Below are 71,024 nucleotides of genomic sequence, written 5' to 3'. Positions count from 1 at the left end.
GCCGTGGCTGGAGGTTTCCATCGCTCAGCAGGTGCTGCGGGAGTTGGAAACCTTCAGCCAAGGCGAGTCCTGTCCCCAGCCCCGAACGAGCTGGCTCGACCCTTAACTGGTGCTTTGCTGTCACCCACGCGCGTGGTTTTGGGCAGACCCCGCAGCCACTCGCGGAGGAGAGGGAGGACGGGTGTTCTAATTTTAACCTGCTGTGAGTCTCTTCATTAGCCCCGACCCTGTTTGACCCTTTTACTGTGACATCAGCCTAACTGTTTATTTTCCTCATAAAACTAAAACTAGATCAATTGCCTGTGTCTCAAAGCCCTTTATGCGTCTTGGCGCCCAGGAACAGCCCCGCCGCTAGCAAGAGGCACAATGCAAATGGGATCTGTGGGAAACGGGGATGGTTTGAAGCAGGCACCAAGCCGACCTCCCATCTTCCTCCTTCTTCCTGCTTAACCTTCATCCCTTGCACTTAAAGGATAAACTACACCTTTATATAGTGCTGTCTATATGTGTGTGCACGGCGTGTCTCTGTTGTGTACGCATCTATACAATCAATAACGGTGTGTTGCTGGGGATTTAAATATTAGTCTTCAAAATCCAGGTCTAGAGCACCAGATTTATTTGTATGAAAATATACCCTTTCTTGCTTAAGTAAGGATATTAATTATAGATGCAAACCCATAAATCTTCTGGCTTTAGGTGAGATATTTGTTGGATTATAAATATGAATTGGAGATGAGGGTCCTGCTCTTCCTATTATTGCTATTATTATTACTTACTGGTTATTATTTTCTATATGATCAGTATCTTCAGGTGGGTCAAACATTGCTGGGGAATGGGGAGCTAAGCCTTCCAAGGGTGCGCACATGTTGAATTCATTAGAAGGTTTTCTAGCCCAGCCTTGCTCTCCGCTGCGTTTCACAGCCCGGTGAGTCATTAAACACCCTGTTCAGGTCTCTTCCTCTCCTCCCCGACCTGCTTTTGGTACCTCATCTCATTGTACTGCGTTTGCCAGATCATATCGAGCTCCCTCATGTTTATTAATGCTGTCCTGCGCATCCTATTGACGATGTGCTATTGTTTCCCAGGTTCTGCTTCCGCACCAGTCTTGGAATGCAGCCAAACCAGGAGCCACCGGGGACCCCAATATCATCCAGGGCTTTGTCACAGGTGACAATTTTCTTCTCTGCCATTTATTACGGCAGATCTGGGAACATCAGTAATAAGCCACAAGGGCTCGATTGTCCAAGGAGCTGAGCACCCAGAATACCAAGTGGAGGGTTTGCTTCAGGCAGGATGAGACAACTTTGGTGTGACAACCGCGGACAGTCCTGATGGGCTGGGCTGGTGGAGCCTCACCATACATCGCCCCGGAGCTGAAGAACTGAGTGTCGCTAGTTAATTCAATACAAACCAAGCCAGGAGTGCATCGCAGTGGATCTCCCAGAGTTTACCAAGTGCTCCAGAGCCAGGATGCCAATTAACGAGAGTTAAATTGAAGACTTCATTGAGGACCTCAGGGCTTGCCGCACCTGATGCCGTTTCCCTGCTGATCTTTGCTGCTCCAGCCACGCTGGTTGCTCTGTGCTCCATCAAGGACCAAAGCCAGATGCCAAATGCGAAGGGCTAGACGCTCGCGAGCATTAGTAGAAGCAGAAGGCGTGGAGCTGGGCTGGTGAGCACCAGGAGGGATCCCTGAAGGCAGCCCTGGCAGGTGCAGCGACGCAGCGGGCTGCTGACCAAAGGAGAGCACGTGGAGGGATCTCAAACTAAGATCATACAACACCCTGCCCTGAAGTTAATAGGACCTTGTACGCCAGGACTGTAAAGACAGGGCTCTGCGTAAGGTCTGCTTTTTTGAATTAGACTCCTGTGCTTAAATAAATTAAGTGAGCTGTCGGTATATCAAATGATTTAATGCCTTCTTCGGTTTTGCAGCAGAATCCTAATGAAAATACTCTTCAATATAAAATGCTGCATAAATTAAATGGTGAAGTGTTTTAATAAACGTTCTGTTGTTACGGTGAACCACATTAAAGTAGTGTTTATCTCTATGGTAATGATGTTGCCCAGGCTTTAAACGAGTTTCTGCTGGTTCAGGCTTTTTTTTTGACAAAACATAAGCGTTGTGCTTAAGTTGTTCCGTTCAAAAGCATCTGCACGGTTCTTGGGCCAAACCCCGAAATCAATGGCAATCTTGTTGGCTGGCTAACACGGAGCTGGGTTAAATGGCACTGGGAGCAGAAGGCTCTTGCAGACTGAGCTGGAGCTGCTGAAGAAGTCGCTGCCTGATGCCCTCTTGGGTGCTGGTCACCGCAGCAAAGAGGTGGCAGGGGCTGGGGGCAGCAGCGATGGCCTGAATTGTGCCAAAGCTAAATCCAGCACAGCTCAGGAGGCAGAGTCCTTGGTGGTGCTCAGCAGGGGCAGCAAGCTCCGTGGTGTGGGCGGCAGGGATGAGACGAGGTGCCGGCGTCCCAGCTTCAGCCACGAGGCCCTAAAGGTACAGCTGGATAGGAGAACCACAGGGAAATCACGACTCCGCTGCGGAGGGGCTTAGAAGTCTGTCTTTGCTGATCTCATTACAAGTTAAGATAACAAATGACTTCTCTTTGATATCCTTTATATAAGGTAAAGACCTGCTTTTAAAGGTAAAGACCTTACCAGAAGATAAACTCCCTTATCTATAAATCAATTATGAAACAACTTTAATCCTCCCTCTTTTGGGTATCAGTTCTTATCTAACCACCTCCACTCATCACAGGATTTCTTTGGAAGGAATTTTTTTCCCTGACACTGTTTTCAGAACTTGAGACCCCAGAAATAATGTCCCAGTACCCAAAGAGAAAAAATAAATTAAGAAAAAAAAAAATATACATATATATATACCCGTTTGGTCCCCAGTGCATCTGGACGCACAGTAAGGTGTTGGCTGGGGCTTGCAGCCAGTCCCAGGAGAAGTCCATGGGTGGCTCCTGGAGCCACCCGAGTGAGGGGTCTGCACCCAGGGATGCTGCTGAAGGATTTCCATGAAAACAGGAATTTCAGCAGCTCCCAAAGCAGGGAGCCGAGCCGTGGGGGAGCTCCTGCAGAAAGCCCCACTGTGCAGGGTCATGGTGCTCTCTCATTCTGCGATTTCCAGGCGTAGATGTGTGTGTTATCAAAATACACACCTCAGTGTACAAACTGAGTTTGTACACCTACGAACTCACAGTTTCAGCAACTTTTAAGGAATACGGACGTGTCACTTCCCTGAACAGTCTACCAAACCAAAGCAGCAGACCGGGGTCAGCAGCATCTCGCTGGACCGCTGGAACCCAGGTCCTTCATGTCCTTGCTTTGAGCTGCTCTCTTTGGCACTGCATTTCGGGATTTTATATAGCAGAAGGATGTAGGCTGGGTTTGTTTTATTTGGTTTTATAGTACTTTTCCAGCTTTCCACTGGCGAAGATGAAGTACTAATAACACCGCGGTGTCTGCGCGAGTCTCCACCAAGGCCAGACCAATAACTCTGAGAAAAAGGCAACTGTCCCACTCAGTGCTCGGGGATAATGGCTTAAATACTCATTATTTGGAACATTATAAAACCAAAGAAGGACCACCCCATCCATGGGATATGGGTGTCTGTATGTCGATTCACAGTGATCTCTGGTGGATCCAGAATACGGCTTAAAACAAAAGAAAAACCGGCGTGGTTTTGAAATGGCCAGTGATGATGAAACCGTCTGTTGGGAAGTTGTTCTGATGTTACTTCTCCCGATTTCAAAAGCACACCCCTCCCAGCCTGAATTTAACAGTGTCAGCTTCCAGTCACCGGCTCTTTTTATAGCTCTGTCTATTAGATTGAAGAGCTCTCCCTCTCCGCATTTCTGAACCCTGTCTGAATACATCTGGATTGTCATTAAGCCATCCCATAACCTTCCCTTTGTTAAGCTAAGCGCACTGGGGTCCTTGAATCTGTCACTATAAGGCATGTTTTGCAACGCTTCAGTCATTCTCGTGTGCCCTCTCCCATTCATCACCATCCTTCTCGAGTCGCAGACACCCGAAATAGCCGCAGTGTCCCACTAGATGTTACACCGGAGATATTTCACTCCCCTATTTTTTCAATTTTCCAGCGTTGTGTAATTGCATCCCTCCTCCCCCCGGTGAAATCCTGCTTCCCACAAGCGTGGCTTCGCGTGTGCCGACGTTAACCTGCCTGGTGTTTGCTTCCATCTGGCTCAGGAAAGGTGCAGGTCTGGGGAAGAGACCCATCCGCACACCCACCCTGGTCCTCCTCGAAGTCTCACCGCCAAACTTTGATTGTAACGAGTTCTGATTTTTCTCCCATTCGCTAAAAACGATGAACTGAAACACAGCCACTTGGGATGATTCTCTGATACGTTTAAACATATCAGCGGGGTTTTCATCCGTTTAGCGCTTGCCGTGTTGATTTCACATTGTTTTAGCTTCCTAATAAATGAGACAACATTAAGTCAAATGCCTCGCAGAAGTCAAATGTAACAGTGTTGATGAAATGTACTAAATCAATCAAATCTATAATCACATTCTTGAAAAATTATATCAATTTAATTTAATAAGATCTATTTTCCATTAACTCATGTTGATTGTAATTAATTATTCTCCTTAAATTGTTATTAATCAAGTCCCTTATCAGCTCTTCCATTATTTTTCACAAAATCAACAGCAGACAATCAGATTTATAATTGCGCAAGTCATCCTCCTCATCGACGTTTGTGCCTTGGCACAAGGGCAGGGCTGCTTCGGGCTTCTGGAAAACTCCTCTGCTCGCCGATGCTGCCGGCCCGGGGCGCTCCCGGGACAGGTTTCCAAACTCCCGGGCACGGGATATCGAGCGCTGCGAAACGAAAAAATCCTCTAGCGGCAGTAGCAGCCGTTTAACATCCTGAGATGGAACTGAAGATATTTCACATCGTCATATTACATCGCTGATTCACTTAGCTTTTTTCCCCCCCAAAATAGAGAAATTAAATATTTAGTGTCTGCCTTTTATGCATTCTTTTTTTAAAGTCTGCTATTCTGTCTAGACAACTACCTTCAGTCTCCTACATCTGAAGAGCACTTCCCTATCGCCCTCAGCTCTGCTAGCCACAGGTCTCACCTAACAGCCTCCTGCTTGGGGCTGGTTTACATTTCTTATTGCTCCTTTTCCCTTCCTTCATTTCTGTGAATTTAGACCCGCTCTCGCTCCCCTTTGAGCCTCTGCTTTTAACCAGAATAACCTTCTCTTTCCCAACACTGATGTTTTACATGATTCCCCAGAAGCCAGGGTGCCTTTAAACAAAGAGTTGCCCAACATCATTCACGTTTTCTGTTTAAAATCCTCCAGGTGACCTGGCTTACCACTCAGAAAAGCAAAGGGACCTGCTGCTGGCTCAGACTTTCTTCTCTCGGTGGCCAGCAGGTACGATTGAAACAGGGTCACCTCTGCGCTGGCTGTAGCTAGTTTTTGGATCTGTGATCGGTTCTCCAGCTGTCAAGGTGATCCTGTCGAGGATCCTCCTGGTTTGGGTTAGGAAACGCTCTTCTACGACATTTAGAAAATCCAAAAACCAGCAGCGTGAGCCCTCCAGCCCACACCATTCGAGCTGAAGTTCCCCAGGACAGCACAGGGAAATTGTCGAAGGAGCCAGCAGCCCCCGCTTTCTCGTGAGAGTTGATGGTCTGGAGAAGTGTCTTCTTTTGGCTTTTATTTGAAGTCACTTTCTCTTAAGTTTCTAGTGGTGCTTGGAACGCAGCAATGTCACTTCTGATATTGATTGTCCCTCCTGCACCTTCTTTGCCCACTCAATTCTTTCTAAATAGGTTACGACTATTGATTTTAATATTCCAGGCACACAGATTTTCTCCCCAAGTTTAAGTCATGTTCTCCAGATAGAATTTGCACTCATAAATTAGTCGTTTCCACTTTTTTTTTTTATCGCTCAGACTCGCCACACTGCTGTACAGGCAATTAATGTTCTTCTCCTCACCTCCCTTGGTGTGTTCATTAGCTCTCCTCTCAGCATCTTCATTTTCTTCCTTGGGCCAGAGATGAGGACGGGTGATGGAGGATTTCTGTATTTCTGCATGCTCTCCAGTGCGTGCTCATGCAGTCCAAGTGTGTCTTCTTCCAGAAAGGCCACCAGCCCAAAGAGCTGGCGGGAGAAACACAGCAGAAGGGAAAACCTCAGCCCAACCACCGCCAGTTGCAGCACGGATGCCCTTCAGGGTCATCATGGCAGTGGATACAGAATGATTCAACACCCAATCTGCCGCACGTCTGCTTCAGACCGTCTCCAACCTCCTGATTTCTTCTGGCAGCCACTTCCCATATTCAGCTCGACCTGCTGCGGCTGTTCCCCAAGCACACACAAGCGCCTTTACTGGGCTGCCACAAAAACATCACATTTGGGAACTAATCTCACTTGCTTTTTGGACCCCGGGGGATTTCCAGCGGTTTTTGCAAACCCCAGTGATGGGGGGCTAAGCCAAGAGAGAGGAAGAACTGTGCTTGGGGCACCTGCACAGGTGGCTTGAGATCTGAAGGTTTCTTCTCACCTGCTCATCTCATAGAATCACAGAATGGTTTGGGTGGGAAGGGACCATAAAGATCATCCAGTGGCACCCCCTGCCCTGGGCAGGGACACCTCCCGCCAGCCCAGGCTGCTCCAAGCCCCGTCCAACCTGGCCTTGAACCCCTCCAGGGATGGGAGCGGCATCTCCTGCCTTTGGCACGCGCTTCAGGGTTGTGGTGGCTTGAATCCAGCCCGGGCCAAGCTGCGCTGGGCGCAGAACACGCTTGTGCTCATTGTAACTGCCCCTGTTGGAAAGCGAGAAAAAACCAAGCAACCCTAACCGGGCAGGTCCGAACCGTTTTGCAGCCGAGGGCTGGAACAGAGGCTTCTGATGGTTTTGAAAAGTCTCCCGTCCGGGTGATTTTATTTATGGCTGGTGCGTGTTAATGTAGAATCGCTGGTTAGAAAATCGCTGTTTCAGAGGAAAACCAATTTGCAGCAATTCTCCAGATTTGGCCCTTGCTGGGCGCAGTGACTGGGGATGTGCCTGTCCCTGCTCTTGAAAATAACCCCCCACATCTCCCTTAATCCAGCAGAGTGTCCGGGGGCAAATCTGCGAGCAGAGAGGTGGGGAAGTACGAGAGAGAAGAAAGCGGAAAGTGTGTGAAATAAACAAGCTACAAAACGCCTCTGGGTTGCTCTAAATTATGCATCCTTCCTGTCGGGGGATGTTCAAGGTTGTCTTTTTCTCTGAACCGCCCTCCTCCTGCATGCTCACCTTCATTTTCTGGGACACCTCTGCCGTGGGTTTATGGTGACTTTCCCTTCCTTTTCTTTGCCTTTTAAGCAATTTCTTTGCTACCTTTTAAAATTCGGAACATGACGAGTGAATCCCCCCATGGGCTGAGCGGTGGGGGACGGGGAAAGGGATAAATGGTCTCTGGGAAGAGGTGGGTGGGTGCTGCAGGACAAGCGTGGCCGTGGGCTGCTCACGGTGGCTCCCCCTGTTTGAGCCCAGGACAGACGGACGGGGTGGTGTCCGCAGGGACCCCGCGCAGCCCCCCCCCGCCCGCAGCCCCACTCCATCCCGTGTGCAGAGCCAGGAGCTTCACTGGGACGCGCTGGGGCTCCCCGCCTCCTGCCAAAACACGCGGGGGCTCTTCTGGGAAAAAGGCTGAGCCGCTCGTTTCCTTAATGCGATTGGCGCTCGGTTCGGTTATGAATTCCATTTTTCAAATTGTAGCCGTTACTTTTCTTTTTTTTTTTTTTTTTTTTTATTATAAAAACCTCTAAATTTCATTAGTTTGCACTTACAAAAATAAACCTGGCATCAACTACTGAGCTCTCCTGAGATTGTGTGTCGTCAATTTGCCCTGCCACCGAAGCAGCCCCGTGTCACGCCTGGCGCGGTGACAGCACCCGGCGCCCAGCCTGCGGCTGTCACCTGCCCTGCCTGGGGGCGCAGAGGTGCTTTCAGGGACTTCCGCCATTAGGAATTTCAGCTTCAAGGTTCCAGGGGGAAGAAAGGGGAAAAAAAAAAATAGAAAAAGAAAAAAAAAATAGAAAAAGAAAAAAAAATAGAAAAAGAAAAAAAAATAGAAAAAGAAAAAAAATAGAAAAAGAAAAAAAATAGAAAAAGAAAGAAATAGAAAAAGAAAAAAATAGAAAAAGAAAAAATAGAAAAAGAAAAAAAAAAGGAAGGAAGTTGATTGTAAATTTAATTCCTGCATCTTAGTCATTTCTGAGCCACGGGTCATTAAGCACACATTAGCGCTGCTCGCCATTTTTCACAGGGGCTGCGCCAGCGACACGGAGTGCGGCTGCTGCATCCCGGAGCATCCTGCCGGCGACCCACGGGCATCCGGGGGTGACGGGAGGCACCCACAGCCTGGGCAGTTTTTTACCAGTTTTTCTCCCAGAGGAGAGCCGGAACGGTGGCAGTCGTGGGTGCGAGCGTAGCTGATAGCACATAAACGTCCTGGGAGTGCTGACTTCTGCTGCATTTCGCATTAAAACGCCTTATTGTCATATAAAACACCCCCGCCGCGTTTCTTATCTCTCCCCGTGCTCCTGTTCATTTTTAACCCCCGCAGCCAGGCAAAGGTTAAACACTTTTCGGGCTTCAGGCATGTGGTCAAGGACTCGTCCAGCCCCACCAGAACGAGCACTATTTGTTGCCAGCCTAAACTGAGGTTTTCTTTTTAATGGAAAAGCCGCGTTGTGTCCCGCCGGCGTGAAAGATAAATCTGGGAGGCTGCGAAAAACCTGGCCCGAGCGGTGCCGCGCTGCCCGTGCTCAGCGCCGGCCAGGGCCGCTCCCCGTGTCGGTCTGTCAGTCTGTCCGCAGGCTTGACAAACCGCCCCAGGAAGCCGGCTCCTTTAATAGGTTTCAGGGCTTTATTTATAGCCCCTTTGAATAAGTGCAGCTGATACTTAAGATCGGCGGATTTAATGACAGCGAGCTGGCGAAAGGCCAGGTCTGCAAATAGTGCCACTAAAAGTCTTCTCCGCCATAAAATTTGTTTAATGTAAGAAATCATATCGCGCGGGGTTTGGCCTGCCATTTTTATAATTAGCAGGCGAAATCTCCATTTCGCTCCTAAGAGCAGCCAGCGCTTTATGGGACGCGGCTGTCGTTCGGTGGCGCTTTGGAAATTTATCTCCACGTTCGGAGGGACTCTCGTGCCCTGTGTCCCGGGGGAAGGGGACCTCTCCCACCCTGGATCTCCTCGCGCTTCCCCAGAGACACAGAGAACGGGAAAAAAAGCAGCAGGACCTGTGCCAGGTCCATGTGGTGGCTGAGCACAGAGGAGGAGGAGGAGGATGATGATGATGATGATCACACCCCGTATGTGCCAACCCCCAGCACCGAATCCTTGCCAAGGAGCCGCCAGCCCATGCAGCGACATCCCTCTGAGATTTGACCAAAAACCCGTCAAAGTAACCAGAAAAGCAGCTCCTGGGCTGGGCAGACAGCACTGGGGTACCTTGTGATCTATAAAAATGCAAAACGCCTTGAGACCACTGCACGTTTATCTCGCTTTGTCGAGGTTTGATAACTTGGCGATGCTTTTCACTAAAGGGCCGTGTTAGATTTTTGCAACTACCCCCACTTTTTACAGACCTCTCGATAATACACAAAATCCCCGTCAAATGACCTCGGAATGAGTTATTTCATTCCCCTTTTTTTTCCTTCCTCTAATAGAGCAGAGGTGAGCTTGGGTGGTTTTGCTTATTAACGGCAACGATTGGCTAAGGACACACGGAGCCGGGTACCGCACCTTATGGCCTGGCACCGTCCCTGGCAGCATCGCCGCCGGTGGCAGCGTGTCCCTGGGAGCAGCCTTTGCAGGCCAACATCTGCCCTGGGGCTTGCAGAGGGACCAGCCTGCGCTTGGGGGAGAAGGAAGGTCTCCTCTTCCAGCCCAACCCGCAGCCCATTCCCCTTCGTAAGGGCTTTTTTTTTTTTGGGTGTCGTACAGGTTTGTCCTCTCTGAGGGAGCGGTGCCTTAAAAAAAAATATGTATTTCGGGTAATAAAAAGCAAGCAAAACTCTAAAAAAACTCAAAGAGTGGGAAGTCCCATTCGGCTTTGCATTTAGGTGTAGAGGTGCACTTCAGGAGCTCTCCCCGCGTGACCTGGCGGCAGTGCAATAGCCAACAGGTCGCCCACTCCCTCTTCACTCTGGTCACCCATCCAGCCTCCTCCCTCCGCAGAAGGGCTGAGAAATAGGTTTTTGCTCCTCTCATTTTCGGAAAGGTCCCCTCGAGATGTGTCCCTGACCTGCCCACCTCCGGAGCAGCCGTCACCGCTCGCCCCTGCAGGTACCTCTGTCCCGAGGTGGCCCACGGGGCGGCGGGAGGGTCTGGAGGAGACGGGATTATTCTGCGCATCTTTATGGGAATAGCTTTCCCTGGCGTTCGCGCTGCGTATGTCCTCTGGACCTCCTGCCATCTCAGCTGTACGTGGATTTTGGTCCAGCTCCTTGCCATTATAAAGATTAACCATGGGCGAGCCCCGGCCAGCTCCGTGATTTAGATTACCCATTTCTGTAATGGACCGAGCGCTTGCCTGGCTGCGAGATGGGCTGATATTTATAGACACACTCTGGATCCCAGATAAAACGCTGCGTCTTTAGTCGAAGATGGGAGAGATGATTAGTGTCCTTTCCGCGGGATACGGTTTCGGGAGTGCCGTAATGCCTTGCTGACCTGGGACCTACATTCAGAGGAAGCTTTAAAATTAAAAAAAGGCAGAGGAAGGGAAATAATTGGGTGGATTGTGCTGAAAAAGGTGCTAGGCATGGCTGCTCACTCTGTCTTTTTTTTAATTTTTAGGCTTTTCCTATTGCATTTTCCCCTCCGGGAGGATGAAAAATTGACAGCGCTGGGCACACGGTATCTCCTCTTCAGATCCGAGGGAGAAGTACTCACACGGACTTTATTTACTGGCAGGAGGAGAACTCCATCACACCGAGACGTGAACGTGTCTCCTTCAACTGCATCTGTGCATGTGGGGCCTGGGGGGGCCGAGGGGGGAGCCGCCAGCGCCGGGGGGTTCAAGCACAGGGAAAATGAAGCTCCTGCCCTTATTTCCAGGTAAAACCCAGGCATCAAAGAGGCACCTTGTTGCCTGTACAGGTGTTTAGACTGTTTAGACAAAGAATTTCATGCTTTTTTGGTCTTGGGGGCCCCTGGTAACTCATTCCAAGGTCATTTGCCGGGGATTTTGTGTATTATCGAGAGGTCTGTAAAAAGTGGGGGTAGTTGCAAAAATCTAACACGGCCCTTTAGTGAAAAGCATCGCCAAGTTATCAAACCTCGACAAAGCGAGATAAACGTGCAGTGGTCTCAACGCGTTTTGCATTTTTATAGATCACAAGCTACCCCAGCGCTGTCTGCCCAGCCCAGGAGCTGCTTTTCTGGTTACTTTGACGGGTTTTTGGTCAAATCTCAGAGGGATGTCGCTGCATGGGCTGGCGGCTCCTTGGCAAGGATTCGGTGCTGGGGGTTGGCACATACGGGGTGTGATCATCATCATCATCATCATCCTCCTCCTCCTCCTCCTCTGTGCTCAGCCACCACATGGACCTGGCACAGGTCCTGCTGCTTTTTTTCCCGTTCTCTGTGTCTCTGGGGAAGCGCGAGGAGATCCAGGGTGGGAGAGGTCCCCTTTCCCCGGGACACAGAGCATGAGACTCCCTCTGAATGTGGAGATAAATTTCCAAAGCGCCACCGAACGACAGCCGCGTCCCATAAAGCGCTGGCTGCTCTTAGGAGCGAAATGGAGACTTCGCCTGCTAATTATAAAAACGGCAGGCCAAACCTGGGCGTCCAAGAGGCACCTTGTTGCCTGTAGAGGTGCCGGCCGTGTCCCCTGCGGCGGCAGGGCCCACGCTGTGCTCACCGGGATGCTCATCCCGGCTCCGCAGCGGGCAGGATGCCGCTGTGAGATCCCTTTGGGAGCGGCCGGTGCTGCTCAGGGGCTGTCGAGGAGCGATGCTGGGAGACGAGCCCTCCCCTGGCCCCCCGCGGTACGTAGGGCCAGGCAGCTCCGCTTTCCACCAGCCACCGTCCTTCCATCTCCATGTCAAGAGGGGTTCGTAGTGACGTGATCCGCAAGGGGGGCTGGCGGCTGTGTTTCGAGCCCCCAGAAAGGTCCCGCAAGGTTTTGAAATGGATCACCAAAATCCTCCGAGAGACCCGACCCCCGAGGAACCGGCGTGTAGCAGCGTCAGCAGCTCTCACTTCAGGACACCAGCTCTTTCTCCTCCTCTCAGTTAACACTACAAATCCAGAGGCTTGTCCCCCAAAATTAATGAATCAAAGTGAATTCCTTGTACACGTCTCACCCATCATCCAAACCCGGCGATTGGGAACATCCTCTTCCCACCCTGTGTCCCCTGGAGCGATGCAAATCCCCCCACAATCCCTCTGAAAGGGAGTGTGAGCTCCCAAAAGGATTTCAGGAGCTTTCTGGGATGTGGGGCCAGATCCTGCATCCAGGGAGGACCATGTCCCCTGTCCCCCCGGGGCTGTCCTGTGCCCAGCAGAGATCTCCGCGTTTGGTGACTCGGTCACGCCGGTACACGCGGACTCGCAGGTTTCAGCGACCAAGTGTCGTACTGACGTGTAAAAATTTAAACTATCTCCTGAACGGAGGGCAGAGGGAGCAATCCAGCAGATTATCTGCAAGGATTCGATCCTGCTTGCGTTTTGGCAGAGCCCTGCCGTGGTCCTGTCCCCCACACCCGGGCACTTCCACTCCGGGAATGAATAGCATAAAAATGCGCCTGCAGCAGGAATGTCGGAACGGGCACCTGAATGGGCATCTGGAGAGGAGGGTTTGGGCTCTGAGCTTCAGACACAGGTTTGAACGTGCCCGAGCTGCTCGTCGGTGCCTGTGCCCGGGGGCTTGTCCCTTCACCGGCGCATCCCGTGTCCCGCGCGAGGCACCGACGCAGCCTGTTACCGATCAACAGTCGCATCGGAATAACACGTTTGCAGATCGAAAGTGATTTTGCTCCAAAATCTACCAAATTTCAAGCAGTGAAAGCACCTGATCAGGGTATGTCGTGCTTTGCTAGTATACAAATCACAGGCAGAAGAGGGCATTTCACTCAGTAAAGCCGCAAGTTTCGAAACAACCTAAATTTCTCTGGCCTAAATTGCTAATTGCAAATTATTCACCCAGTTCTGGTAGAATGTCCTGTTTTTGCTGAACCAAACCCAACTGTATAATACCCTCTTAGCCTACTGGGCTTATCTCCAGAGCTCAAAGCTGTTCCGCTTCCTTGTGTTTCTTCTCCCTCTCATTTATTTACCGTACAATAAATAATAATAATAAAAAAGGATTTTTAAACCAGAAGTTTTCTTTTTTAGTGCACGGTTTGCTGGGGTATGGGGAGAAGGCTGGAGAGCGTGAACTATTATCAAGAATGCCACTCAAATTACAATATGATTGTCTGGAAAAAAAAAAATTCTGGCAGCTAATTCTGATTGCAGTGCACATTTCTGCGCCCGTGACAAATGATTTCTAAAGTTAGCCTCAAGGACACCAAGCTTCCAAGAGGTCACTCATCTACGGTGTTTATTTTATTTGCCATACCAAAAGAACTTTTAAAACGGTTACATTAAGAGGAGAGGAAAAAAAAAAAAAGGGAAGAAAAGCATGGATGATCTGAAAAAGATGGAAGTGTTTTGTTTTAAAAGGACTGATGCTCAGGGCCATAAAGTATGAAATACAGGAGGGAAAGCAGATTTGGGGCTAACCTACAATATCACATTAGACTTTAAAGCTGTTCCAACAGACTAAGCATTTGAGAAAGAATCGGAGCTGTTTGTGATAAGTTGCTCCTCTTATCGGCAAACTGTCATCTGTCTTGAGTGAGAACATTTTGTCCACCCTACCAAAACAAGTCAGAAAAATTGGATAAAAACAAAAATATAAATCAGAACGGTAGCTGGGAGCAGAACTGAAATGATGGCAATTTCCTGGCAAGGATCGCTGTACAGCTAAATGTCAGACGTGCCAGAAAGAATTATACTTTCGACTTGAGGTCAGGAATTATGTGCGAGTGTGCGGTGGCCAGACCCCCGGCCAGTGCAGCCACTGTGGGAGCCATGCGGATTCCGGTGATGGCCACGGTGGCTCCGTGGGCTGGTGCGTGTCCCGGCTGCAGACCGGCCGGGAGCACCGCAGCTCTCCCACCGCAGGCTTTGCTCCTTCCCCGGCTGCCGCATAGCCCAGCTCCGCAGCACGAACCTCCACCTTCTACGATGACGAAATCATCATAGAATCACAGAACGGTTTGGGTTGGAAGGGACCTTAAAGCCCACCCAGTGCCACCCCCTGCCCTGGGCAGGGACACCTCCCACCAGCCCACGTTGCTCCAAGCCCCGTCCAACCTGGCCTTGAACCCCTCCAGGGATGGGGCAGCCACAGCTTCTCTGGGCAACCTGGGCCAGGGGCTCACCCCCCTCACAGCCAAGAATTTCTCCGCGTTATCTCATCTAAATCTCCTCTCTTTCAGGTTAAAACCGTTCCCCCTCGTCCCATGGCTCCCCTCCCTGCTCCAGAGTCCCTCCCCAGCTTTCCTGGAGCCCCTTTAGGGACTGGAAGGGGCTCCAAGGTCTCCCCGGAGCCTTCTCTTCTCCAGGATGGACCCCCCCAGCTCTCTCAGCCTGTCCCCACAGCAGAGGGGCTCCAGCCCTCCCAGCATCTCTGGGGCCTCCTCCGGCCCCGCTCCAACAGCTCCGTGTCCTTCTGCTGTTGGTGCCCCAGCGCTGGAGGCAGCACTGCAGGGGGGTCTCACAGAGCGGAGCAGAGGGGCAGAATGCCCCCCTCGCCCTGCTGCCCACGCTGCTGGGGATGCAGCCCAGGCTGCAGGGGGGTTCTGGGCTGCCAGAGCACGTTGTCAGCTCCTGTTGAGCTTCTCACCCACCAATACCCCCAAGTCCCCCTCCTCAAGGCTGCATTTCGGCAGGGTCCGTGCTGCTGGGTCAGACCCTTTCTGCTCACAGCCAGAGGCAGAAGGTGGTGAGGCTGCAGCTTGCTGAGGGTCTCGGGGCAATCTTTTTTGGTGGATGAGAAGCTCAACAGGCGCTGGCAACGTGCTCTGACAGCCCAGAACCCCCCGCAGCCTGGGGCTAAGTGTTGCTGGAGCCGCCCTGCCCTGTGCCTGGCTCCCTGCAGCCACTTTTCCCTGGGATAAGTGCCTTGCAGGTGATAATCATGAATTAAGTGTCTCCCAGCCTGTTTCTAAACCTGATCATTTCCCTGCGTTCCCAAAGCACCCCTTTGGTGGACGGAGAACGGAGGTGCCCCCTCTCCCCAGGTGGGTGCGGGGTCCTGGGGACCGACTGCATCCGAAGTGCTGGGCTCCCCCCCTCCTCTGGCTCTCCCGCAGGGAAACCCTGCTCAGGTCAGGAGAAACATCAGGGTACGACCTGCTCCTTGGCTGGGATGACTATGGACAGCCCCTCTCTCCACCCTCCCCTTTGCAGCCCCCCGTGGGGAGGCGTTTAGCTGCACCTGCACTTCGCAGTGCTTCATGTCCTCAGGCCAAGGGGACGGTGCACGGGGACACCGCGGGAGCTTATGTGCCTCTGGAGCACGGAAAAACATCTAGGGACATGGGGACGGTGCACTGGGACACCGCGGGAGCTTATGTGCCTCTGGAGCACAGAAAAACATCTAGGGACATGGGGACGGTGCACGGGGACGTTGTGGGTGCATATGTGCCTCTGGAGCACAGAAAAATATCTAGGGACACGGGCACGGTGTCACGGCAGCACCTTGGCATTTGAGCTGGAGGCAAAGCGGGGTGTCCGTAACACCACCGGGGACGAGCCGTGTTCATCCTCCCCCAGGCAGAGCTCGGCAGCCCGGGAGGGCAGACACTGCTTCGGGCCCCAGGCACACACCAAATTTAGACTTGGGAGCAGCGGGAGGCGCCGGCACCTCGGTGTCCAAGGCAGGACGGGTGGAGGGGAGCCAAGGTGCAGCCCACCAGCCCCTTCCCTTGTCCTGCCCTGTCTGACCCTCCCGAGTGTTTTTCTCCTTCATTTCAACACATTTAACACCGTGTCCCACCGCAGCAGCCGGGCTGATATCACTGGAGGCAAGACCTGAATCAGATCCTGAAAAAAATCAGCTATTTAGATGCACCAGAGCTGCTGCGCTCTCGGTGGCAGTGAAACCACAAGACACCCAATTACAATTTGGAAACATTCGGAGACATCTCTTTCACAAAATCACGGAATGGGAAAAGACAGATCCCAGGCAGAGAGGAGGCGTGTGGTCCGGCAGGTCCTGAGTGGCAAAGTCACGGCAGTGGCAAAGTCACGGCAATGTCAAAGGCTTGGGCAGCCTGCGGCAGCATTGGAAGCAGGCAATGGAGGAGACTCTTTTCTGCCCCTAGAAACCGAGCAGCTGAAGGGGAGTCACCGGAAAACTCCCCCAAACCCTTTCCAGGTGGGGAAGGGGGAGTTGGAGTCGCTACGAGGGCTCACAGCCCCCAGCACTCGCTCCCTGCCCACCAGCCCTGGGGGCTGCGGGGCTGTGGGGGCTGCGTCACACTGAACTGCTCCGCTTTGATTTGGATTTGAATTATTTCTTTTTTAAAAATATTGTTCATTTTGCCAACAGTTTGGTGCTCAAGGCACTGCAAGTGCTTGGGTCAACCCCAATGAGCGAGCAAGAGCCGAGCCTTTGCTTCAACCCGACTGGGAGCAAAACCTCCTACCACATCGTGTAGGCTGGATCGCCGGGTACCGCAAAGCCCTGGGACAGGTGCCGACAGCCAGCGCCCATCTCAGATAGACTAAACGGCTTGTAACAGGGGGGCTGGGATAAGGGACAGCCATTTATTCCCTCTTGGAAATATCCCAACAGCGAGGACATCGGGGCTGCCCTTTCAGCAGAGGCTGCCGAGAGGCTGGTGCAAACACAGCTCGTACGAGCACCGTGTAACGCCCGTTTTTGTCGCCAGAGGAGGGCTGGCTCAGGCAAGGGTTAATCAAGGCTGCGCTGTGCACCTCGCACACCCGCCCCGCATCCGCAGCACCGTGGGTGCACGGATATATCTCACATACGCAGGTATTTATTTATCTACGGCATGTGGGCTGGGGAGCAGACAGGCTCTCCTCTCACCACGGTGGGGTGTGGGATGCCAAGCGAATTCTCTCCATCCCCTCTCTGGGAATCCTGGCAAGCCCGGGGGAGCCGGCAGTTAATCATCACTGCGTCGCTCCGCACCACTGCGGGACTTCACTGCGGCCGTTTGGGAAGCCCTGGAGCAGCCATCGCCCAGAAAACCACATTTTCCTTGGTGCCCCAGGGACGGCTGAGCACTCAGCCCCTCCTGGGCTTCATCTGCGGGGTCGCGGGTTTGCTGACGAGACCTTTCAGTCCCATTTAGAAGAATTTTATTGGCGCTTTTTTTTTTTTTTTTTTTTTTTTTGCCATTGTAATGCCCTAACATGGTGGTTGGTACGAAAGAGCTGGCAGATCAGCCAGGTCACGGCCAGTCCCTCTCCGCTGCCAGGCACACAGCGGAGCTGAACTTCTCCTGGGGTTGCTTTTGGTTGTGCTGTTTGTTTGCTTGCAAGGATTATCATATTCCCTGCCCGTATTGCACCACTGACAATAAATCCAAAGCAACCGGGGCCCGAATTTTTGCAGAGGTTTCCCGAAGGGAATGTCAATTACCTTTCCCTTCCAGCACCGCCAACGTCCTCTGGCACCTACAAATCCCAGTTTTATTTTGAGAAATGCAGCCACTTGCTCTAATGATTCAGCCTGCACTCTAAGGCGAGCAAAAAAAATAAAAATCTTTAGTAGGTAAACTTGAAAAAGCAAGGGGTGGTTTAAATTGGTACGGCTCTGTGACTCCAGGCATGGAGAAGTACAACCCCAAACGAAGACAGTCTGTGTGCAGGCAACGGCTTGTGTGTGAAGGTATGGAAGGGGTGGGAGAACGTCGTAGACTCCTGAGCTCTCGTTTTGGGTGAAATCCCCATCTGGGACAGCTGGGATTGCTTTTGCTGCTGGGGGTTTGGTTAGAGAAAATAGGGCCATGACCTGGATTGGGATTTCTCTCTCTGCCAGCACGGTTACTACCTTTGAGCCTGCTGAGAGCCCTGTGCTTTCCTGCACTGGTGGATGTGCCAACGTCAGCTTTGGAAGGGGAAACTCAAGAGCCTTTGGGTCCAGAAAGGGATGGAGGAGAGACTCCCTTCCCCTGCTCTGCCATCACCACAGGGACCAACGCAGGTCCCTGGGATGGAAACGACGGAATTCCCTGGGGAGGAACTGCCCTCCTCCGCCCTTGGATGACATGATGCCCTCTCAGCACTTGTCCTCCAGGTGCTTCACCTCACTCCATCCCCACCGCTTCCCCAGCTCTCTCTTCATGGGCTGCCACACTCCTTCCACATTTAGATGCCAGTCTGTCCTGGCTCATTGCTATTCTCCACCCGTCTCCTTAGCTCAGCCTAGTTTCAAACGCGGATGCTTTGTCAAGGCGCCAGGATCCCCGGCGGAGGTGAAGGTTGGTAGATCAATGCCATGAACACTTCCCAGAGCACGAGCACCTCTGCACATCTTGTGCCTGGAGAGAGGGACCAGCCCCAGGGCTTGGAGCTGCTGAGGACCCTCCCTGCAGCAGCACTTCCAGACTTGCAGCCCCCACCTCAGCTGCCAGCTTTTTGGGAACCAGCAGCCTTAATTATCTTTTAAATCTCATTCTCCTCTTCCCTAACATCCCCTCTTTGTTTCCTCCTTCCACCCCTTGGTGTCTGCTGGCAGCGGAGAGCTCTGCCTCTCCCGGCAATTCCTCGTAGCACCACCACATTCCACAACTTGCACACAAGCCACATGGGATTTTCATCTAAACCACCCCAAAAGCAAGGACAAAATCTAAGGTTCATCACTCCTGACTCGCAACCAGACCACAGGCAGTGGCACCAACTCAAGAGGATGCAAATGCTTTTGTAGAAATGCCTCTGCCAAGAACATCCCCCATCGCTGACAGAGGGGTTCAGGGACTTCCCAGGGATTTCCAGCCTGGTCCCATGGGAGAAGGAAGTGCTACCATCCCGGGACACATAGTCTGGCTTTTGTGGTTCGTATTATTTTTAATAACCCTGTTTGTCTCAGACCAGCTCATTCTGGAATTTCAGAAATCAGGTGTCATTACTCGGTGTCATTACTCTGCGGGCGTAAAGTCGTACCTAGCCAGCAATCCAGCCAGCTGCAGATAGATGAGGATAATTTGATTCCATCTTCGGAAATGTCAGACTTTATGGGTGAATAAAATACATTCCATTTTCTTCTGTTTATCAATATTGGGTGAAAACAGACTAGAAACTGCTTGTAAACGGGAAGTGTCAAGAGAGAGGCAATCTACTTGTTACCCCCAGCGTATGCCCAGCGCTGCGGTGGCAGCCACAGAGCACCTCTGTAAGAACCGAGTAAAGCAAGAAAACAAGGCACAGCTGGAAGAAAGAGTAACCCCTGGTAACTCTCCATTTACAGTTATTGCTGCACAATTTGGTCCTGCAGTCGTCAATCCTGGTCACACAAAATCAGATGGAATCATAGGATCATAGGATCATAGAATCACAGAATGGTTTGGGTTGGAAGGGACCTTAAAGCCCACCCAGTGGCACCCCCTGCCCTGGGCAGGGACACCTCCCACCAGCCCAGGTCACTCCAAGCCCCGTCCAGCCTGGCCTTGAACCCCTCCAGGGATGGGGCAGCCCCAGCTTCTCTGGGCAACCTGGGCCAGGGGCTCACCACCCTCACAGCAAAGAGTTTCTTCCCAATATCTCATCTAAATCTCCCCTCTTTCAGGTTAAAACCGTTCCCCCTCGTTCTATCGCTCCACTCCCTGCTCCAGAGTCCCTCCCCAGCTTTCCTGGAGCCCCTTTAGGGACTGGAAGGGGCTCTAAGGTCTCCCCGGAGCCTTCTCTTCTCCAGGCTGAACCCCCCCAGCTCTCCCAGCCTGTCCCCACAGCAGAGGGGCTCCAGCCCTCCCAGCATCTCCGGGGCCTCCTCCTCTGGACCCGTTCCAACAGCTCCGTGTCCTTGTGCTGAGGGCTCCAGAGGTGGACGCAGTGCTCCAGGCGGGGTCTCAGCAGAGCGGAGCAGAGGGGCAGAATCACCTCCCTCACCTGCTGGCCACGCTTCTTTAGATGCAGCCCAGGATGCGGTTGGCTTTCTGACTCGAAGCCACTGCAAAGTCCTGGTTTTGAAGGGCAATTTGAAGAAGCTTGTAAGGATGTGCTCACCCGCGCTCTGAGCCAAAGGCAAAGCAGAGACCTGGGGCTGAAGGAACAGAGCCCCGTGCCCTGCAGAGCAGCCGAGCCCCCGGTCAGCCCCCATGGCCGGGGCAAGAGGGGGCAGATGGGGCTGGGCCAGTGAAACGCTGGCTGCTCCTGTGCTTCAACTGCCGAGCCCAAGCCGGGTCAAAGTCTGGGCACACGGAAAGGATGCGGTCCCTGACAGCACGGTAACGGTAACGGGAGAGATTTCAGGAAGGAGAATAGAACGGTGGTGGATGAACTCTTCAGATAAATTATAGCTAAAGAGGAATGAAACATTATGGTTTCAATTACCGCTGTGCCCAGCCACGCAGGTAGTAATTCAAACAAGAAACAATTGGTGGATTGTCACCCTCAAATCAGACACATACCATTTAATTCCATTTACTGAGGGTTCACTGACTGTATTTTGAATCAAATACAGCCATTAATGTGCAAAGATCTGAAAAATGCATGTGTCCCTTTTACAAATGTGACAGCGACACACTAATTCCTGTAAAACCTTTTTTCTTCAGGTTGGGCTGTTCCTATTGCCTGTAGTGATGCAGATATCGCTTATTAAAAGTTTTAGTATGCCAAGCTAGTTCTTTTGAAATGGCTTGCGCCTTTTTGTTCAGGGCACACGAAAAGCACGGCCAAATCCAGTCTTATATTCCGTCATCCAAACTTAACAAATTGATCCGAATGCAGAAAAAAGCCACTTTCATTAAAACAATTAAATCCTTACTATTATTGCTGTATCTGGCTATTACAGCAGAGATATAAATCATCAGGTAGAGGAGCTAAAAGCTTTCAGATAGAATTGCTCCAGCATCTGCCCCACGCAATGGGCAGAGGAAGGATGACGTGAACCGGGCTTCTTGGTGGGCAACGCTGCCGCCGAAATAAAAACCTGACGTGTTCCTAAAGTGAGTATTATTGCGCTGCCCTGGTTTTGCTCCAGCAGAAAAGCCATGCATGCCGACGGGCAGGGTGAGCGGGAGGCAGGGCGCTCGGGACGAGTCCCCGGGTGATGCCTCCTGCCCCGCACGGCCGTCACGGGGTGCCCGTGACCCTGGCTGGGCTTCGCAGCCTTGGAACCGGGCAACGGCGCTACACAAAGCTAAACCCATGCCACCCCCCCCGCCCCACATCCCAGCAACAATTTCCTGGGTGAAAATATCCCGTTCAGTGTGATACGGTGGAATGGTTTTGGCACAAAGATTTTGGGGATCACCTGGAGCACTTTTGCTTTCCTTTTTAAAATAACACCTGCTAAGATACCCCGTGTGCCTGCACCGTCACACACTCTCCAGGGGGCCAGGCAGCGTGCTGCCTAATAAAATCAGACCTTCCCACGAAACCGTGCTTGCCCTTCTCATCCATCCGAGGTCGCATCAAAGGGCAGATTGTTTAAATACAATTTCACTGATTATTGCGTGGGTCATCAGAACGGGATACGAAATTTCAAAGGCTTTTCTCCTCCTCCTGCTCTTCACATCATTCCAGGTCACACTTCCCTACAGGAGCTCCCTGGTGACTCAAGGACGCTTCCAGGCAGCGGAACAGCAAAGGAGCAGGGACGGACAGGCCAGCTCATCCTACACATTTTAAATTGCTTAAAAAGACCCGGAAGCCTTTTTGCAAAGAGAGTCTGTGGCAGGGACTGAAATCAGTGCTCAGCATGTGGCTTAGGCAAACAGAGCCGTCATTAGTGACTGCTGTCATTGTCACACCGGTGCAGACTGTTAATTCAGCACAGGAGTCATTAAAAACAAGCCTCGGTGGAGAGAGGGGCTTTTGTAAATGCTAGATGACTTGACAAAAAAAAAAGGAAGACGACCCTCAATATCCTCCACTGCTCTGCATGTATATTCAGAACAAAAACTCCCAGGAATTTGCTCGGGACGGGATTAGGCGCCAATTATTTTCTTATGCTGAAAGCTGTTAAAACCCAAGCACACTTTTCTTCACCCCATAACCAAGGTAAGCTTATCGGCCGTTCAAGAGGTCCTTCTCTTCCCGGAGGGTGTCACCACTTCCAGAGCTTTCACCCCAACTTTGCCCCTGGGTAGAGAAGGCGATATCACCGTGCCCAGTGCTTCTGCCAAGCTGTGCCATCAGCCCGGGGGGACGCTGGCTCCATGACACTGAGCGTGTCTGAGCGTGAAGGGCTCAGTCTGGTCCCTCTCCTGCTCCAGCCCCAGCCCAGGGCTTTAATTGCCTCTGAGCTCGCAATTAAAGAGCAGCCTCCGCTATGCTGCATGGGCGCCCCTCCGTTAGAGTTCCTCCTACCAGGTGCTTTTAATTTATTTGTATTTCCAGCAGCGATAATTGAGTTATCAATTTTGTACTCTTTTGGGCCAGAAGCAAAGAGATCAGAGAGCTATTTTACACACCTAATTATAGATTATTTCCCACAGCTATAAAACCACAGAGACAGACCCAGAAAACCTGTCGCGAGGTGCTCTGTGCCCTCTTCATCTCCGCTGACTTCTCCCTGTTGCTCCCTTCGTCTCCAGGCTGAACATCCTCCAGACAAAACGGTTGTCAAAAGCAAGGGATACCTATTTCCCCAGGGGACAAAACCTCTCCCCGCCCCAGCAGAGAGCTGCTTAAAAATCAAATTCAACTTATACTTGAACAATCTGCTTAAGCCTTTAGCACCTCGTCGAGTCAGGCTGAGGTTCATCCCATTCCTGTGCAGTTTGGGGATAATCTGGCTCATAACGGTGGCCTGGGGTCCTGCCGAGGAGTGAAAAATTCGATTTTTTTCTTTCCACTTCTGTTTTTTTGGGGGGGTTGCATTTGGCGTGGCCCTTCATGTCCCCGTTAGCTCCCCAGTCCCCACGGAGCCACCTTCCATCCCAGGCGGGTCCGAGCTGCATCCGCAGGGCAGGCAGAGCCGCCTGGAGCACGCTGCAGTGCAGAGCGAGCGTGAAAAGTCCAACAGATCCTATTTTTATATTTACGGAAAGAGACGGGAATCGTCTGTGCGTCGGTATTGGGTTTCTGGTGGTGACACGAAGAGGCCATCCAAGATGTATGACCTAGCAAATGTGCTGCAATGCACACATCACATTTGTTCTCCGAGTAAATAGATATTGTCCAGGGTACATTACATCTGTGCCTTCATGTTTAATTTAATGTAAGTGAACTGCCTTAATTTCTCTAAATTGTAGTAATAAACATAATGCTAACAGTGATACTGCTAATAATTTATTTTGCAAGTGATTAATCAACAATGAACTATTTTAATTACCTGTTCTGAAATGCCAAACTCTAAATTAATTATGTGTCATTATATGAATTCATATGTATACACACACACACACACACACACTTATATGTGAATTCCAAGGCTAATTAAAATGAATAAACCACCGGATTTGGTGAACACATAGCCCTGAGGGGGGGTCTGCTCTGCCCTGCTCTTCTGCCTTTTTGCATTTCAGCCTCGGCACAAAGAGAATGAGATTCCAGGGCTTTACGCAAGTCATTTGTGCTCCTGAAAAATATATTACCCAGAGAAAGTAGCCAGCTCCCGGGGTCCCACACGGCAAAGAGACGTGGGAGCAGGGCTCGGAAGCGGGGGCTGAAGAGCCGGGCTCTTCCCAGTGATCCCTGTGCCGGACCTCGGAGTTCCCTGGGAATAAAACCAAATGGGATCGAACGAGGGAGAAGCAGATGATGCAGATTCCACGTCCTCAATTGTTTGCAACAATTTTTGGAGGGGAACTGGGGATGAAATTAGCAGATTTGGGGCACAACCTAAGAGTTTTCCTGGGGGGGGGGGGGCTGGATCTAGAGATGCTAGAAGGCACAAAGGGAGAGCGTTGGGGTGTTTAACAGCAGGAGCTCCCCCAGGTGCCCCGAGACCAGGCTGGGCAGAAGCGGGTGGGCACCTCTTTGCATTAAGACTCAAGCCCAGAGTCGATGGCCAAGAGGTCCCCGGTCGCCCAGCACTGTCCCCACCAGCCGCCGCGGTCCCCAGGGGGTCTGTGCTCCCCACGGCACGTGCGGCAGCGAGGGGCAGGGGAAGGGCAGGGGAGGAATCTCTAATTTAGGGGTGGGGAGCGAGGCAGCTCCAAGGCAGTTCTAACGCCTTGTAGCACGGGCTTGAAGAACAGGATGATTAATGAGAGCAACGGCGTGAAGGAACCAGAAACTAAGTAATGAGACCTTTATTTGATACATAATACCCCTGGGACCTTCTATAAAGAGAATACCAGGAGTAGGGCTAAGTTTTGCCGGTTTGGGAATGCGTCGGGATGGGGGAAAGTACTGCTGACGTTGCAGTCAAGTGCCTGGGCTGTGCGCAGCCGGGGCCGCAGCGTTGCTCAAAGCAAGCCCGGGACGTGTTAATTTGGTCATATATTTTCAGAGGGTGGAAAGACACCCTGCCTTTTGATTTAGTGTGCTGCGTGGATCTCTGCAACGCTGTGGGTTTAAAATGCGGTGTCCAGAGCCTGCGTCAGTCACCTGCTGGTTGAATTCCGGCTGGGAGATGAAGAAGCCATTATATACATAACAAGAAACTTCCAGCCAAAAATTACTTATGGTTTCAATTGAAGGAGAAGAAGTTGCTGATAGTTTAGGTATGGATGTCAGAAACACAGCAGTTAGCAGCAGAGATGAATGAGAGATTGGGAGGTGATAACTTAGATAAATTGGTGTCTCATCCATATGAAGGAGACAGCTCATCCTCGGTTGCTGCCGAATGACATGAACAGCGGAGCGTATATGGATACTAAAATACACTGGTCTTAAAGTTAAATCCCCAAGAACCATCGGAAATAAGTCTCAGAAGCCAAAGTGAGATCTGATGCACACTGCAAAAATATGCAGTCTGTCAGAGCGGGCTGCTCTCTCCATATAACTTCCACCGTTTGTGGGACAATTATAGAGAAAACGATACTGTGATCTGTAAAGCAGTTCCTGGAGTGGTTTTATTCACTAACTCAATGCTATGCATAATCATTGCCAGCAACGTCTCCAGAGGTGTGTGCATAATAGAGAGACATCAAGTCAATGAGTCAAAACATCAGAAAATAAAATTCAGATGAACATCGCATTCAAAAATTATATCATCTGTCATTTAACACTGTCTGAAGACCTCTTTATTGAAATAATACATCTAAACCAAAAGTTACCCCAGGCAGTAATACCGTATTGCGCCGTGTTTAGGATCTACCAGGACCTGGGGTTTTCTGCAGCTTGAGCTGGCATCCAAAGGCGGTGAGCTGGGCTACGAACCCTACGGGGGTCCCAAGCTGGAGCACCCATAAGCGGCGCAGAGGGGCAAGGCAGGGCGCTGGGAGGGTCCCTTCCTCTCGGGTACCCACTTCAAAACCCGCCAAAGTCAGTAGTGACCCCCCAGCGTCACCCATTTCCTTTGCTGGGCGGATGTGAATAATAATTTCTCTTTTAAGCCCCAAATTAGCCTCTATAAAACGCGTCGTATCCAAACGCAAAACGAATTTGCCCTCGCTGACATTACACTTCACTGCATTAGATCCTTCGTTCCTCCTGTTCCAAAACACCCGTCGAGATATGAAGTTTCCCTTTTCGAAAATGCAGGTCTGGAAGACCTTTAAATCCCCAAAATGAATTCTTGTCGTGCCGTTTTCCCAAAGCACCATGTATAGCATCGTCCCTGCGCTACAGCTCGAAAGGAAAAATTCCCTGCAGATGCATGCATCCGAGGGCAGGAATATCTGCAGGGATATCACAGCATGGGCCAGAAGGCAAGTATATATATTTTTATACATATGTGTATATATATAATGTGTATGTACATATATGTGTGTATTTTTTTCTAATATATATATACACACACATGTATTTTTTAAGTAGAAGGCTTTTCTTCTAGGCTTGGTTTTCTCTTAAACCACATGAAACCATAGCCTATCCTGTTGTACTAAAGGGTAAAAAAGTATTGCCAAGTTGGTTATAATTTCCCACAAGTTCCTAGTAGTGGGTACGGGGAGAAAGAGGGGTTTTCTCCCCACTTTTTTGCTCACTGCCCGTATCTCTGGTCCCACCCCGGGTACAGGCAGGTGCCGGTGGGAAGAGCCAGCGCCGCGTAATGGGTCCGAGTTGCTCCCGGGTGTGAGAATGAGCAACGAGCATCTCTGCTGGAAGCAAAATCGGGAGCTTGGGCGAGCTTTGCCACTTAGACAACAAATCTCCGGGTGCGCTTGAGGGTTCATTTTTCATGGGAAAACGCCGGTGAAACGAGTGCTTTGCTGCTTATTTCTTTATTGCTCATCGGTGCTCCTCCTTGCCCTTCGCTTCTTGGAAAAGGCATGGTGTTTAAACGGGCTGAAGGGCGGACGCTGTGAGAGAACTAAGCCACCCCTTTAATCCCAGAGGCTTCGTAAAGGGTTAATTTTGCTCTCCGGGAAAATCTCTGTCTTCCCAGTCCACTCGCCTCCCTCTCTCCCCCATCCGTCTGGGCTGCCTCCTCCGTACCTGAAGGCATGCTTGCCATCCTTCGAAGAGGTAGTCTCCTCTAAAAAAATCAATAGTTAGCGTTGTCTTTAAATAGTCTGACATTTACCTTTACTGCAGTTTTCATTTCTTTCTGGGATTCCTCAGGCATTTCTATCACCCCTGTACATTCCATATTTCTCTGCCTGTGGCCACCGAGCAGGAGCTTTGCAAGGGCGACAAACCTGCTGGGGTAGCTCTCGGCCGCGAATAAGGAGACTTGAGCAAGATAATTGAGAGGACTGGAACTGACTAATAGGAGCATCTTTAATTTATGGAAGGCATCAAGTGAGAATAATTACAAGCAAAAGGGTAGCGCAAATCCCTGAAGAAAATATATCCTGACTGCAGCTTTCCCAACAAGCAAATGTGAACGCCGGCCCAAAGGTCAAAAATAAAAGACTGTGAGCTTCAACCTCCCGAGCCGTCCACCTTTCCTTTCCCCCCGCCCTTGTCAAGAAATTGCCTAGGGGTTCATTCAGAAACCTGCTGGTTGAGAGCGGGGCTGTTTGCAATCTGGGAAAGTTAAGCAAATTAGCAGAATTATCAGGTAAGAGGCAATTCTCCACAGCCTGCAAAGCAACCGCTTGTTAAATTAGCTCGCACCAGAGAGTTGCGCTGATGGAACGATGGTGGCGGTGTTTGCAGAGGGAAGGCTGTGCAGGCATTTTCTTTGAAACCACACTGCCCCACTCCAGCTGAAAACTAAAAAAGGGGAGTTTGCGCGGATTCCCCGGCAGGCTGGGACAGGCTCCCTGCACAAATGCGCTGGAAGAGGCTTTTGTCTTTTACACGCGTTACTGCTACCCAGTTCCTTCTGAAATAATAATAATAAAAAATATTAAAGAAGAAAACCCAAACGCCTTCAAACTAGCTGCTTCTAAAAGTAGGGGCTGCGGCAGGAGAGCCGACGGCAGGAGAGCCCTGGAAGCAGGTGGCTGGTTGTACCCGCTCCCCACTGGGACTCGAAGGGACGCCCGGGGAATTGCAGCTTCACCGCCCCCAGGGAGACTTTGGGAACGGGTCTTTCGGCAGCAGAAACAGCAATCGGAGTCCTCCAAGACGCCAAGGAGAGGGTGGCTCACACATCTCTCTGATCACTCAGTCTCATTTTTATATACTCTTTAGCTATTGATTTGATATTTTTATACCTTATGTAGTGCACTTAGCACAGAAAAAAATGGATTAACCAAGTAAATGTGCTTTATTAGCGGGTCTCTGATGGAAAATTATGTCAGTTTTCCATTTAAAAGATGCATCAGATTAATTCACTCATGAATCAATTTGTCCACGCTTGAAAAACTACTAACACCCCACATAAAAGTTTCCAGTGTCAAACTGCATGCTGGCTGTAACAGTCAGAGTTTTAAAACGAAGGAAAGGTATTGCTGGGAAGTCTTCAGCCCTTCCGCGCCAGCTGAGAATGAAACGCTCGTCCCCAAAGTGAAGAGCGGGTGCTACCCCAGGCTGCACTCCCGCTCCTCTCGCGGGAGCTGGAGCTGCCTTAGCAAAGTCACACAGCTCTTGCTCCTACTCTTTGAGTAAAACTGCGATGGCACAAGATCGGGAGCTTTGGTAGCCAACCTGGGGAGCAAAGGAGCCAGTATGAGCTAATTGTCCCGCAGTAAATTGTCCAGCAACCAAGCGTCCCTTAGCAAGGGGGTGGCAGAGGCTGGGGGCAGGGCAGCCCAGGAGCAGGAGGATGCGCTGCCTTAGGAAAGGGGGAGAGGAATTAATTCCTTCCACGACGCCGAGGAGGGACTGCAGGATAATTCATTATTTGTTCCTGAGCAAGTGCAGCACAAGGCCATCTCTTACCCCTGGCAAGACATCAGCTCACGGCTGAACACTTGCGTATTTGGGAAATAGTTTCAAACCTCTCCCCCTCTCACTCTCACTCTTCCCCCGCCTTAGCGGTGAAAGGAGAAAGCAGAAGCTCTCTCTCATGCACGGCACACCATGATTTATCGGAGGGGGAGGGCAGAAACAGCCGGAGGCAAATGTTATCGGAGGGAGGTGCTAAGTGATGTGAAATACCTGTCCCACATGGCTGGGGAAAAGAAGTCCTTGGTGTTCCGGCTTTTGTACCTTCAAGAGAAAGGCTGGCCACGCTCTGCCTCCATCACTCGGTTGCTCAGCTCGGTGTAGCCCACCTGGAGCCGACGGGGCTCCTGTGCTCAGCCCCAGCTCCGTGGTGCAACCCTACCCTGCAGCCCTGGGACTATGGAACATCGCATTCCTCATTTTTGATGTTGTATAATAAAAGACAACTACCTGTAGCCAGCTGAGGTGCCTGGGCATCCATTAATAGCACACGCATAAGGTAAGAATACTTTGGAACAGGCTGCCCAGGGAAGTGGTTGAGGCACCATCGCTGGAGGTATTTAAAAAATGGGTAGACATAGTGCTTAGAGATATGGGTTAGTGACGGGTTTTGTCAGAGTTAGGCCGATGGTTGGACTCGATGACCTGAAAGGTCCCTTCCAACCCAGGCAATTCTGATTCCATGATTCTAAGAGCAGATGAACATTAAAACGAGGAGTCTGTCTAATCCAGGCAGACCGACTGCATAAGAAAGTAATTTTCACAGGGCACGGACAAGCTGTTTTCTGTTGTAATTCCATTTGCTGAACACCCCAAAATGCAGGATTTTATTTCGTGGGCTAAAGAGGAGGACTCACCCACACCCAGGCCAGGGTGTTATTACAGCTCGGCGCTGCGGCAGTAACTGAGGTAATGCATGAACCCGCCGAGCTGCCACGGCCGGCCGCACGCGTGCTGTCTGGCCGCCTCAAACACAAAGTAAAGGACGTTTGCTCAAACCTCAGCCAAAGAAATACACGAGGACACGTTTTATCTTGCGGTTGCAAACAGCTCAGGCAACAGCCCCGTCATCGATGCACGGCTCTCCAGGGCTGGGCAGCAGAGGAGCATCCTGTGCCCGGGAGCCCAGGCATCCTTCTCCTGTTCTTGCCTGGATGTGCAGAAGATACCGTCACCCAACCCTTTATTCCTTTGGAAAACACGGGCAGCACATCTCAATGTTTAATCCAAACTAATGTCCTACGGCTATCACGTGCGTGATTATGGCAGTCATTTTTAATTAGGGGTTGTGTCAATAGTATTGACATTTTCATCGCTTTTGGGGGAAGCAGAGGATATTTTCCTGCAGCTGAAGTCCCCTCTTTGCAGTTCTCCAGCCCTCCAGCTGCACCCACTGTGCAAAAGGGCTGTGCGGCTTATTAAAAAAAATGCAAAAGTATTAAGCCCATTCTCTCTGTAAGTTAATCGGAGCGACTTACGCAGCAGCAAACTCCAGGAATGCAGAAATGCAAGTTCCCTCCGTCCTCTGGCAAGTCTTACGATCTTATTCGGATTGCAATATTTATTATTAACAGAAACGCTGGCAGGACCTGGGAAACGCCGGTGGCCCTGCGGTGAAGGGGATGCTCTCCACAGCTGCCTGGGAAGCGGAGTCGGACACGGACGGCTCAAGCCAGCCATGGCGCTCAGTGATAAACACTCTGCAGGAGCTATCCTTCACCCAGAAAAAAAGGGGAAGGCAGGTCTTAGGTTTATTGGTCATAGTTTTTCAAGAGTCAATAAAGACCCACTAGAAAAGGCACGGTTAGTAGCAGGATTATATATTTTTTTTTGCCTATCGCAAAAATACCTTTGGCTATACATAACACCAGTAGAAGGTCCGTCTTCTGCCCAATACGTCAGGATGAATCTCCCTCCCAGAGGATGGTCCTGGTGTAGACGGTGCTCACATTGTACAGTTTTTAATGTCTTTAACCATCTTTAGCTTGGTATCCTGATAGCCCCTTCAGGCTATATGTCAATGCCATCTGGGAGGAAAAGAAGAGACTTCTGCTCAAGCGGTAATGCAGATCTCTTGACTAAAATTGCGCTTCCTTCACTTGACAAACTGTCAGCACGGAACAATTATCTGCCTGTTGGTTTGCTTGTCCTTGCTTTTCTCTCCTCTCAGAAAAACAACAACAAACCAACAGATGAAGGAAAAGGACGCGCATCATAAAACTCCCCGGACAGAATCCAGCCGATCTGACTGCTCCGCCCGGAGGTGTGCTTGCAGATGCATCGAAGGTAAAAGTGGGTCCCTTCTTTACCACCTCTTTTGCCAACTTCTCTTTCGACACTTGCCTGATGAACGCTCCCAGGTCTTTGGGACAATGTGCGTCTGGTTTTATCTGTCTTAAGTCCTGTACAAATAGGGTGGATATTAGAGTATTAGAGTATTTAGGCAGATGTGTTTAGAAGCTCTAGATTATGAATTGCTCCTCAAAATAACGTTTGCATTTGCCGACCAAGGTCTTTATTACAGAAGAGGGTCAAGCAAAAAAGGATTATTGCTGCTAATTATTCACTGTTATTTAATATTTGCACAAAAGGTTTGCAGGACCGAGTCCTCGGGATTGCCTTGTTTGAGAAGCTAATAGGGTTTCCAGGAAAGCAGCAGTGTCTGGCGGGCCATCAGAGCCGTCTCTTAGTGGATATGGAGGACAATTAGATTTGATGTAGTTATGGGGTGGTTGGCTAAAGGCTTATGACGACTTTGCCAGGACCTGATCCTGGGGTTTTCAAAGTCAGCGGTGAAACCTCCACTCAGAGATGTGCTTTTTGGCAAACCGAGTGAAGCAGATCCAATTTTCATACCCCGGGCAGGTTCATGGCCTGGGCAGCTCCTGGCTGAAATGGGCAGCCCCGAGCCGGCTCCGTTTGCTCCAAATCCCTGCTGTTACATCAGGAGGGACTGGGGGGTGAGCAGGGCTGAAACACAAACTGTTGGGAGGGTCATGTGTAATATTTTGGCCCTTGCCTTAGGTTTGTCCCTATATATTCGCAGTCCCTAGAGAATTACCCTGAAGTCTACCAACTGCCTTCTGCTTGGGCCTCGTATTTCCTTGATGAGACCATAATAGGCTGTATTGTTACAGAAATTCCTTGGAAAGTGAATTGAATTTCCCATTCCATAAAGATAAAATTAGACAATAAAAATACTGGCAGAAAGCGTCAAGCATGGGTGCCTGGAGGTGGGATCCACATTTAAGCACCCAATTACATGGCCCAACTTTTGTAGCCCCTGTGTATTCGTATCTTCTCCAGCTTCAAGAGAACGGGAAGCTTTCCTGCTATTTAAGGCTCGGGTGGTTTTGGGGGTACCTAAATACAGACCACGCTTCTTTAAGAAGAAAACATTTTCATTTACATTCCATGGTTTTGTTCAAGTCGTGACGCCTCCAGCTTCCCCATTTGGCGTTTTTTTACTAACTTAATTACCATCACCAAGGAAGAATTTTAATAATGGTGTTGTTTACATTGGACGCGGCCCTGGGGAACGAGAGAGAATAACCCAGATTGCGGGAGCAGGAGGGAGGAGCGTGGTATTTTGGAAACCCCGGCCACAGCCTGCTGGAAGCATCTGTTTCTACTCAACCTTTTCCTCTAGAGTCCCGACATCACTCACAGCCCAGACTGCCAGCAATTAGGGACTTGTGCTGAGGATTCCCTTCCCCTCGTGCTTTCATCCCCATCCTTCCCTGTTTGTGAATCTCAGGACCGACAGCGCCAACGTTAAGGTGATGTTTGCTCAGCTCATGCACGTTCCTGTCTCAGCAGGTGCCTTGGCTTGAAGCTTCTGGGATGGAAATCAGGAGGTGGGATCGGGTAGTGCTCGGCACTGCTAATTGCAAAGCAAATAATTGGCAGGGAAAGACAGTGTGTCGAGATGTGACTCGCAGCTACAGAGGTGGTGGCCACTTGGCTACTTTGCCAAGGGCAGAGCTGTGCTGTGTGGCTGCAGCTGGAAAGCCGCGAGCATCCGTACTACCCACGGCTGCAAACGGGCTCCATGCTGAGGCGGGGATTTGTTGGAGCTGCTCCTTTTCCTCTGTTTGCAGGCCCCAATGTCAGCAAACGCACATTGCAACACCTCTTCTATTACACCAAGTCAAAGCCCTTTTGGATGCGTTGTTGGGCGTCTGGAAAGATGTTGCATTTGTGGAAAAATAAAATAAAAATCAGTAATTTCTTTTACGTGTTTCCAAAAAATCAGCTGGTGGCATGAAGGAAAACATCCTTCTCCAAAGGTTCATCCATTGCTTCCCACTTTTCAGGGTTTTTTTTTTTAAAAAGCAGGAAATACTCTGATCAGTTCTGATACAACCGCTTCTCCTTGCTGGCGCATTTACACGGCAATAGCGATGAACCACAGAAAGGGAAGAAAGTACCAGAACAACTTAGTACCTCCATCGTCCCGGCAGCAACCTGGGCACGTATCTGTCATCACTGTTGTACGGATCCGGGCTCTGCCAAAGGGGGTCTCACCACAGAAGTCGGTCTCACGTGTGGCAGCTGTAGAGGCACTGGCGACATTAAGTGAAGTTTTGACACCTTAGCAGTCTTCTCAGTACGAGAACGGACCACCGCATCCCAAACGAGAGAGCTGGAGACCTGAGCCCTCAGCCCCACGCGTGCTCTTCAACCTGAACTTGTTCTCGGGGAGAAATACCAGGTAGGGGCCCAATCTAATTGAAGTTTGTGGAGAAAACCCCCACCATGTAGACTTCAGTAGGATTTTGGTATGGACGTTTAGGCACCGTTAAAGTGCAGAAAAACGAGCCAGTGGATGCAGGCAAGCACCGTTTTCCTTTTAGCTGAGGAAAGGTGCTCCTGCAGTAACATTGCTCCTGATGTCTTTGACTGTTAAATACCCAGTGACATAAATATTAGATGCATGTTAAGCCTCAGATTCAGCAAATAGCTCCTTATCTTAAAGCACATGAATACTCTTGGCCCTAGGAAGAACATTTAAAGCTACCGAAAGGACCAGAGACGTGGAATCAAGTGAACCACATTTCTGGTGTGTTTAAAGAGACAAATCTCTGCACTCTCTCGTGCCAGGGGTTAACTGAAGAAGTTGTTAAGAAGCAAAGATGGGAATAATCTCACATCAGACTTTGCATCCCGATGGCTCATTATATCCGCAATATTCATGGCTTCTGATAGTCCTATAGATTTACGATGGATAGGAAAAGATGACGCCCAGCTTACTTTCCCACCAATCATTATTACATGGGAAAGTGAGTGATTTTCTTTAAGTCCATTAGCATAACATTAGTGCTTATAACGACCAGACTGGGGTAGACACTTTACAAGTCTTTTCGGTCAAGGAAGTCAAACGGGGGATACTTTTTTAGCGTCATAGCTTTTACCTCTTGAACACAAACAAAAAAAGACATTTTTGCCCAGTTCAGGCTGTGGACGTTTGCAATTTGGGGCAATTAGGAAGCAGCAGGTATTCCTCACTCATTGCCTGCTCTGGGAACCCCGTAACTCCCCATTTCCTCACTAGAGCCTACTGAACGAGCAGCTCGGCGCCTGGAACAAAACACAAGGAGGGAACTTCAGATCAAAACCTTTATTCTTCGTTGCAGCAGATGAAACACTGAGGCACGGGGTGGGCACGAGTGAACACGTATGAAAACGCACAGCATTTGCAGTTGAAATACAGAGCCCTGGACCGCAGCTGAGATCAATACAGGAGGACGATAGAGATTATCAATCTTGAGTGGTCTCCGTCAGGCAGAATTGACTGGCAACCACATAATGACTCAGGCTCAGCCCACCAGTTTAGAGCCTGGGTGATAGATCTGCAGGTGCCAATCATCAGAATTTCCTTATCGGCAGGGTTCACGTGGCCATTTGTCTTCTGCTACCTGGGATGTCTCCGTCCGGTTCAAGCGTTTCATCCTCCAAGGTGCGTCTGAGAGATCAATGCACAGCTACAGCTGGTTGAAGGGGACCAAATCCATTGAAGAGTTGATTTGGTTCCATTTTACCAGCTTTAGCAAAGCATTTGGCCTCACGGGCGGCGGCCAGCGAAGAGGGGAATTCCTCGGGGTCTTTTCTTTCCCAGCTGCCTGCCCCTCTTCTGAACTTGCTGCCTGGCGTTGCAGTGGTTCAAATGGCTTCACTTTCAGGCAGTCGGGATTTATTTAAGCTTCTTAGAGGCTACGGCTGAAGAGCAGGTCTGAATTAAAGAGGCAGGTTTGATAGCAGTGGAATAGTCTGCACCAGCCTGGAGCATTTTTAAACCCGATATTTGGCTCTGTGTGTTTTGAGAGCCACGACGCTATGACAGTGTGACAGAAGTAACGGCTGTTGTTTTAATCCAGGTACTTCAGCTGTCACCTCCTGCCGTCTTCCTTTCAGTGTTGTACGGTCTGCTGTCCTCCCCCGTGCCCTGCATTTCCGAGTCTGAAGTGCCACCCAACCCGCAGCGCAGGTGAAGCAGAGATGAGCTCCGCTGCGGCCAGCCCGGGCCCCAGCGCGGCAACTCAGGGCTGCAGGGCTCATCTCCCCTCGGGGCCATCCTTGGAAAACGGGAAGGATAAGGCTAAAACACCCCAACTCTTTTTTTTAGAGGTCAGCAGACTCAGCCTCCCTACCCCGTGTTTTCTCGCCTGGCATTAACATCAGTTTTAAGATCTGCTTGAGACAAGCAACGGTTGCATTCGCCATCACCAGAAACCAAGAGGAAAGGGGTGGAAAGGAAAAGAAAGAGGGAGGGGCAAAATGGAGAAAAAAAAAAAAAAAAGGTTTTTTCTTTCTTGCAATCTCATAATCAGGCGATTTGCCCCCCCCGAAAGGCGCAAGCGAGCCCCCGGCAGGTAGCCCTGCCCAAGCCACTCGCCCGCTGGTTGGGGCCGCAGCGCTGGGGAGCTGGTTTCTCCTGGAGAGCCCTGCAGCATGACCACCCCCTTGCTAAAAATAACTCGGTAAATCAAATTTAAAAAAAATCACAGCGGCTCCGATCATTTCTGCAAGTGGGAGCCAATAAACTCAGGCCTTTCCTTCTTAACCTAGAGCCAGGCGCAGATATTGCACATTGCCATGTGCATAACCTATTTAAAGAATTTATATGCGTCATAAGGCAAAGGTGACTTTCCCCCCCTCTTCCTCGCAGCCCACCACGCTGCAAGATGATACTGGGGAAAAGCACCTGCGCTTAAAACCGCTGCACGCAGAAATATTGCAAGTGGGCCAGCGTTATAGCTCCCCAAGAAATACAGGCTTTGCGCTGTAACGGTAAGTACTGCAGATCACTTAACTGCCCAAACCCGTTACTCTAAGCTGCCTATAAATAAATGGAGAGAGAGAGACAGAGAGAGAGAAGAGAGAAAGAGAGGGAGAATAGCTTTTTAAAAGGAGCTCTACAATTAATTTAATCGAGTTATCTCTAGGTACCTTTTCAAGAGACAATCCCGCCAAGGAACTAAATGAAAACGTAGACAGCGGACACCAGGAAGTATTAAATTCATGCTTTGGTGAGTTACAGGAGGCAAAGGAAAGGAATTATTTACCAGCGACTGGGGGGTGGTGGGAATGCCGTTGGTGACCGATGCTGCACCGGGAGCTAAACCCCAGCGGGCACGCGGATTTGGGGTTAGCGTGCACCAAGCTGCTCGAGCATCCCCACCACGCGCTTAAAACACACTTTGCTCCCCAAGTACGCTTGCTCTGTCCCGCTCCCATCGATTTGAGGAGAATCCATTGAAATCGAGACAGAGCAGCGAGGGGGTTACACCGAGCACCTTCTGGCCAGGGACAACGCTGTCCCCACTCCCCCCCGGCTCTGCTTCGGGGACTGCCCGGGAACACATTTGAAATCGATGCGAGTTGGCGTGGATGCTCTGTAACATTTTGTTTAAGTTCTCTGCCGTGAGTTATGAGTGAGCTTTTCCTTTTTAGAAAATTAGTTTTTCTCTTCTGGATGCCATTAATCAAAACTAATGATGTCTCTCTGGTGGTGAGGCTTTTCCCAGCAGCCGAGAAATAGCAGCCCACGGTATCGGCTGGAGATTGCTGTAACCCACCGGGGCTCGTAGCCTCCTGGCAGGGCGAGCACAGCTCCCCAGCAGCCCGCGTACCGCCAGGCTGGGCTCTGGGGCTCTACAACCCGGGCAAGATGAATTACGGAGGCTTTGCTTGGTGGTGTTCAAAGGTCCGAGCCATGCCGAGGTTCTGATGTCTCCTGCGAGGCAGTGCTCATCCTCCGAACCCCTGGGAAACGTGGGGTACGGGGTTCAGCAGCAGCAGAGGTGGCAGCAGAGCTTTGCCCAGCCCTCGCGGCCGGGCAGGGCTTTGCTGTCCCTCTCCCCTCCCTCCTCTGCCGATACTACAAGCACAATCTGCGACAGCACCATCTCCCCGCTCCAAAACCTCAACCACCCCATGCCCCCGAATGGAGGTTTGCTGCCCAGAGTGAAGCCAGCTCCACTCATTCCCTCGTCAAACTGGGTCTCCCGTTGGAAAGGTCCTTCCTGGTGGCTCCGTCCCCAAGGACAGGGGCGGGTGCTGGTGCCACCCTCCGCAGGACCCTTTCCCAGGCCCCTCCTGCCCCTCGCACCGGCACATCCCCGCGCGGGGCAAAGTCCACGCGTGCTGCGGGATGGCATCGCAGAGCCACGGGCAACACTTGTTAGAGGCAAAGCAAAGCCAAAATTACAAAATAAACCTGCGCACGGCTTTTCGCTCTCCGTCGACCATTGTGTAGCGCCTCCATTTTGCTTTCGGCCCGGGCGACAGCTCTGCCGTTAACAATTATAGGCATGAGAACGGGCAAAATCGCCGCAGTACCAACCCGCCGCCACGGCAAACGGGATGAGCAGTAGGCAGCGAAAGAGGATCTGATCTATTGAAGACCTTTCCACTTTAGCCTCAATATTCTAATACAGACGTGTTACAGACACTACAGCAAAGCCAAAGAATTTATCAGCATTTGTCGATATTCCTAATGAAGCAGAAGATTCGACATGCAACAGAATTAGCCTACAACGAACCCTTGCATAGGGCCCATCCTTCTGCGCCCAGAAATCTCCTGCCTATTCCAGTCCGATACCCTTTTGAGAAATGAGCATCCCTCGAAGCCATTATCGTTATAAGCTAAAAGGCCAAATGAGACAAAGTACTGTTGCTCTTCATCTGAATAAACAAATCATTTTTAGATCAAATGCATTAACAATTTATCATCCTAAAATCCAATCAAAAGGAAAAAACAACAATACAGAACATTGATTTCCTACAGCTTTATCTTAATGAAGTGCACATTCCCTTCGTAATTAGCTTTGGAAGGTTTTTTTCCCCTTTCCTCAAGCTAATGTGTTATTTGATTTCCATCCAAACGTTACTAAATCGGAGGAAATTTCCCCAAAATGAAGTGGCTTTTGATAATACAGGAAAATGCCTACTTTCTCACTCTGCTATTTTTCCCACCAAAGAGCCATACTCGTACTGCAGATGATTCAACTTTATTGCCCAGTGTCTTTGCGAGGATGCTTAAATCAATGCCACAGTTGCTGTATTCTGCACAATGTGCCATTTGTAAACCAGAAAATGCAACCTCCCCGCTTTTACCCGTTTCCTTGCAGACATCAAATATTAATTTAACTTATATTATTACGGGGGAAAAGTGGAGTGTGTTTTATTAACATTTCTAAAATTATAGATATTCAACCCAAAAAGTAGACTCCAGACAAGGCTCCAGAGTCTACCGCTCGGATTTCATTTGACTTAATTAAAAAGCACTCAGTTCTCCTCTGCACTAAAGTAGTTGCTGACGCTGCAGTAGCCGCTCAGTCTTTCCAACCAAAACTATTACCTGAACTTAATAAAGTGTCTGTTTAATTTACACACCCCCGTGAACTCACCTGTCCCCCACAGACACAACGCGGTTCTTGCTAACGACCGGCGAAGGCGGCGAGTCGACGGCAAACTCCCCAGCGCCCCGGGGTAACTCAGCTGCCCCGTAACACCGTTTCCACCACCTTTTACCCTCCTCCTCCGCCGTTAACACCGTTATCCAATATCCACCACCCGACGACCCACCGCACATCGCTGGAAACGCTTTTTTGCCAGGCCGCCTCTCCGTTCCTCCCCTAAATCTCTCTTTTAAATCTTTTCTTCTGTAAATGATGCTGAACAGAGGACTATTGCTTTCATCCTGCTTCACTGATTATTTGCTGAAATGCAATGGCTAGTTTGATAGCCCGGTTTTATTGGGATGTATTGCCGAGGTACCTGGCAATAGCTATGACAGAGAATAAAGCCCCAAACCCTACAATTATCACCTTATTCCCTAGTTATACAAAAAGTCAAAAGCGACCTTATCAAAATCTTGGCTTTCAAGGTGAGAAACTCTGTCTTAACCCAAATTTTGGTCCTAGGCCTCTTTCTTGTAAAAATAAAGGTCCTATTTCAAGCACAGACCTGAGGGGTTCTGGCGGTGCCGAGCATCGATACCTGGAGGGAGCTGCAAATGCTCCGGCTCCACGCGGGGCCGGGACGGTCCCTCCGATGCTCCGCGCCGCTCTCCGGGAGCCGCAGTTCCTGGAACCGGCCGTGGAAATAGTTGTGGGCTTGGATTTTTATTATTTTCTTTTTTTTTTTTTTTCCCCAACTCGCACACTCAAAAGAGAACAAAGCCGTTCCCTAATACAGTTTGTGCATTTTATGGACCAAACAATTAAATAGGTTTTAAAACATCTGCTGACTGCATAATTCCATACAGGGGAGTGCACTCAGCATTTTTAAACGGCAACTGATACGAGATACCACTTAATAGTACAAAACACCAGCAGTCCCGTTAAAATCAATAGAAAATTAGATGCTATGAAAATGCAATATGTGTCCAATTAGTTATAATTGGAGCAAATGGTGATGCAGATAAACTCCTGGAGGAAGATGTATTTGTCCAGCCCGCTCCCTGCCTGCTCTGGGCACGGCACGGGATGGGCAGTGACGGGCTCGGCCGCGTCCCGCGGCACGAACGACGATCCATCTAATACAGGCGTGTTAACTCTTATCTAATTACGGAGTTGCTCGGGGCCCGCAGCACCGCTCCGGCGCACCACTGTGCGGGGTGAAAAATGATCCCCTGTCACACGGAAACCTCCCTGTTGGACTTGACAAATTACGCCAGCAAACCTGTTTAAGAACTAAAAAATCCTTGGACGCGGTGACAGGCAGAGAAAGATGCTTCCTGGGGGCAGTTATTTATTTATTTATCCGGCGGAGTTTAAGAATTGCAGCTCAGCCCCCCGGACGCTCGCTTTTCTGCCTGCCTGCCTGTTGTATCCGCTCAGACTCCTTCTCACCCATTATTTTTCAGGCTTCTTTCAACTCCCGAAAACTCGGCCGCACGGCAAAACGGGAACTAGGTTATGCGAGCCTAACGCTTTATTTTTAACATCCTTGGCGCAACACAGCGGCCTCCTCTTTGTTTCATCTTACGACTAGAAGGAAAGAGCAAAGATCCCCCATCGCAGCGGCACAAAAGGTACGTCCCCACCCAAGCGTCGCTCCAGCCCCTCCGTGCCTTTGCAGTGGCTGGAAGCAAATCGCTTGTGGTACAGCAAACGTTATTAATTTGGGGGACGCTTTTTCATATAAACACTATAAAGTATTAGTTATTTTGCCAAAACCGTTGGCTCGGCGCTAAGAAGCAATAACTTTCTCTAGGGTTCGTATTTTATTCCTGTTTTAAGTAAATAATTCAAATTATTAAAGACTTAGGGCCATAAAAATAAAGGAAAAAAAAAGCTCATGTTTACCCAGACCTGAAACCTTTTTGCATTATTGGACACTCGGTTCCTTACACCGTTAAGGGAAGTGTCTCTCGAGAAAGACGGGGGGGGAAAGAAGTGGCAGCTTTTATTTGTTACGCTGACTCAGCCGAACGGTGGAACAAGAAACGTTAAGACCCGACCCATAACTTTTGTGGCCGCTCAAAGGACGTATTCTTCCTCGACACTGATAAAAGTTTAATACGTAGTTGCCCGGGTTTTTAATAAACTTGTCAACAAAAGAGCAAGGCAAATTGATGGGGACCTTCCCAGGAATAAATTCAGCTTCAAATAGGCCAAACGAGCGCGGAGGACAGGGAGGGGACGGCACGCGGGTGACTTTTGCTGGTCTTTGCAAAAATGGCACAATAGATTTTAGCGGGTGCGTCTTATCGTCTCAAAGACGAGGCCTTAGGACGAAGCTGGCTCAATCCAAACAGAGCGAGGGGGTGCATCGCGCTGGGGAGGGGAAGGGACAGACCCCGAGAGAAACACCCCCCTCGCCCTGCGTGTCCCCGTCCCGCGCGGACCCGCTCAGGGACAAGCTGCGGCATCGCTCCCTGCACATATTTCAGGACATCCCCTCCGGGTACCGCCAGCACAGCCCCATCCCCAGCTCCGCCAAACCATCCCTGTTCCCCGCTCCATCTTCTCCCGTCAAATACTCAAGGCTGAGCTTAATTCAAGGAAAACGCAGCCCTTTGCCACCGCTGGTACGGGAGGTGGGTCGCACCCCTGCAGCCTGTAGCTACACCTACCCCTCGCCTACAGAAACCGGTCACACCGCGTGCACGGGGACGTAAGCTACACCCACTGCCCACCTTCTGCGAGGTCAGGAGTGAAAGCGCTGCATGAGATTCATTATTTTCTCCTAGCCTCCACCAAATCGGTGCCTTAGATTACTGAGACTTGGGTTTTTTTTTTTTGTTAATTTGTTTACCCGAAGTAAACACAAATTAACACAAGTAAACACAAAGTGGGAGGTGTCCTTGCCCAGGGCAGGGGGGGTTGGAACTAGATGATCTTTAAGGTCCCTTCCAACCCGAACCGTTCTGTGATTCTGTGTGTGGTTCTGTGATTAAATCAGAGCTTCCGATAACCTCCTTGCCGGCAAACTAACCCAGGGCGTCCCAGAAGGGGACACCACCAGTCTCTCCGTCTCAGCATCTCCTTGTGACACTTTGCAGCCCGTGTCACCGGCTCCCTCCCAGCGCCCTCCTTCGCTGGCACCGACCGGCGCCGGCAGCCCGTGGCCAAGTCCTGCTCCCGAGGCCGGGTCGCTTCTCAGATTGGAAGCGCTGCCCCGGCCGTCGCGGTGAACTTTATTCTTGACCGCTCTTAGGTCACTGGATTCCTGCTCCCGGCAGCTTTATCCGACACCCCGAATGCCAGGCTCGACTTGCCTATGTAAGGGCTTCGCGGGGATGGCTCCCGTCCGTACAGCTGCCGGGTGACTTCTGTGGTCGACGGTCACGAGTCCCGCGCCTCCCGCCTGCCCAGATGCCACCTAATCCGGTCCCAGCAGAAGGGCAGCTGGGAATGAGCACTATTTATAGCAGCTGTTCCCTGGTTCCCCCTGGGCTCGTCAGTCCGACCAGGGCTTTTTTAGAGAGCGGCACAGGTCCCAGCGCAGGCCATATCTGGGCATGGCGAGGTGTTTACAGGCATGGCCCTGGGCTTCATGAAAGAAAAATAAATAAATAAATAAATAAATGAAAAGGAAACTCCTGCGTCTGTTGGAGATGTCAGTCGCCCTGCTTCCCCCGAGCCCCAGCGTAGCCTCCTGAGCACCACCAGCAACTGCTCCGACTGCTAAAACCTCTGGCTATTAAATTCCGCTTTGTTCAAGACATATCTGTGTCTGAAAGCCTTCCCCTGGCACACAGGGATACAGGATATCCGCCTCTGCTCCTCCACGCGGACTGCTGTGCAAAAATACAAACTCAGGCAGGGGTGCCCGCTGATGCTGCTCAAACAGCGCAAGTGAAAACGCCTTCAGAGCACCACGGGCGAGCAGCGGGCAGGAGGCGGCAGCCGACGGGGACGCTGCTCCCGCACATGCAGGTACCCCGAGGTGCTCCCGGCCGGGCACGGGGATGTCCGGGCCAGCCTGGGGCCACCCTGGCACTACTGGCATTGCATACACTGGGCCGTACGGTGCCCAGACGGGCGACCAGCACCCGTGAGGCAGCGAGCAGCCCCAGCGGCTGGAGCATCTCGTGGAGCCCATCGCCTGGCTGTCTCCTGCTCGGGTACCACGGCCCCGCGGGGTCCCGGGTGAGGTCCAGCCTCCCACCCTGCACCCGCTCGGAGGCGTTGGGGCGGCCAGAGAAGTCTCTGCATTTTGGCACAAGAGCAGAGAGGGCACAGTCCAGCCAGGCCATGCCATCTCCCCAAAACACGTGCCAGCATCCCTGTGCAAGCCAAGACCAGAGCAGGGAAGTCCTTACAAACCCAGGACAAGCTTCTCCTTGGGCAGTCACATCAACTTGCCTTGGCCTCCTCCAGCCTTAGCCTCCCCGCGCAAGGAACAGAACCACACAGAATCACAGAATGGTTTGGGCTGGAAGGGACCTTAAAGAACATCTAGTTCCACCCCCCTGCCCTGGGCAGGGACACCTCCCACCAGCCCAGGTTGCTCCAAGCCCCGTCCAACCTGGCCTTGAACCCCTCCAGGGATGGGGCAGCCACAGCTTCTCTGGGCAACCTGGGCCAGGGGCTCACCCCCCTCACAGCAAAGAATTTCTTCCCAATATCTCATCTAAATCTCCCCTCTTTCAGGTTAAAACCGTTCCCCCTCATCCCATGGCTCCCCTCCCTGATCCAGAGTCCCTCCCCATCCTCCTGTAGGCCCCCTGTAGGGACTGGAAGGGGCTGGAAGGTCTCCCCGGAGCCTTCTCTTCTCCAGGCTGAACCTCCCCAGCTCTCCCAGCCTGTCCCCACAGCAGAGGGGCTCCAGCCCACGGCTACAACAACTCCGGGGCGAGCACCTACTCTGCCCCTGGGGGAAACTGAGGTAGGGGAGCGACACGACCCAACTGCAAGCCCAGCAAGCCAGCCTCCGCTCCCATCCTTGGAGCACTGGGCTGCTCTCAGCGTGACCCCCGCCATCCCAACGGGAAAACATCTCGCCCGCTTGGCCGAGGTCAAGAGCAACTCCAGCGTCAAGCGGCAAACATTAAACCTAACATCTTCTCTGGGAGCGTATCGCAAGCGCGGTGCTTAAATCAGCCCCGGGCTTTCAGGGGAGGGATCGGAGCCGAGGAGCGAGGATATTTCTCTTGCGAGGAACACGCCACCCCCTCGCCCACAGTCACTGCTAAGTGCAAGATGTGGTGAAAGTCTTTAAAAATAGATATATTCCCAAGCAATTCATGCCGCTTGCATCTGGCAGGGCAAACCTAGCATGGGAGCTCTCTCTCCCCGACGGGAAAAAAAAAAAAAAAAAAGCTCATTAGCAGCTTGAGGCTCATGCAACCTTGACTCTCTCCTCCTCTCTTCAGGGCCTTTCTCTTCTTCTTGGCCTAAACCGGCCCTGGGAAGCGGAGGGGAAGCCCTGCCCAGCCGGGCTGGTGTCAAAGGCAGGGAAAGATACTGCAGTGCAGTGCTGATCGCTTCTGCAATCGGACGTGCAGGCTGGCCCGAGTGCTGAGTCAGCACAATTTCTTTTTTGATTGGTTGATCTGAGTAACGTACTTTCAATGTATGCTAAAGGGGCACCAATTAATACTTTTTTTTTTTTTCCTCCTACCCCCCCCTCCCCTCCCTCCCCGCCCCGCCGCCTTTCCCCACCTTTCCAACTGGCTTCGAATCGAACGCGCCAGGCTCACCCCCAAAGTCACTCTCTGGTCCTAAATATTCTGAGCCTCTTTCGTTTTTAATTTAGGGCATTAAAAAAAAAAATAAAAAAATAAGAAAAAATTTGCAATCTAAGCGATGCTCACTTTGATCGACTTGTGCTGCTGCAGCTAAAATATCTGTCCTGCAGGTCAATCTAATCATGCTTAATAGCAGTTTATTCTTCAACGCAACATTTTTCACGTTGGGTCGACAGTTTTAAATGAGATTGCTGATGCACCCCTTTACTAATGCTTTTACCGGGGCCAGCACATCCCTTGAAATACTTGTGCAATAAAATGCTTTATTGCTCTTGATGAATGCACTATTAAACTTGATTGCAAACATGCCCCCCCTCTTTTTTTTGTTTTGTTTTGGGTTTTTTTTTTTTTCAAAAGAGGGTGCTGGAATTTCTGGGACCACCTGTCTTCCACTATTAAGTCATAGTAACAACGGTAATAATAGATCATCGACATAACCAATGCACAAAACTAAAAAAAAAAAAAAAAAGACAACTTGCGTAGGAAAACCGCATGGTAAAATTTGTCCCTGTGCTCTCATGTGCACGTGCAAAATATCCATCTTACACCCGCCGGTAGTTCCGCTTATATACGGAGAATTCATCTTGAGAACGGCTGGGTTTTGTGAGGCATAGAATAGAAAAATTTAACTAATTTGGTCCACTGGATTTATGGCTTTTATGATTCTCAAAGCTCCTGTTCCCGCGCCCGGCACCGCCCGGCGCTCGGTGGGCAGGACGGATGGGCGCAGCCGAGCACCCCCGCGCTGCGGCACGCAACGGGTCCAGCGCCGGCGCTCAGCCGGGGAGACGCTCACTGGTTTCTAACGAGCGAAAGAGAAGTGGCTTCATTTTAGCTACCAAGCGGAGCGGTCCCGGAGCAACACAACGGTCGCAGGTTTAATCCAAAGAGGTGTAAAAGGGAGGAGGAGCTGCCAGCGAGCAGGAGAACGGCGCCAACCGGTTGGTGAAGGCCTGCAGCCATCGTCTGCTTCCATCGATGCCAACAGCGAGGGGCTGCCCTGGCTCTGGGGGGGCCACACACAGACACCCCACCGCGTTTTTAACACCATGAAGCCCCCAGGACATATGCCACGGCGAAGCCTCCCCTGCCACCTCCGCTCCCACGCTGCGAGACAGCGCTCGGAATTATAGCTTTGAAAATATTTACATAAAAAATAAATCTGAGCACTTAGTGACTTCCTAAAGCTAACAATTCCATGTGATTAACAAGCGTATTAATTCAGAGAGGGGGGGAAGGAGATAAAAATTGCATTAGGAATGCAGGTACCTACTGTAAATCAGACCACGAGCATTTCTGCGAGAGCAACGCGTAGTGGCACAGGAGTTTTAGTAAAACCTGCTCTCAGGAGAGAAAGAAAGAAAGAAAGGGAAGAAAAGAGAGAGAGAAAGGAAGGAAGGAAGGAAGGAAGGAAGGAAGGAAGGAAGGAAGGAAGGAAGGAAGGAAGGAAGGAAGGAAGGAAGGAAGGGAGGGAGGGAGGGAGGGAGGGAAGAAAGGAGAGAGAGAAAGAGAAAAGGAGAGAAAAGAAGAAAGAGAGAAAAGAAGAATGCGAAAAGAGGAGAAAGAGAAAAGAGAAGAGAGAAAAGAGAAGAGAGAAAAGAGAAGAGAGAAAAGAGAAAGAAAAAATAAGAAAAAAAGAAAAAAGAAAAAAGAAGAAAAAAGAAAAATAAAAAAATAAGAAAAAAGAAAGAAAAAAGGAAGAAGAAAGAAGAAAGAAAGAAGAAGAAAAAGAAAAAGAATAAGAAAAAGAAAAAGAAAAAAGAATAAGAAAAAGAAAAAAGAAAAAAGAAAAAGAAAAAAAAAGAAAAAAGAAAAAAGAAAAAAGAAAAAAAAAGAAGGCAGGAAAGAAAAGAAGAAGGAAAAGGAGAAGAGGTGGAGCAGAGTCAGCAAGGAAAGGAGGGAAATACTATATATAAATTATAGATAACATATAATTTTATGTAATAGCCAGAATGGTGCGAATTGTCCTCATTTTTCATCCAGAGACCCAAGCTAACACAGGAGACTTACAATGGAGCGAAACTGCAGCCCCGCTTGGGCACCGGCGCTTTCCTGCTCGGGCTCAGCTCGTTTCCCCGCACCCACCAGCTCCCTGTTTAAATCTGACCCCAAATGGGGCTGGACCCCCCCAGGACCCCCCAGCGGCTCAGCCCAGGGGACACCGTGTCCCTGCAGTGAGTCCCTGATGACCTGGCCATGGACCACCAGGAAAGCCCCGGCTTCGCGGGGCCCGGCATAACCAGAGCATCCTAAAATGCCAAGGGGATGATGTACAAATCATCCACCCTCCAGCCCAAACCCGGCCTTCCCAAAGCCACCTGGCAAAGAACAGGCTCCTCCCATGCTCGGAAGGGGCTCAGCGCTTCCCACGCCTCCGTCAGCCACGGTATTTACTTCAACAAAAAAAGAAAAAAAGCATTTAATAAAGCCCACCGAATTCCATAGGTAGGAAATCTCCCCGTTAGCCCAGCCTGCCTTTTCTAACCCGCTATTCACGAGCTTACAGTTAAATCCCCTCTGGCGTACGTGTAACAAGTGACGTCCGCGCTCGCCGTGAATAGAGCCGGATAAAGACTCCGCAGAATCTGAACTCCCGGTCTGGCCCGCTCCCCGGGCCCGGGAGAGGATGCTGCGAGGGCTGAGACCGGGTGAAGCTCGGCACGGGATGCTCAGGCATCCCACCCACCGGGGCGATGCCCGGGGAGCCCCTTAGCCCAGCCGAGAGGGGTGCTGCGATGGCGGGGAAATCACTCCAAAGCCAAACGCTGCTGCCAGTGGCCCTGCGGAGACGGGGAGGGGAGTTTGGAGAGCGGCTTCGTGAGGAGTTGGGCTTCGCCCGTCGTTCCAGGCGTGAAGATTTTGGGGGCCGAAAGCTTGAAACCCTCGGCTCCCGCCCAGGCAGAACGTTAAACTGGTGTTTCAACCCAGTTCCTTTCAACTTGCCTCATCCTGGTAGGATCCTGGAAAAACAGCCCACTATTTTACGTCGGAAAATGTTAAAAAGGGAAAGCGAAAACCAGTGAAGGCTTCCAGAATTAAAGGAGCTAATTTTCTTATATTCCTTTGGGGAAATAAGGCCCCTATAATGAGAGCACTCCTCGGGCTCCAGCTGGGATGGATGGCTCGTCACACCGACAGGGAAGATCTCCTCCTTGCCAGTTTTAAGCCCAAAAAGTTTTAACGTGGGAAAGAGTCGAGAAGCGGCGCTTGCACGTTAATTTCAAGCTAAAACACTGCACGCCCAAATCCCAACTCTTGTATCCTTTTTCTCCCTCTTCTTCTCCCCCCCCGCCCCCATCTCCTTTTGTCTTTCCCAGATTTAAAGCGCAGCCAGCTCTGTTTGCTACCTAGCCTTATTTTGTGGGGGAAAAAGGGTTGAGGGAGAGGCAGGAAAAAGGAGTGATTGGCCTGCATCCCTGTGAAAACCCTGGAGTGGACAGCCAGCTTTCCTCTGGCATCGCCTTTCAAAGCCCATGCCGCAGTCAGCATATTGAATATTTAATGTCCTGATGAGCATTTCCACCTGCTGACACAGGCAAAGTGACAGAACAATACACGCGCTGGAACAAGATCATCAATTGACTCCCCAGTCGGTCTGCCAGGTCAGGCAGTTAAAAAAAAAAAATTAAAAAAAAAATAAAAATCAAAATAATCTGTCTGTCTTTCTCCCCTGCTTTTGCCCGGGGTCACACATTGCTCCTCTGAGAAGGGTTCCCACCTGAAATACATACTTCTTTACATTCCATAGCTTGCCAGGTCCATATGGGCATATAAAGAAGTATGTCTCTCAAGCAGGTAGTTTCAATATGCGCATTTATATGGTCACGGGAGGAAAAAAAATAACGCTGATTTACAATTTACATCCTGAGAGTGAGTTACGGCTCCGGTCCTCCTGCCCAGCCCGTGTGCACACACACACCCCCCCGGCTCCCGCTCCCCGCCGGAATCCCGGGCTTTGCCCTCGGCAGGTGATGGATTTTGGTCCCTGGGAAGAGGATGGGGATAATTCACCGGACACAAGGCGGCAGCGGGGCCGGTGCCTGCCCTGGAGGGGGCTCTTTGTCACGTAAACGGCACAGAGTAAAAGCCAACCTCCCACTCCACCTAAAAAAGTAGGTGTTTCTTTCGAAACCATAAACTTCCAGCAATTATAAAGACCAAAATGTGGTTTAGTGCAAGGGATCTGCTTCATACGCAGAGATACACAATTTTAGACAAAAGCCGTGGCGGGGAGGGGGGGGCGGGGGGGGGGAGTTAAGTATATATTATTTCCCAATTGCCTCCATCCTGCAATTTGGAAGCGAAAAGCCAATTTGTTTGCAGAAAGGCAAAAACCAAACGGCCAGCCGCCGGTTTACAAACCGACACCGGGAAGGACTGCTCCATTTGCCAGAGTACAAAAACTCATCAGCCCCAGCCAAGCGATTGCTTTCATCAGTGAGTAGAGATTAAAGCAGAGGAAGAAGAAAGCGTCTTACCTAGTGAATCCAGTGATTTTTCCTCTGCTGGTCACTGTGAGTGAGACGCTACCTCGCAGACAAGCGAACCCCCAAAGACAGCAGATGCTTTTTAGGGCGTTCAGGGTATTTAAAACAAAAAAAAAAAACAAACAAAAAAATAAAATCAAAAAATTAAAAATCGCTTCTAATAACTCATCCGGTTGAGCTCCACGCCAGCTGAGGGGGTTTGGGGGGAAGCCACCCGCAGATGTGCAACACAAAAGGCAGCCCAAGCGATGTGCCGGCGGCTGGGGCCGAAGTCTTTCCCAGTTACTCCCGCAGCCCCCGCGCGCTTCTGCACCCGTGGGGCTCGGCTCCCCCCTCCGCTCGCCTCCCCGCAGCCACGCCGGCCTTTAAAGCTCCCCGGACAATGTGGGATGAGCGACCGGGCTGGAAACGCCAGCCGGGGTTGAACGGGAGACTCTAATGGGCAGGATTTAGGCAGGGAGCGCCGGCGGAGGTCAGGCCGGGCGCTGCCTGCACGCTGCCTGCACGCTGCCTGCACGCTGCCTGCGCGCTCACCTGCGCCCGCCGCCCCTCGCCCCGCCGCCGCCCGATCGATACCAATTTACAGGCAAATGCGGAATGGCTGCCTGCGCGTTAATGAATTTTACCGCTTCTCCCGGTCTCCTAATGAACCCTTTAAAGAGGGTTTAAGTAAACTTAGCAAGTGGCAAACTAAGCGCTTTGGAATACCTAATTGCATCGACGCTTTCCCACTGCTTTTTTGAAATATCGCTGCCAGCTGGGGAGTAAATATTTCCCCGCTCCCCATGGACTTCCAGCACCGCCGAGAAGCAAAGGCCGCGCAGAGCCGGGGGGTATATCCCCCGTGCTCACCCCCCAGCCCCCCAAATGGCTTTACACCACTCACATCACGCCGGCCCTGGCTCCGAGCCGCTCCCCTCCCCGTTCCCCGAGTTTGTTGGCCCTTTCCACCATCGTTATTTGTCTCATTTCCAGGCAAATTTCAACCTTTAGTTCGGATTGAGGGGAAGAGAGATGGAGCTGTGGCACCACTGTAATGCATGACTGCAGTGAAATTAAGGCGAAGGGGGAGCTGAGGAGTGGGAGGGAAAAGTCTGAGCGCTTCAGCTTCAAAAAAAACCACCACCCAACAAAACCCCAAGTGCTGGTGGGGGGGCTCTGCACAGCCGAGGCACTCCATGGTATTGAATTTCCTTCTGACCGACAACAGCAGGACGGCTACTGGACTTCTTGGACCATTAAACATCTGCAGCTCATACCCAATTTGCGATCTTTAAATGCGTTTGACACAGGCTGTCCCGAACGGGCCCCAACTTCTGCAGACGAGCGGGACAGCGGCTGCCGGCCGCAGCAGAGAGCACTACGTGAGAGCTAAAAAAAATGACCTTTTAAATCCTCACTAAGACTGAAAACAAAGACACAACCTCGGCAGCAAAGTTCATCCTGGGGATTTAAATTTGCTTTGAGGCTCGGCGTGGAAGCTCACGCTTTCCAGGGCTGTGCCTTTCGGTGGAGGAGCAGATAAAATGTGTGATGGTGCTTTTAATGGTGACACCAGAGGCACCCTGTGGTTCCTGTCCTGCAGCTGCCACCAGCAGCAAGGGGTGGTGGGTGAGCGTCACCCAACGTCCTCCACCCCCCTGGGCTCCCTGAGCTTCTGGGCTCGCTCCAAGCGGCAGAACATGCGCAATCAAACTGGGGCTGTTCTGGGGAGAAAAATGGATGGAGACCTGGAGAGTGCAGAGGCCAGGGGGCAAAAAAAAAAAAAAAAAAAAAGGGGAAGGGAAGGGAAGAGGTGGAAGGAGAAGGAGGGTGGTGGGAGGGATGGACAGCAAGGTGCTGTACATGGTAGCAAGGTGCTGTACATGGTGCCCCTGCTCTGCCCCAGGCTCGAGGGGCTGCTCGTGTCCAGGTGGCAAAGTCGAGCTGGAGCTGTGCAGCACAAAACTTTGGGGACTTTGGAGGCAGCCCATGTTTAGGGCTGGGGCCGGTGAGGGGAGAGGCCAGCGGGGCCGAGGCAGAGGCCAGCGCTGGCCCCACGGCAGAGGGGCCGGACACGGGGCTCAGTCCTTGGGAGACACAGACACCACCATCCGCCCCAGAGAGACCCAGCAATTAAACCGACAGCACAAACCAGGGATTTCTGCCTATACAATCACACACGATTGCCGAGTGTAGACTCTCTCCGGCACAGAGACACACATACACCCGTACTCCAAACCCAGCCTGGCGACGCGCTGTATCTGGATGATATGTTACACCTGCTTTTACATACCCAGGTATAAAGATGTGTAAAATATACACATGCATGCTACAAAACGTCCCGAAATGCGCATGCAGGTGTGTATGTAGCACAGTATCCACCTCACAATACCGATATCTATACGTTCCTGTGACTAGGTATCACTGCTAACATATAAAATATAACGCCCATAGTCAACTCCGAGCTGCAGAAGCAATAACAGTCAGTCGAGGTATGAAGTGTAACCTGAATTCCAAACCCTTGCAGGGAAAACCTAACTTCTCCTCCTCATAGTCCCTTTCCCATCGTCCACAAACCATGCGACTGTAATTAACGCTCATTCCTCGGCATTTTAACAGTTAATCACCGCAGCACTGAGATCATTGCAAGTTAGGCTAAGTTTAACCACATTTCACCTTTCTGCTCTGGCTGGTATTAGCTCATAGCACTAGTTTGTTGCAAATAAATAAATAAAGCCCCAATCCCCCCAGGTGTCATTAGCCAGCCTGTGTCTGAATTAGGCATTTAAAGGCCGGTTTAACCTTGCAGAACGGTTGCATGTCAAAGTTCTAACATTTCAGTTCAGATTATTCTAGTGCACTGCTTGCTCTGCAGTTTGTTAGGGCTTTTTTTTTTTTTTTTAGTTTTTTTTTTTTTCAAATGCGGAGTATGCCACAGCAGAACAAAAAAAAGAAGGGGGGGGGGGGGGAGAAGGTCTCCTAACCCAGCCACAGATTAAACACACACCCAGCGCATCCCCGCACAGACACACGCAGGCGGCACACACACACACACACACACACACACATATCCACACACACATACACGTTTGCAGGATGCAAAAGCCCACATTTAAGTCCCCGGGTAAGTTGGATGGGCACTCGGTCCTGCACTGGCCAGAAAAAGTGTTTAAAAACAAGCTGAGCCGGTAGCGGTTAAAGGCAAGGCAGGGAGCAGAAGAAGGGAAAGGCGGGGGGGGGGGAGGGGGGAGAGAAAAAAGAAAAAAAAAAAAAAAAAGAGAGACATACCAGTTAGGAGCTTCTGTTGCAGCAGAGGACTCACCAGAGCACTAGCTGAAAGCTGAATCAGCTTTCGAGAGTTAGGGATGCATAGAGGAGGGTCATGGAATCACAAGGTAATAATGCGCTTCATGCTGCAGCCGTCAGCCTTCTCCTTATAGCCAATCTCTAATGCAGGAAGGGAAAAAGAGAGCAGGCCCAGGAACGGGTATTAGTCCTCACTTGGAGGAAAAAAAAAAAAAAAAAAAAAAAAAAAAATTTTGAAAAAAAAAAAATAAAAAAAAAAAAAAACCCAACCCATCAGGCAAACCCTCCCCTCCCCATCCACCCTTACCTCGCCCCCTCCACCCAGCACCGCTACAACTCCGTCCCCGCTGCTGCAGCGCGGCTCGGCGGGGGATGGCGCGGCGGGGGGGGCGGGCGGCAGCGCGGTACAGCGGGGGATGGAGCCGGGGCGCGGGGCGGGGGGGGGGGGGGGGAGAGAGGGGGAGCGGGGCTCCGGGCGGCGCTGCCGCCGGCCAGGCGGGGGTTAAGGAGAAGCCACCTCGCCCCCCCGGATTGCAGCGCACCTTGATGCAAAGGGCTGCGCCTGCAGAAGTGCCTGCGCACCCCACCCCCCCCATCCTCCTCCTCCTCCCTCGGGGGGTCAGCCCGGGCGGGGGGTCAGGATGTGGGGATGATGGGGGGGGGGGATGCACACCCATACCCGGGGCGGGGGGGGAGGGGGGGCTGGCGGAGGGGAGGGGGGAGCGCTGGTCAGGAAGCGAGTCCACCTTTCCAGCGCTTATATCCCCAGCGAAGCATCCCAACCACGCCGGCCGCGGCCCCGCGCTCCCCTCCCTGACCATATTTAGTCAACCACGGCAAAAAATAGCCCGTCAGCTGGAGCCTGCGAGCGGTATTTGGAGTTCCAGCGCTCCTCGCAGCCCATTGACTACTGGTCCTGCGGGGTCCTGACTCTGCCTTTTTTTTTTTTTTTTTTTTTTTTTTTCCTTTTTCCTTTCCTTACCCCTCCGCTATTTTTAGCCAGGCCAAATAAAGAGGGAGCTCATCTTACTCTACTCGCCGCTGGCCCGAGGTTGCGCGGGGCCCTGCTATGTTTGGTAAGCGCCGGCGTTGGGAGATATGGAGCGGAGACCTTGTCTGTACCACAAGACCTTTGGCTCCCTCCCTTATTTATTCTTTTCCTCTCCTTTTCTTCCTTTCGTTTGTATTTGTTCCTCTGGTAGAAATTCCTCTTTCCTGCTAGAAAAGTATCCAGGCGAGAAGGTGGGGAAAAAGCTCAAGGGAGCTTTCACCTTACAGAGGGAAGAGCCGGGATTCAAAGACCTCATGCTGGGGCCAAGTCCCTCACCACAAGGTCCTGGGCACCCCGCTGTCCGGCCGTGTTGTCCTCTTGTGTCTCCAGCTGGGTGCTGGGAAGGCGTTGGACCTTCTGCCCTACATGGGGAGTACCGGGGAGCCCCATCGCCAGCCAGGGAAACCCCTCCTGCCATGGTGGGTTAATGTGGGTCACCAACACAGCGGTGCCTCCTGGGCCTGGAGGTCGTGGCAGCTTTCCAGCCTCCAAAGCTTCACCCAGCAGAACCGAGGAGGGGCAACTGGGGCAGCACAGGCACTGCCCTTGGCTTGCACCCGGAGAAGCAGGTGAACATCTCTAGAAACTTGTGTTGGACGTGGCTTCAAAGTAAAAATGTCCAGGACAGCCTAAGGAGGTCACCTTGGGAGAGCAGAAAAACGGTGACAAACACGGCATTGGCCGCATTCAGTCAATCTGTCCCACTTGTTTGCAGCAAACCCCCATCCTGGAGCACCTCCTGAATCCAGCGTCCCCCCTGCTCTCCCCACACCAGGTCTCTACACTGTGCCACCTCACCGAGGCTCTCCCAGGAGGACCACGACACATCCTCATACCCCAAGGGCATCTCACACTGCTGACGGACCCTGCCATGGGCAGGCTTTGGGGGATCGGAGCTGGAGGGATCCACATCTGCCAACGCGTGCTTGGGTGGTGGTGGCTGGATGTGGAGCTGGGGTGGGAAGTTTGCATGAACCCCAATGAGGTGCCCAACACCCTCTACTCCCATCAATGATCATTGAGCACGGAGCAACGTGTGACGGAGACACCCACCTGCCCACGGGGTCTGTGCACGGCTGCGCAGAGACCTGGCAGTGCTGATCCCAGCGGATACCTCCACTTAGGACATCCGTGTGAGACTGTCAGGCAACACTCGCCTGAGGTTGTCGTACTTCTTGGGAGCTGATAGCAAGTCAGCTAAGGATGGGAAGTGCCTGCAGGAACCACCCCACGGTGCCACGAGCTGGGAAGGGCTCCCAGGAGGTCCCAGCGGTGCTTCCCTGTGTCTGAGCTCCCCAGCTCCGAGGACGATGCCAGAAATAGCCGCTGACGCGTCTGCTCTCTGTCCTGGGCTGCTTTGGCTCTTTGTCCCAGCCGATGGCTCTCCTGAACCCGTGCTGGGAACTTGGATTTCCTTCTGCCCCCCCAGTCCCAAGGACAGGCTGTTCCACACCGTCACCAGTCAGATAACCCAGGACGGGGTGTGTGGCAGCAAACCCACGAAGTCTGGTGTCCCTGAGGTGCCAGAGCCATCTCTGCAGTGGCCACAACATAGAGCAGCCCTCAGGCAGGTCTGTCTGACCCCAAGGACCAAACCTGCCACCCCCCACGGGACTGGCAGTGGGGAGAGAGCCTGCAGGATTGCTTCTCCCCCCTCCCACTCCTCTGCCCCAACATGGTCCTTGTGACACCAGTGTCCCCTTTGCACCTTCAGCTCATTTCCCTGCAGAACAGCCGGGAATTCCCTGCAGAGTCATAACCCACATCCATTGTTTTTTTCTCCTTCTCTTTTTCACCACCACAGGGATGTCCAAGCTGCCCCCTCGGGCATCAGCCAGGACTTTCAATAAGTGAAGCCGTGGAAGCCCTTCTCCACCCTGGCTCACCCCAGGTCTTCCCAAATTCATCCCGGAAGGCCTTTACCCAAAATACCAGCTCAGCCAGCACAGGGGCAGACCGTTACCTGTTACCCTCTGGGGAGCAGCCTGGGGTTTTTGAGAACCCGAGTGCCAAAAGCGACAGGTTCTCGTGTTATTTTCTGCCCCATCCGAAATCACGGAGTCCCCGGGGGGAGCGGCTCCCTGTGCCCCAGCGGGACCCTGCTCGGCGGCAGGGAGCTGCGAGGAGCCGCTCGTTATCGCAGGCGCCATCGTGCCCTTCTTTGGATTGAGGGAGTCGTTATCACATCCCTGACAGGTTCCCCGGGGTTGAGAATCCATCCCGACACCAAGATATGTTGGGAACAGGAGCAAACTATAAACTGAGACGAACCAAGAGCAAATCTCTGAGACGTGAATTAAGAGATTGTTTAAAACCCAAACCCCCTTTTTGCACGCAGATTTCTCCCCTCCACTAATTGATTTACACCACGCTTGCCCTTGAGCTCTCAGGGACTAAAATATCTGCGTTCCTCTCCAAAATGCGTGGCATCTTTTTATCAGGACGTGGTCTGGAGCTTGCTCCATGCGCCAGTAACGCCGGGAGTTTGGCATGCGGAGAGTGCCGGGAGAGGTGGCTCCTGAATGTGCAACCACCACCGCCTGCTAGACTTCGTATATATATATATCGCTCTATTTGCATACACCCATAAATATATGCATATATACATGTATATGTGTGATAATGTGTATGCGTGCACGTAATAATTCTGCACTAAAGCTCCTTTAACCAAAGGAGCCTGAGGAAGACGCACGGCAGGCTGTAAAACTGCGCCGGTTCGAAACGCGATGTGAGAGATTGCAACACTCCAAACAAAACGCAAGATGTTACTTTAAAAGAAGCAGGCTTGGGCTTTTGAATTTATGTAACCTAAACTGATTTTGTCTGTTTGAAATTGTTGTTGCGTGTTGGGAATCTCAAAGAGGCGAGGAGCAAAGCTGCAGACGTTTCCTTTGGAGTCCAAGATTACAAGCCCCTCTACTTCTCCTTGCAGCTCTGAAGCTGTTAATGGTTTGCTTCATTTTATTAACAGCAGACAAGGAAAAAAAAAAAAATTTCCTCCTCGGAGCATGTGTGAGGTGACAAGTTGGATAATAACAGCTCCTTTGGAAGCTTTTATAGTACATTAGGCAAACATAGTGGATGTTTATAGACTTTTAAAAATGCTGATTATATAAAAATGCATTTATAGCCTTCTAAAATACCAAGCTACTGTGATATAAATATTTCTAATAATAAAAAACTAAAAATGCAGATTATTGACCCAATTAGAGCGTTTTTTAATATTGATTCCTGGTTTTCTTTGGGCCAAAATCTCATCTCGAACCAAAAGACTGGCCAGTGCCCTGTGAGAGGAGTCGGGTCACTCAGGTTCTCACACCCTGCAGAAGATGCTGCACTTCCCTGGGATGGAGCCAAACTGACCGCACCATCCACCCCCTTCACCCTCCCAGCACCCCCAAACACCTCCAGCTCGAGGGAGCTCCTGGAAAAGCCGGTTATGTCCCAGCAACCCGCTGGCCCAGCCGCCTGCCCACCACGCTGGTGGTGAGGAAGCTCTTGGTCACCCCGTGGTTGGTCTTCCTCCACTCTCCATAAGAACTTGTGTGAATAATTAATTTTTTTATTGGCACAGAAGCTGGAACGTGGCTCTATCCTGTTCCTGGCTGATAAGGTTGCTGGGGATGTGCCTTCTCTCTTTTTTTTGCCTCTTTTTCTTGTCTTTTTCGTACTTTTACCCGAAATTCCATCACTGGGTGGAATTAGCTTTTGCCAGCGGCAGTTGTCTCAACACAGATAAGTTCTTTCAAAAAATTAAGGTCTTGACAAATTGGCACATCCCTACCAAAAAACAAATACCCCAAACACCTAGTGAAAAGATGAGTTATTCTTTATTTTATAAAAGCAAATCTTTTCTTGGCTTTGTCTTTTATTAATGACTGGGAAAGGCCAGCTCTGGGCTTCGGAGCTGCCTGCGAAGTCCCCAAAGTCAGCGTGACATCTGTCCCTAACATCGCACCACTTTAACACCTGACGTACAGTTTGACCCAAAAGAAGGGTGTGTATTTCAGTTTCATCTCCCTGAAGGTAATTTTCTTCCTTTTGATAATTTAAGTTCATTTTTTTAAATCAACGGCACCTTTTTTGTGTGTGCAGGCCTCCATTAACTGAGAGCGTGCTCTCCATTAACGGAGCCCGTTGCAAAATGTGACGTGGCTTGAGACAATCCCAGCCCCGCTGGCGAGGACGGACGGGGGGAAGCAGATGCCTGCGCCTCTCCCACCAGCTGAAAGCAGCCATTGCGTCACTGTTTTGCAACGTAACGGTGCTTAAAAACACGTCTCCCAGCTTCTCCCAGAGGCCAGCTCCAGCCTTTTCCACCGTATGCGGATATAACACGTCTGTGTGACATACGAGTCAGGCGGATATGATGCAAAAGGTGCTTTCTTCCCCCCCCTCCCTCCCCCCCAAGATTTCCTTTTTTGAGGACATTTCTGGCAGGAGAAAGAAAATCATAGAGTCATAGACTTGCCCAGGTTGGAAGGGACCTTTCAGATCATCCACTCCAACCATCAGCCTAACTCTGACAAAAACCGTCACTAAACCGTATCTCGAAGCACCACGTCTACCCGTCTTTTAAATACGTCCAGGGACAGTGCCTCAACCACTGCCCTGGGCAGCCTGTTCCAACGCTTAATAACCCTTTCAGCGTAAAATTTTGTCCTAATATCGAATCTAAACCTCCCCTGGAGCAACTTGAGGCCGTTTCCTCTTGTCCTATTGATACCGTAAAATTGTTTTCCAAACTAACGACAAACAGAAGCGGTGTTCATTGGTAGCACGCTGCGAACCCCCTTTCCCTCTCAAAATCCTGATGTGGGAGACGGCGTTGTGATGCTCTCCCTTTTTCAGTCGGGAAACAAAGGCAGGAGAAGCGGTTGCTTTGCCCGGGGAGCAGGGACACGGGCGGGGGGCGGCGGGGCAGCATCCTCCCGCGGAGCCCAGCCACCTCCGGGGCTTTATCAGCATCTCGCTGTTGGCGGATGAAACGGTGACATTAGAGATAACTTGGCCAATTACCCACCAGCTGCCTTGAGTTCATTCACATGTTGCGGGCTTTTTCCGTCCGGCGAGAGGTAAGGGTTGGGTTTTTCTTCGACTTTTTAGAAGTTGTGAAATACAGCCGTCGGATGCCATCGTAACGATGAAATACGGCTGTTTCACCGGCTGCCGGGGAGGTTTTCCCTACCTCCGTATGCACATATATGCAAAACCAGCACGTTGTTTCTGCAGTTGGCGTGTGTAATATAATGCCCTTTGTTTTGGAAGATATTTCTCCGAAGACACTAACCACCTCACCTCCAAACACAAATGTTTTTCAGTTATTAGAAGGCTTTTTTTCCTGCATTGTTGGAGCAATATTAACAACAGGCAAAAATGCAGCAGAAGGAAAGATTTTCATAGCAGTCTATCTGTTTAAGTATTTATAAAGCACCAATCTCTCAGGTGCCTGGCTCTTACCGAGGTTTTAAAAGATTATTATGCTATCATACTATAAAGGAAAGAACAAAGGACCGCTCATAAATTTAACCAAAACCCCCTGTATTTTCTAATCGGTGTGATCTCTCTGAAACCTGGGATCTTCTTTTGTGTCAGGGACATTTATGTCTTCTCCGATGTCCTTCCAACAATAAGCGTTCCAGCAATAGAGATCGCATTATATACTGTGGTTTTGTTTGTGGCAGAACAAAATTAAATGAGTACATAAATTACTCTGCTCCCGGAATAAAGAAACAAGCAAAAGAGCATTTTTTTCAAGTGGCTTTTTTCTTTTTTTTTTTTTTTCCTGATAGGATGAGTTAGATTTCCTGAAACCATGTGCAAATTAAAAAGTTCACAGTTCAGGCTTATTGTGAAAGCTAAATCTCAGCCTCCTTTTGAGAGGCGGCGTATTTAGGAAGACACATTTGGATTTCTATAAGAACTCGTAATTGGTTTCCCACATCTTCCTCGAGCGAGCACGCCTCCCGCTCCCTCCCAGATTAACGCTGGTGGTGCTTAACAGCAAAAAGGACACTCGTGGCTCGGTGCACGCTACAGAAATATCTCCTGATGACGGCGGAGCACTGCAGCGTTCCTCTGCCAAGACCCGTTACCTCGAATAACTCATACTCAAAATGCCCTGTGCCCCCCCAAAATGCAACACGCTGCGGGGTACCATCCTCAGAGAGGTTTGGAGGAGTAAGAAGAGCATCCTTGGAGGGATGAGGGCTTCGAAGGGACGCCAGCGGAGATGGTCCAAGATCCCTTGAGCACCTCCATCGAGCATGAACCTGCTCTCAGGTTTCTTATCAGGCTCCTCTGCAGACCTCAGGCCGGGAGTGCCTGTGGTCACCGCCGATGGCTGGCCAGAGCCAAGGCTGTACCAGACCGGTTTAGGAGCAGAGGAACTGGGGGAGGATGGGAGGGAAACCAGACCAGGAACTGAGACGGGAGAGACGCAGGCTGGTGGGAAAAACAAAGTGCTGGACGGGCTCCGCGCTTTCTTGCTCAAACCCATCTTTTCCGTGCGTACGGGATAAGGTAACAAGATGCATAATTTATTCCGCACAGAGAAAACAGCTGTTCAGAGGAAGTGCGGGAGTTTTTAGGCAACCATGCTCCGTTCCTGAGGAGTCCCATTTATGAACACTCCCCACTTCATTTCACCCCCTCCCTGCCTCTGGTTTCCCTACAGTTATCTCCCCATCGGGCTGTGCCGCGCGGATGCTTTGGGATCTCACTCAGTACTTACATAGAATCATAGAATCATAGAATCATAGAATCATAGGGTTGGAAGGGACCTCTGGAGATCATCTAGTCCAACCCCCCTGCCAGAGCAGGGTCACCTAGAGCAGGTTACCCAGGAACACGTCCAGGTGGGTTTTGAATGTCTCCAGAGATGGAGACTCCACCACCTCTCTGGGCAGCCTGTTCCAGTGCTCTGCCACCCTCAGGGTAAAGAAGTTCCTCCTCATGTTTAGGTGGAACTTCCTATGTTCCAGTTTGTGCCCATTGCCTCTTGTCCTGTCCCCGGGCACCACTGAAAAGAGCCTCGCCCCATCGTCCTGACACCCACCCTTTAAGTATTTATAAGCGTTGATAAGGTCACCCCTCAGACGTCTTTTTTCCAGACTGAAGAGACCCAAATCCCTCAGCCTTTCCTCATAAGAGAGGTGTTCCAGTCCCCTAATCATCCTCGTAGCCCTCCGCTGCACCCTTTCCAGCAGTTCCCTGTCCCTCTTGAACCGGGGAGCCCAGAACTGGACACAGTACTCCAGGTGCGGTCTCACCAAGGCAGAGTAGAGGGGGAGGATGACCTCCCTTGACCTGCTGGCCACGCTCCTCTTGATGCACCCCAGGATGCCATTGGCCTTCTTGGCCACAAGGGCACATTGCTGACTCATGGTCATCCTGTTGTCCACCAGGACTCCCAGGTCTCTTTCCACAGAGCTGCTCTCCAGCAGGTCAGCACCCAACCTGTACTGGTGCATGGGGTTGTTCCTCCCCAGGTGCAGCACCCTACACTTGCCCTTGTTGAACTTCATAAGGTTTCTCTCTGCCCAGATCTCCAACCTGTCCAGGTCTCTCTGTATGGCGGCACAGCCTTCCGGTGTGTCAGCCACCCCACCCAGCTTGGTGTCATCAGCAAACTTGCTGAGGGTGCACTCTATCCCCTCATCCAGGTCATTGATGAATATGTTGAACAGGACTGGACCCAGTACTGACCCCTGGGGAACACCACTCGTCACTGGTCTCCAACTAGACTCTGTGCCCCTAATCACAACCCTCTGAGCTCTATCTTTCAACCAGTTTTCTATCCACCCCACTGTCCATTCATCTAACCCACACTTCCTAAGCTTCCCTATGAGGATGCTGTGGGAGACCGTGTCAAACGCCTTGCTTAAGTCAAGGTAGACCACATCTACCGCCCTCCCCTCATCTATCCATCTAGTCACGCCATCGTAGAAGGCTATCAGGTTAGTCAGACATGATTTCCCCCTGGTGAATCCATGCTGAGTACTTCTGATAGCTTTCCTTTCCTCCACGCGCCTTGAGATGACACCCAGAACGAGCTGTTCCATCATCTTTCCAGGGATGGAGGTGAGGCTGACCGGCCTGTAGTTCCCCGGCTCCTCCTTCTTGCCTTTCTTGAAGACTGGAGTGACATTGGCTTTCCTCCAGTCCTCAGGCACCTCGCCTGTTCTCCAGGACTTTTCAAAGATGATGGAGAGCGGCCCAGCAATGACTTCCGCCAGCTCCCTCAGCACTCTCGGGTGCATCCCATCAGGGCCCATGGACTTGTGAATATCTAGATGATCTAATTGGTCCCTCACTCGCTCCTCCTCAACCCAAGGGAAGTCGTCTTCTTTCCCTGTTACTTTATTCAATGCCTGGGACTCCTGAGGGCTGGGCCGAGCAGAAAAGACCGAAGCAAAGAAGGCATTCAGTAACTCTGCCTTCTCCACATCCTCCGTCACCATGACTCCTGCCTCATTCAGCAGTGGGCCTACAACTTCCCTGGTCTTCCTTTTGCTTCCAATATACTTGTAGAAGCTCTTTTTGTTTTGCTTGATGTCCCTAGCCAGGTCTAATTCCAAGGCGGCCTTGGCTTTCCTTGTTTCATCCCTGCACGCTCTGGCTTTACTTCAATTCCCTGAAGTTGCCGGGACTGCCCGGGTTTAAGGGTCACCCCACCACCTTTATCTAATCCACGAGACTGTTGCTGAGTTTCTGACAAGGTCTGAGCCAAGGAAATCCTGCAGCACTGTGTCCAGGGTGTTAAAAACAAGCAACCCCGCTGAAGGCAGGGGCACCAGCGAGGCTCCGCTGCCGGCCTGGGAGCAGGCGAGACATCCTCCGAGGGACCTGTGCCAGCGGCTTTCTGCCCGATGCTCTGCCGAGCCAAGCCCTTGCTCAGATCAGCCACTCTCCGCAAGTCCACCTTTCCTACGGGGTCTGTGTCCTCCCCACCAGAACGTATTACAGAGGATTTGTGCTGCTGGATGGGGTCAACCTCATCCATAAGGTCAATATCTCCTCGTCTTTTGTCCAGGGCTGGGAATGAAACCGCGCCGCTTCCAGATACAGTGTCATTGGTGCAGAGATCCCAGCTCACCAGGGCTCGGAGCCGTCCTGGGAAGCACGGCACGTACCCTCAGCCCTTCTGCGGAATTTCTAAGCGGTCTGGAATTAACTGTTCTCCTGCAAGTAACTCACTAATAGACGTGATTAGCAATTAAGAAAAACATTATTGTCTGTCACATGGGATTGAGGAAGTATTCATTGCGAGCCTGTGCGTGACAGCAGTAGGAAAAGGGTCCAGGAAGGCTAAGAAAATACCGCTAAGACAATGTCAAGGAGGTTATCGTAGGCAAAGACTTAATGATGGGAGAGGAAGCCAACAAGATGATCCATGAAAGATAGTAACGAACAACAGTGCCAGCCAGCAGCGTGTGCACCGTGTTGCACTTACAGGAGAAGGTAATTTATCATCAGATATGGGTAAAAGTTCTTCTGAAGGATCCAAGAATCCTTTGGTAAGTCAGGAAAAAAATCAACGCAAAAAAATCAACGCAAAAAATTCAACGCAAAAAAGCTGTAAGCGAAGAAATGAGCAAAAATAATTTAGCAAAACAAGGTCCTCTGCACTCATTGCGATAGGCAGTTCAAAAATGCGCTGCTGTTCTTAATCTCTGCCTTGTGCAAAGCCTTCCACGCTGGTCTAAGATGTCTGAGGAGCTTTTAATGCAGTCCCTGCCCCTGCCAGACCTTCAACGGCAATTAGGCACCAACCCATGCAGACAGATAGGTGCTTGGTAACATTTCCAAAAGCACAAGCGGTGAATTGGATGCTTGCTTATAGCAAAGCACTTCTGAAATTCAGCTGAACTCCCTCCCATGTCTTAAGAGACCCGAGTACCTTTGGAAATCTGCTCCTTCCAGGCACGCTACTGTGCCTCCAGCTAAGCACAGTCTACCTGAACTAGTTGTGACCAAGCCAGCTCTGGAAGAGCCATGTCAGAGAGACCATGTTGAGAGATGGTCAGATGTCATCTAGATCACACCTAGACCCTGGTCAGGTATCTCCAGCTGGAGCTTTCCCAGGCTACCGGGACACAACAGCTTAATGGGAGCAATTTTGTGCTTGCTGCATTTCAAACCTATAGCCACGGCCTTAGTTCCTTTTCCCTAAAAAATGCAGTGCCAATCTAAGGGAAAGTAAATGGTATTTTTTCCTCAAGCTGCAAAAGTTTGGTTAGTTTTTCATGCTCAGGCTGGATCAAGATGCAATATAGCCAAGGATAACTAATTCCCCTTTGGGATTGTTGGAATAATTGGAGCAAAAGCTGCTCTTCAGGAAGGACACAAGTCACCCTCAGCTGTGTTCTGACTGAGAAGGGTCATCTCATCTAAAATTGTAAAGAAATTCCCTCCTGGAACACATCTGGAAATGAAGGCTGTAATGCAAATCTTGTTAAACCGACTGGTGTCGGAGCCAAACCGAAGCAGACTGGGTTTTGTTAGAACATACCCCTCGTGAGTCATGAGCTTATGGTGGCACCGACAGGCTTTTGCCCATTCCTTTCGGTCATGCTTCTCTATTTACTTAACATTAGCCAATTCATTCAAGTGTAAGTTAAGAACCAGCGGATTATAATAAATATTTATTGAATTTTAACAAATCTGTAGGACCTATATGTATATTAATCCTCATTATAAGTGCTGTCAGTTGCCACTTAACCTACAGTAGCTGTCTTCCAAATTTATTTTATTAAATACATATTTGAGATGGCTAATTTACAGCATTAGCAGGATATATTTATGTCACATCCCATATTCCCTGCCTTTGCAGGCTCCTTACGGGGAACCTCTCAGGAACCAGCCAACGTGCCCCGAAGCTGGCAGTGAAATGAACATTGTGAGAAGTCCACTGACCACCTTGCAAACCAGGAGTCCTGAGAGAAGCAAACCCAAAACCTGAGGAGGACACTGCTAAAGCCAAAGGTCTCCTTGGAGTTTGAAGCAGGGAGGAGATGCCACAGCCTTCTCCTTCATGGGGACATCAGGAGTCCATGCCTTTGCCTCAGCTGCATGTTTTGCTCCGTCCTGATAGAAGCCAATGACCTTCTGTCTGTTACTCCTCCCATGAATGTGGTTGAATTTGGCTTTTGTGTTCAAAACTTACAGATCATGAACGTCTAACCTACCTTTCTGTAGGAATCCATCTCAAGAAGCCTGAGGGTCCTGATCCAAAACTCACTGCAGTCAAATAAAGGCTCATTTTGATGCCATTGACACGGACCCAGATTTTCTAACAAGTCCAGCCACTAAGAGCACCCGCGGTTTTTCCACACATCTGACTTGCGGTTGCAATTTTCCAAGCAAGCACTGGATTTCTCCTTGGTGTTTGCGCTCGAATTGAGCGTGCAGCACAGCGCGTGTGCGATGAGGTGTGCGCCCATCGGAAGGTGGAGGTGAGGTGTGTTGTTCCGCCGTAATGGCGTGGTAACTCCATTAGAAATAATGGTAATTATATTGTGACTCACCTTAACGCTACCACATTATATCCTAATGACTGTTCAGTTAATTCATTTTTATTGGCTGTGTCTTGGAATGGAGTTTCGGAGTGTGCCGCTAATGCATTGGAAATTAAGAGTGTACAGGGGCCCGCGGGGTGATTTGTACCCAGCCGCATATTGGTGCTCCTGCCTAAAGAGAAGAGATTGCGAAATCAAAAGGGATTTATGCAAGGAATAGGAAATGCAGCCCTACCAGGGGTCCGTCAGTAATGTCACCCTTGTGGGAATGCAAACAGGGCTCCCCCTGCAAAGAACTCCCTGGGAAAGTCAAGCAGGTATCGTCGGACCCAGGAAAAGTCGAGCAGCAAATGAGTCGTTGCCTTTTTTGTAGGAGATGGCGACTGTGGGAGACACACTGGCAACACACACCAAGAGAAACTGCCTGGGTCCGCCCCAGTCTGCCTACAAGGACCTTCTTCATTAACCTTTGCGCTAATGAGAGATAACGACCAAGCTCTTGGCTGACGCTGGAGCCTTCCCTCCCGCTCCTTTGTTTACAAAGGAAGGGCTCCCTGTGTCTGTTGCCTTTGTGGTTCATTATGAGCATAATTTATTCGGGGACAGTGTTTTTGCAAGGTGCAAATTACCTCCCTCCAGGGAGGACCTGGCTTCAGAGCGGAGTCTCCGCCGTTCTGGTCTGCAGCTCTCCAGCCACCCAGGCCGATCACCGCAGGTATTTTTAGAAGGTCATTCTGCAGCAGTAATTTCATCTGGTGATTTTATCTTCTGCCTTTTAGCAAATATTGTTATGTTTTCCCCCTGCTGTTTAAGATGGTGACAGGTTTTAATGTTCAACATCAAATTACCCCATATTTCTCAGCCCAGTTCCTGAGCCAGGACCTCTGCTGACACACGGAGTCACGCTGGTTGTCATTCTCAGCAGAGGGACCAGGACCGTGTGAGCCTGGGCGAATAAATTTCTTCCTTCCCTTTAGAGGTGGTCCCTCGAGACTGTTTGGTTTGTTTTTTTTTTCTTCCCCCCAGCAGAGGGATTTTCCACTCTGCAGGACGAACAGTGCCATTCATAGAAAAAAAATATGTTAATGGCAGGGAGCTTCATGCCAGAATCTCTGCGTGTGCATCAGCCTCAGCGGCAATGACAGTGCAGCTCCGGCAACAGGCGGCTTCAGCGAGCCAGGCTGGGAAGCTGCAAAAGGAGAACTCAATGCGTTTCTATAGGCCCTAACAAAATAAAGAGCGCTTTTCTTTCTCTTTTGATCCGGATCTTTTGTTTTCCTTTTTCTTTAAATTGCAGGCATCAAATTTACAAGGGCAGAAAGCCATTTTCCTCTCTAAAAAAAAAAAAAAAAATCTGGATTGCAAACATCCCATTTAATAACAGCTACTTTAAGGTAGGTCAAACCTGTGGCCTGAAAACCCTTGACAGTGTCCCTTTGATATATTCCATTAGCCAACAAAGGGTTCGATGTAACCTGACATACATCTTTTGAAAGAGCAAACTGGATTGAGACAGCTGATAATCTCATTTTGTTGAAGGACTTCTATCACGTTACCTTTAGCTGGAGGCTGAGGTCTCCAGCGGGAGCTGGAGACAGCAGCAGGTTGGCGAGGAGCCCTGCTGCGAGGTGGGTTGGAGCATGGGGACCACGCCAAGCCCAGCAGACACATCTCACGGGGCAGCAAAGCACAGCGATGCTTCCGAAATCCCTGCAGAGTTAACAAGTCACCCAGGTAGGAGCTCATTTAACCCAACATAGCTTAATTCTCCTCTTATATTGGTGAGAGCAGCACCTGGGGGCAGTCACAGGTGAGGCATGAAAGACTGATTTAATTTTCTCTGCAAGGTCAAAGGGAGCCAAGCAGGTGAGATGCTGTTCCCCTGCACCACAGCTCCGTCCAGGCAGCCTGAGGGGGGAACCAGCCCTGATGGGGTGGTGCAGACGCTGTAGGTGAGCAATAGAATCATAGAATGTGTTGGGTTGGAAGGGACCTTTAAAGGCCATCTAGTCCAACCCCCTGCAGTGAGCAGGGACATCTTCAACTACATCAGGTTGCTCAGAGCCTCATCCAGCCTGGCCTTGAGTGTCTCCAGGAATGGGGCCTCCACCACATCTCTGGGCAACCTGGGCCAGTGTCTCACCACCCTCATTGTAAAGAACTTCTCCTAATGTCTAATCTAAACTTACCCTGCTCTATGGTGATGACCTTCTGACGGCAAGCTCAGCCCGCGCCTGCCCAGCCCTGTCCCAACCCTGCCACCCATCCTTCTTCCTGGTGCTGCTGTGAGCGATGTGTCTCGGTGTTGCTTTCCCCATGCAGGAAGGTGCCCTGATGGAGGCAGGAGGACCATCACTGGTCCTCACAGAAGACTTGAAGTCAACAGATACCACTATTGGCAGTGAGAGCTCCTCACTCCACAAGGGGCCTGGTACCACCATGAAGTGTTTTTCATGCCACTAATGGGACACGTACCTTGGTTCTGGAGGCTTTTTCCAGTCCTTGGAGCACTAATAACAAAAAATTTTGTCCAACATGTCCTAAAGGTATTAGTTACATTTACTGTTCTGCCAAATAGCTGTTTCTTTCTGGTTTGGCATGCAGCATCTCATTCAGGAGAGAAGATAATTGTCTGGCTCAATAGCTGATCTGTTTCCTACCCAACGATGGTTTCCCTTTTTGAAAACTGATGATTGATCAGTTACATTAAGGATCACCAAGTGTAATATGTTTACCACACGTTGTATTTATTCCAGCGTGGGAGGAATGCATTAGGCTTCATATCATTCAAAGGGGAGATTTCTGATGTAAAACTGTGCTGTATTTAATTTGACCCACCGAAATGGATGGGTCAAATTAAAATAGAACAAATTGCAGACTCCTGCTTAAAGGTCACACTGGAGCCTCCAGCCTACGTTGTCCGTAAAATTCAAACTGAGCCCATTTTTGCCTCAGCCATGTTTACGTTCTTGTTGGAATTAAACTGTATTTAATGATATTCATGTAAAAGTTTGTATAATTTTTTTTGCATGATGCCACCCGAGACAACTCGAGCTCAGGACTTTAAGATACTACTGTAATTCAAATGCTGGTATTATCTCTGCAAGATAGGTCTGGGCATGGAAGCAAAGCCTTTCCTCCTTTCCAAAAGAATCACAGTGATTTTGGAATCGTTTCACCTCCTTTTGTTACCTTTCAAGTTTTAGATTATGTTTTAATAAGTCTGTCATACCGTACAGACAAAAGGGTGTTCAGCTTCTGCTGTAATTAAAGAAAATCACTGCAATGGATAACATCAACTCAGCAGGTTTCAATGATCTTGCTTCACCGCTCCAAACTCGGCCGCTCCTTGAATGCTGAACTAAACCCCAGCCAGTCTCCAGGCTGCTGCTCTCGGGAGGATTCATCCCCCCCAAATTCAGCTTCTAAAGACGGGCACTAAGTCAATCGTTCGGAGTCCCTCTGTAGGGTAATTTGTCCCACGCTAGCTTAACCACCTGTGTTAAGCCTATTAATTTCTTCTGCACGAGCTCTGGGAGCAAACTGGGCAGGAGGCCGGCAACGCGTCTCCAGCAAGGGAAGAACTATCACTTTGATGTATCCCAAGAAAATCCCACAGGAGAATTATGCTTTTGGTGCTCCCATTAGCATCCCTGGCCCGTATCCAGAATTTCTCCTGGAATTTCGAGCTGCAATCAGCTTGTTAGACCGGACCCACTCCTGTCTACGACCACCATCGCCTGGTCAGAGCATCCCCCTGCAGATACGGAGGAAATCTTTCCAGTGCTACATTTCATAGATCTAAATAGACAGCGGAGCTCCCCTTTACGATTTTATTTCTTCCTCTCCCTTAGACGAGTTAGCTGTGGAAAAAATCACCTGTAGTTAAAGTTAGTCCGTTGGAAACTGTGAATGTTATATTGTCCTTTGTGCAAGAAAGGAATTAAAGACATGGATTTGGCCTTGATTTTTTCATTTGAACTTCTCTGCTTGAGCTGCAGTTTTCTATTACCTCTGCGACTCTGTCTTCGTTATGTTATTAAAAGAAAAGTAATTTATGATTGCCAGTCTTGCAGTCTCTAATTATTTCTGGCTGTGCATCACAATTATTAACTTGAGTATCCACCCTATTTCTAACAGGATGAAAGACATTCAACCTCTTTTGGGTGAGTCACTCGTAGGTAGCCATGCATCCATCCTTGCAAGCCACCGTGTCTGGTCAATAATGGCACTTTCCCATTTGGATATGGTGTTTGTACTTGGTGCAAGCCAAACATTGGTTTTACAGTGGATATGAAACACAGTCGCAGGCTACTTGGGGCTTGGGTTTAGTCCCTGGGTGCACTAAAGCGTCTTGCATTGTTCGTAGTCTCATTCAAGACCAGGCAATAAAGTACCGCTCAGCGTGAACTAGAATATCAACACATCACTGCTCTTCTCCTTTTTTTTTTTCCCCTGGATTGCACTGGTTCTCCATTTACTTCTGGTGGGTAATGAAGACGTCCGTTCTCATCCCAACAGCTCCCTGCAGCTTGCTTTCTGAGAAACGGAATAGCCCTATTTCGGCAATTTTGATCAACTGAGAAAATACTGCCCTGTGTTTATGGAGGTCAGGACAGCCATTATGTTCAGGACATTGCTATGAAGAGTCCCAAGGAATGGGCGATGAATGGGAAAACCGGATTTCTGAAACGAGTTCAGATGCCCCAGAGATGTTTCACAGGTGGATCTTGGGTAAGGACATCCCAAGCAGAAATACCCTGGCCAGGTGTAGCACTCGTGAAAAGCAGCAAAATTCAAAAAAGGCTGGGGAAGCCCCCACCTTTCCCAACAGAGACCCCAAAGCCCCTGGGGAAACTCATTGCGTGTCGGCGAGCGTGCTTTCCCCAGCCCCGTGGCCCCCAGCCCCTCCGCTGACTCATGTTGGAGCGCGGGCCGGGGCTGCGCTCTGCCGAATTCCAGATTTCATCCGAATCAATCATTTTCCCATGGACCAGCACAAAAATATGCTCCCTGGCCCAAATACAGCAATCAACGTGCTCCGTGCCAAACAACACGTCGCCGTGAGTGAAGCCAGGCTTTTGACCACTTTTTGGGTCCAACCTCTTACTTTTCTGTAACAAGACCGTTTGTCTATAAATCACTCCTCTTTTTTATCATCTTTAAGATAGCCTTTATGGTAGGTGTAACTACATGCAAAGGAAGGAGGTGGGGGGGAAACCTTTAAGTATTTTGCATTTATAGTTACATGTAGCTTTATTGCACAGTCAGTAAAAATCCCTGCTGATTATGTCATTGCTGAGGCAATCGGGTGCCAAAAATATTTTTTTTTTATTTCATCCGAGCAATAATCATTTTCTGCCTGAACAGTAGACCCAGTTATTGTTTCTTCCCTTATGTTTTCATTAATTAGAAGGAAGTGGAGAGGTAACAAACGACTCCCTGGATGCTGAAGTGTACATTTTTCACTGTCAGGTTATAAGAGGCAATGGGCAAAGACAATATATCCTGTCAGATGCGAGAGTACTTATTGTCAGCATGGTTTGTAAAAATAGAAAGTGAGGTAGCTTTTCTGGATGGAGCTGAAGCTATCTATGGATGGAGTTTAATCTGACTAATTATAACTAAAGGCTTTGGCAAACAGCATCATGTAGCTGCGAGGATACTGGAGAGAGCTTTTTTTCTTATCAAGTCCGTGTGAATGTTAATGTGTGTAAGTGTAAAATCGACTTCTATTAAATCTTCTAAATTGCCGTGCGCTTCTTCACCCGCAATGCCTCACTTCTTCATAACTGCGCCGCGGAGTTACTGGTAAAAGTATTAAAACTCTTTGAAACAGCCATATATCTTCTGGTTTACAGGAAGTGCTTCGAGTGAAGAAAAAAAAAAAAAAAAGAATAATTTCCGAGGAGCGCTTCTCCCTCGCAGCAGAGCAAGAGAGGAGAAGAGATTTTCATTTACAGCTGAACGGCTGGCCAGGCTCCATTTTATCCAGCAGCTCCCTAAATCCCACGGCGAGGAAGGCCGCCCTTTCTGGAGGAGATGCTGTTTCCTACTGGAGAGGGACCAAGGAGCACTCCCTGGGAGCCATGCCGTGGCGTGGGGATTTCAGGGGCCGCAGGGAGCTGCTTCTGACGCTCTCTTGCCAAGGTGCAAACCCTCTCACCAAAACTGGGGGGTGCAGGAGAGCAAGGCAGTCGAGATTCCCCAGCCTGAGCCCCAGTTAACTGGGGATTCATGGAGACCCTTTGATCCTGGAGCAAGTTGGGCGATAGGTGGAGATGAGCCCTGGGTGGAGATGAGCCCTGGGTTGCAATAAGCCCTGGGTGGAGATGAGCCCT

The 71,024-nt window shown here is 50.5% G+C and overlaps 2 long non-coding RNA genes across 7 annotated transcripts; one reads left to right on the top strand and one right to left on the bottom strand.

Annotated features, from left to right (window-relative positions):
* Positions 1-24,072: 24,072 nt before the first annotated feature.
* Positions 24,073-52,772, bottom strand: LOC134522499 (uncharacterized). Of its 6 annotated transcripts, none has more exons than XR_010073066.1 (4): positions 52,421-52,772; positions 52,096-52,254; positions 48,817-48,903; positions 24,073-26,833 (listed from the first exon to the last, which is right to left on the bottom strand). It is a non-coding gene; the product is annotated as an uncharacterized LOC134522499 (long non-coding RNA). The 6 variants fall into 6 exon arrangements; XR_010073068.1 differs by lacking the exon at positions 24,073-26,833 and adding an exon at positions 35,909-36,900; XR_010073069.1 differs by lacking the exon at positions 24,073-26,833 and adding an exon at positions 40,423-42,137.
* On the top strand, positions 35,218-36,799 carry LOC134522500 (uncharacterized). Its single transcript, XR_010073072.1, has 3 exons — positions 35,218-35,925; positions 36,081-36,164; positions 36,666-36,799. It is a non-coding gene; the product is annotated as an uncharacterized LOC134522500 (long non-coding RNA).
* Positions 52,773-71,024: the final 18,252 nt, after the last annotated feature.

This window comes from Chroicocephalus ridibundus, chromosome 12 (assembly GCF_963924245.1).
Source record: "Chroicocephalus ridibundus chromosome 12, bChrRid1.1, whole genome shotgun sequence".
Taxonomy (NCBI): Eukaryota; Metazoa; Chordata; class Aves; order Charadriiformes; family Laridae; genus Chroicocephalus; species Chroicocephalus ridibundus.
Note: the sequence above shows the minus strand (reverse complement) of the source record. Positions and strands in the feature narration are given on the sequence as shown.